This window comes from Eschscholzia californica, unplaced genomic scaffold (assembly GCF_041429995.1).
Source record: "Eschscholzia californica isolate CP2 unplaced genomic scaffold, dmEscCali1.0.p SCAF_3, whole genome shotgun sequence".
Taxonomy (NCBI): domain Eukaryota; kingdom Viridiplantae; phylum Streptophyta; class Magnoliopsida; order Ranunculales; family Papaveraceae; genus Eschscholzia; species Eschscholzia californica.
In genome coordinates, this window is record NW_028238420.1 from 12,809,113 (window position 1) to 12,881,201 (window position 72,089).

Sequence of the window (72,089 nt, forward strand, 5' to 3'; positions counted from 1 at the left end):
GATACACTGGCTTGATGATAGCGACGCGGTTTGGTCGTTAGAAGAATAATCGTTGACCATATGTGTATATTGAGACATAATCAGATCTTCTGAAATCAAGTTTCGTGTATTAAAAAATGATCTTCAGACATCTCTGCTTTGATTCTCCGTTAGACCAGGGATGAGGCGCAGAGTTGCTCTGACCGAGAAGCAAAGAATGGATGAATTGCTTATCACTTCACTTGCTTCTAGGCTAGTGCAGCCGGGGGATGGGCCAGGATTTTAACTTATGCGTGCCTAACCTTTAACTTCACAATAGCTTAAAATTTTAACGAAGAAACACTATATTTCTCTCTCCAATTCCTATTTTCTCTCCAATTTTTAACCAAGTCCTCTGTACTGTACATTTTTTTATTTACTAGACACTTTTGTACTGGAAATTATCTTGTGTACCGGAAATTGTTTTATGTACTAGCCATTTGGTTATGTACTAGACACTTGTGTTCTGGGGATTTTCTTGTGTACCGGGAATTGTTTTATATACCAGTCATTTGGTTATGTACTAGACAGTTTTCGTACTAGGAATTTTTGTGTACCGGGAATTGGTTTATGTACTGTCCATTTGGTTATGTACTAGACACTTTTTGGAAAGAAAGTATAGGAAAATTTGTTTCCAACTTTAAACCAAATTCTTTTGCCTATTTATTTTGTTTCTAAATCTTTCCGATTTTTTTATTTTTTATTTTTTTATTTTCTTTCCAACTTTGACCCAATTTCGAATTTTTCTCTCCAACTTCCCAGATTTATTTCTTTTTTTTATTTCAGATTTCTCTCTCCAATCTCAACAAATTTCCTTCAATTTAAAATTATTTTTCTGTTTTGGTAGATTTTTCAGAAGTTGATAATCTTTCAAAAAGATGGAGAGGGCAATAATATAATCGAATTTGGAAGATTTCTACCGAGTGAGGAAGAATAAATAACAACAGAAAACTTTTAGAGTGAGGAAGATCATAAGACTTTGATGTTTTAGAGATTGAAAGAGATGAAGAAGATAAAGTCTGAAACAAAATAAGAATGATGAAGAAGATTGTTTGGAAGATTTGTAGAGATTGAAAGAGATGAAGGAATTGAAACAAAATATAATGGGTGAGATCTCTAAATTTTTGCCAAAATTTGAAAGAAATCTGAATATTTTAGAGAGAGAGAAACAATAAAATGTACGGAAATTTAATGTTTTTCATGTCGTCGCGTCAGATTGTAAAAAAAGCTGGAAATGTCCCGTCCACGGGCAAGAGGGGTAGAAAGAAACCAGGAAAGTACAACATTTGGACATGTTTCTCATTTTTTGACAAGAAAAGATTGGGAACGAATTTGGGCCCATTTTTTGGACTATTGGCTCATGTTTTGTATTTAAAGGTAATTTATAGTGATCACAATACCTTCTTAACAATGCATCTCACCTTTATGTGAATTTTTTGACTAAAAAAAATTAAATAATTCACGAAAACTAACATAAAGTTATAACTGAAGAGCGAAAAACATAACGGAAAGTGGAGAAAGACGAACAAAAATAGAGAAAGATGAAGTCTAGAGAAGAGAGATGAAGCGCAAAGGAGATAAAAGAAAATAAAATGTATAAGAATAACTAAAAAAATTAATTCAAAAAATGGGGGCTAGAAGGAAGTCTAGACAAAATTGAGTGTCAAAACGTCAGTCATTACGAATTAAGAGTAAAATCAAGAATTCATTATAAGTTGGGGTCCAAACAAGAATCATCCATCATCAAAAGCAGAAAAAAATATCATATTCACTCATTTAAGTGAACTCAAACCTCTAACCTGATGAGTTTTAGGCTCAAGCTTCCACCAACCTGGCTGTATCTTTTAATATTTAGGTTCTTGGTGCGGAACTCCTGAGACCTAACCCATGTTATAGCCTGGGTTAGTCTTCACATGGTTCCTCCCATGAGCGCAGAGTTTAAAGTGCCTATGAGGCTCGTGCGGGTCGTACCAACTTCCCAATAACCTTTTTGGTTAGAGTTAGTCTCAGGTTAGTTTAAGAAAATTTGAAATATCTTTTAATATATGAATCATATCTACTTCTTTGAGTGAGAATATTTCTTTTAAGGACAAAATATGATGGGAAACAATTTTTCTAGACTTTCCACTTATTAAGATATAGATAAGTCATTAAGTATGCGTGAGTTTTACACATAAACATATTGTTTATGTCATAGTTTATAGGGTGCTTCTAAAGGAACTGGGCCAAAAGGCTGTTAGCATCCATCTCTGTTAGCACTAGACCAAACCGCTCCTTTCTCTATTAGCACCGTCCAACTATGTAGGCACCGGTCAAGTGGAGTTAACCATAACTCGTGGGAGGTACTCATCCCAACTGTACTGATACCCTCAATGAGCGGGTTAAGGATGGAAAGTACGCCGGTAAAGGTGATATCAGCCATCCTCACTCAGCTCCGCAAGTTCAAGAAATACAAACATGTCGTCCGGGTCTCTCTCTCTTTCTCTCTAGAATGAATCAATGCCTACTCATTGTAAAGTAGACGACTTAAAGTTTTATAAATTGGTCCCTTTGATTATAACTGTAGCTAAAATCAATTCTCATACTGATGAAACCATGCATGAGCCTTACTTCACATCTGTATAGAGTTTCAGCTATATACACATTCTAAGATCTACCAAATCTGCAGATTTTTTTCCTTTTAGATATTTTTAATCTGTTGGTGTTTGGCGTTAAGGTTCAAATGGTTGGGGAAGTCAATATAAATTTTGCTTGGGATTGTGGTTAATTAACGAGAAGTGGGTTTGGATTGGTTAAGTGGTAAAATTGAGAGTTCTGTGGACCTTTTTTTAATGGTGAGACAGTCTAATGTATAATTCAGTTTGAAGGGTATAATTAATTGGGATTCCTTTTGTTTTGGAAGAAGAAGATGGAAGAAGCAAACGAAGGTGAACGTCACCCACATTAAAAACCGGTGCTTATAGAGAACTCGGATCAATGACCTCTGACCCGAGTCAATAAAAATTTTGGATGCTAACAGCCTTTTGGCCCGGTGCCTTTGGAAGCACCCTAGTTTATATATGCTTTTAGTGTATCAATCTCAGATATAACAAGTAAACTTTGGCCTAATGTATGTACAAAATAAAAAAGATAACATAAGATAACCGAAGACAAAGGTGTGAGAAACTCATTTGAAATAAATTCTACGACAGAGTATGAAATTTCCCGTAACCATTAATTCAAATATGGAGTCGTACAGACCTTGTGTTAAGTGGTGCTAGTTTTTTAAGTCCCTAGCTTTGTACTTGGCCTTAAAGGCAAGGTTTAATGCAAATACATTTTCTGCCTATAATAAATCCCCTACAACTACCATAAGCAAAACCTTCGAATTGACAAACTTCTCTACAATTTCTTTGGTACAAGCACCATCCCTTGAATGTTTCACTTCTCGACTCACAATCTCTTTGCAGCTCTACCGCCATCACATCTGCATATAATTTAAAAAATTATAAGATAGTAAATAAACAGAGAAATGTCCATTAAAAAACGAAGAGTCTAACTCGGTAATGAATTAACTACTAAAAGTATTTAGCTAATTTAACAAAGACTTCAATTTAAGTAGACGACCATACCTGTGGTGGTAAAGAAAAGCAAGGCAAGGACCAAAACAAAAGTAACTTGAAATATACGATTCTTAAACTCCATTTAGGAAAACAATGTGTGAAAAGAGAAAACTAAGACAAATTTGATATTTCAAGGATAAGTAAAAAATGAAATGAACATGTACCTATATATAGATTATTCGAAGCTGAGACTATTGTGGAAGGATATAGTATCTAGGAAAATAAATTGAATTTGGCAACAAGATAAATATTTATTTTATCATAATAGAGATTTTTATTTCTAATTTTGAAATGCTACTAATTCATTATATTAACGATTAAACATATATTTGGATTATATCAATCATTTCATTCAATAAATTTTCCTAAGATGTTGTCATCTGTTAGTTTCTTTATTAAAATTTAATAAAATTACATTTGACTATAATCTTAAAAGTATTTATACATTTAAATAGAATAGATAAATATGTTAAACTCTCTCAACTGGAACAACCAATTTCTCTTTGATTGAACAAACAATCACAAAGATTAACTTTGATTTACACTAATAAATATCAACTTCCTTCAATGAGGATGTTTTAATGGTTGTAACAATAAAATAAATACTAATGATTGTAAATATATTAGATTATAAGGATAGGGATGAATCGAGATCCGAAGATATCAAAATCAATCGTCCAAGATATATGAAGATATTGGTTCTATTTATCACACCAAGTCACTCTATAAATAGAAGTGACCTCAACGTATTTATTCATTGAGTTGCATTGAGTTGTCCGGTCTGTAACCAATCATTTACACGATTGTGGAGATAATATAATGCAGCCATTCATGTCTTTCTCCGTGGATGTAGGTCGTGATCCTCCGACTGAACCACGTAAACTATTGTGCTTTATTTTATTTTCTATCTTCTATTCTACCAACTAACATGAACTTTCACATGGTATCAAGAGCAGGTTAATCAATCCTGATCAAACTTCCGTATGTTCTAGATTTTTTTTTATCGATTAAATTATCTGGAGAAGGTTCATCAATTCGGTTTTATCGAATCATTCATGCTTCCGCACTTTTCAGACGATTTTTTTTTCTAATCGTTGTGATTCCATTTTCATTCAACCACTCGGACATTTTTTTTCCATTCTTGTATTTTTCATTCATCTTCTTATGGATTTTCCAGAAGAAATTATGCTCAAGATGGAAGACAACACGTCACTAACATTGATTGTGGTCGGTAGGGTTGTTTTTTGAGACCTAATAATCCTTTATTTTCTCTCGGCACTTTGAAGTCAAACCCCTTATGACCATTCTTTTTCTAAAATCATCCTCTCCGTCGACAAACAAATCGGAAACATGGACGAACAAGATTTGCTTTCTCTACTTGTTTCATCGAGCTTCAGCCACCGACATTCATCTTGAATACCTTTCATCGTAGGATCAACTTTGCCTTTTCAATTATTCATCGTATTCCATCCCTCGCCTCCACTGTTGTTAGGTGTATTCCACGGTTATTATAAACCTTTTTGGAATATCATTGGAACTCAAATACACCTTAGATATAGTCATGATCGTCAAGCATGTTAATCCATCATGTTTTTTTAGCTTTTGATCTTTCCAATGAATTGTACCTAATCAAACTGAAGTCTTTTTTTATCTTTCTTTATATTTGTGAATGATTTTCGAATTTATTTTCTTCTTTCTCCACGGCGATCTGTATCATCAATTATAGTAAAGAAGAAGCAGTTAGAGATTAGCATTTCTCTTGTGTATTGATACCAATGAGGGTTACAAGTATTTATAAGCTAATGAAATATAATTAGGATAAATCTTGGTTAAAGATTACAAGTATTTGATGTTAATCTAAATACAACATGGAGTCTTCTGGAAGGTGGAAATGGTTCCTCTCTTGGCCGACCGGGTCAGTCGGTTCGGTATATGGATCGGATGGCCGACTGTGATTAGTGGCGTAGGTGAGGCGGTGGCCATCAAACCATTGAGGAAAGTTACCCTTTATTCGTATTTAGGGTTTCCCTTAGAGTCAATCTCGTATCTAAGCTTATAGAAAGTTCCTATAGTTAGGGATATTTCGTTGATATCCTGCCGAGGTGATAGACCTTTGGAGAGACACTTTCTCTTTGGAGACTCTTAGAATCCAAACCTGCTTAAACGATTAGGATCTGTAACCGGTTGAGATCTTTTAGGGAAATTCCAGGATTGAGTTGGTAAGCTGTTGGCACTTTCCTGCCTCCTAGTTTAGGGCGTGAGAGAGAGGCGTAGCTTACGTAGCCCCCCCTCATTTCTTTAGAGATTTCAGGGCTGACCTGTTCGTGTCGGGGGGAAACAGAGCTGATGCCGATTAGCTTATCCTGGCCGACCTCCCTGTTAGGGGTGTAGGTAGAAGAGCGTCGAGGGATGAGCTATTTTGTGGTTGACCCGTTAGACTTCAGGTCAATTCTTGACTTCCAGACGTCAGTCAACGTCTGGACAATGTATGCATCATTAGATAATAGTGTGTGGTTTGCATGTGATTGTTTGTATCTCTTGGTTTGTTTGTTATAAAAATCAAATTGTAAAAAGTTACAAATAAAATAAAAATAAAGGTGGAGGATGGAGGAAATAAAGTGTGAAAAATGTGTGTTGTGAAATAAAGAAGTAAGAAACAAAAATTTGAAGTACTCACCCTTTTCCCAAATGTATGAAGTTGTCAACCCTATTAGAAATTCCATACTTCCATGTCATCATTTGTATCCGTTAACACGTGAGAGACACTATTAGATGGTATATCAAGTGATATATAAGGGTGAGTGAGTTCCCCAATCCCAATTAGTTGTTATTTTTCTTGAAGAGATTGGTCATTCTAAATTTAATCTTTAAAATACTTTGGTTGTGTAAAGTTTAATATATATCAAAGCTTGTACTCACACATAAGAGCAAACCCACGTTTGAGTGACTTTATTTTAGAATCTATGACCGTAAGGTCGAAATCAAAGCGAAATGTATTAAGACCGGAAACAAGGTTGTGTTCCTCATACCGAAGAGGAATGTTCATTTTGATTGGTCACTCTCACTTTAGGATTAGATTACTAGTGAAGAAATCTTTTGCATTTCTAAAGTGTTGTTAAATTTGAGTTGTCTTTGCTAGCTTGCTTTATTCCTTTATTTAATAAATCTTCTCTATTCTCTGGTCTACCTTGTATGTTTGGGCCTTACTGTGTTTTCAAACCTTGAATTTTGCGAGTATATTTAATCAAACCGCCAAGACACGCCACTCGTCTACTAGGGTAACTATTGTGTCAACTACCTGAAAGACTGCTTAAATAGGACGTAAAACTCAGTGAGTTTGAATCAATTTTGTGCCAAGAGGAACCCTCAAAGGGCAAGCTCTTGCAGATTTTATCTCAGAATGTGCATTCAATATGCCAAACCTTGCCCAGAGGGTCTGGAAATTAAACATGAACGATGCTTCCAAGGTGAAAGGAGCAGGAGCCATGTTGATCTCCCAGAAAAAAATCATACATTTCATACTTTGTACTCTTAGCCATTCTTTCCAGTTATGATCATCTCATCACAAATAACAAAATCACAAGAATATATTCTATTGGAGGTCTTAAGAGAACACAAGGAGGCCTTAGGTTGAACGCTGACCTAAATGGAATCAACCCGACTGTTTGTACCCATAAAATTCATATTGAAGTTGATGCAAGACCTTCATGTAAGGATCACCCACTGCAGTAAGGGGTGCAGAAATTTGTTTTTTTTTTTAAATGCATAACTATTTCGTCGGCAAAATCTATAAAATTTACGCCACTCTTTATTACGACGGTACTTTAAAACAAGGAATAAAAAATCGAAATATTTCGGTCGAAAAATCTGAAATATTTCGTTTTTTGAGATTAGGTGCACGAAATGGAGCTTACAACTATTTCGTGCAAGATTTCGTCGAAATATTCGAAATTTCGACCGAGACTTTTAGAAATATCAAAACAGTTAAAGAGAAAGTGAAAGTTAAAAAAAACCTCTTTGATTTATCATATTCTTCTTGGTTTCTTCATCATGTCTTCTTAATTTCTTCTTATCTTATTGGTCTCTAGGGTTTCAGATTTAAGAGTTATTTTAGGGGAGAAGAAGAAGGGGTTAGGGTTTCTGGTTTCATAGGAAGAAGAAGAAGAAGACAAGTGCGGCTGAAGTGAAAACCAGAAAGAGATTAGGGTTTTAGATATTTTTTTAAGATTATAATTTTGAAAGCACCCCAAAAAAAGTTGATTGGCACCCCTTTCCTCAATAACCTAAAGTGTTGCGGGGTGCTAATAACACTTTCGAGGGGTGTTTTTAGTACCTGATTTTGTATATACCTTAGAAGTGATTTTTTACTTAACCCCTGAACAAGTTCTGAAGTGAAAATAGCCCCCTCAAACTGTTTTATTGCAGATTAACCCCTAATCTAACTGTTTTAGGATTATTTGAAGTGAATAATTCAATTTAGCTTGCTAACTTAATTTTTTATTGCATATTAGACCCCTAAGATACTAACCTTTCATACTAAACAAACGTTAATAAGGATACTAACATTTCAGTAAATTTGTAAAATTTCTACACAGACCGAAACGTTTCCACGAAACGTTTCCACTTTTGGACCGACCGAAACTTCCACCGAAACCGAAGTTTCATTCCTTGCTTTAAAATCTATTATCCTCGGCGACAGCCAAATAAGGAAAATTATTTGGCTATTGCCAACGGTGTAAGGGTTTGCAAAACACGTCGGCAATAGCTCTTCCAACGCTTTATTATCGTCAGGAACTTCGTCGCGAATAGTTTTTCATACGCCAATTTAGCCAACGTTTTTCTCACCGAGAGTTACCTTTGCCGACAGTTTTTTTAAACTACCAACGCTTTTTTGTTGTCAGCAATAACTTCAATTTTTGTAATGAGATCCCTCACATGAAGGAAGTTGTGAAGAAAAATATCCTCGACTTAGAAGGTCATCTATCCCATCTCTCCTAAAAGATGGGTAATTCCAACCCAAGACGTCCCCAAAAGGTCTGAAATTACTGTAGTCGAAAAAACAAGTCAATGAACTTATCCATACTAGAAAGGCCACGGGATGAGGGTGTGCATTAACTATCGAAAATTGAACTCGATGACGAGGAAGGACCATTGCCCCTTCCAGTTTATCAACCAAATTCTTGAGAGGTTTTCTGGCATTCATATTACTTCTTGCTGGATGGATATTCAGGTACAATCAAATCGAGATTGATGAGAGAGATAAAAACTTTTATTACATGTACTTTTGGAACATTCATATATCATCTATGCCATTTGGGTAATGGGATGGCCCTGCAACATTTCAAATTTAGACTTATGTTGAGTATATCTGCTGATATGGTGGGCCCATACCTAGAAGTACTTATGGATGATTTTTTTTTTTTTATCTTTTGTTATTCTTCCAAGTGTGCTTGTGTAATTTAAAATATGTGTTGAATTGTCACATCCAAAAGGTTCTTGTATTGAATAGGGATAAATGTCATTCCATTGTCTCAAAAGGAATTATGTTATTGCGGTTACTGAAGTGAAAAGCCCCTTCCTCTAACACGAAATGATGATGCCCCAAAGGGGTATTTCATGGATCCCTAGAAAATCGATCTTGTTTCCCTTCGCTGAATGTCCTTTCTCCCCGTAATGCTGATTTGAGATAAGGGTTGCCTTCAAAGGAACTCTAGTGCTCAAGTCAAACAAGTATTGCAAGTTAAAGAAGTACTTCTTTGAAAGAAAATAGTCGTCCAATGTAAGGCAGATCTGGTATGCTTATATAGGTGTGGTTTAGCAGTGGTGAAGCACCGACTGAGATGACGCTGTGTGGATACACTGGCTTGATGATAGCGACGCGGTTTGGTCGTTAGAAGAATAATTGTTGACCATATGTGTATATTGAGACATGATCAGATCTTCTGAAATCAAGGTTCGTGTATTAAAAAATGATCTTCAGACATCTCTGCTTTGATTCTCCGTTAGACCAGGGATGAGGCGCAGAGTTGCTCTGACCGAGAAGCAAACAATGGATGAATTGCTTATCAGTTCACTTGCTTCTAGGCTAGTGCAGCCGGGGGATGGGCCAGGATTTTAACTTATGCGGGCCTAACCTTTAACTTCACAATAGCTTAAAATTTTAACGAAGAATCACTATATTTCTCTCACCAATTCCTATTTTCTCTCCAATTTTTAACCAATTCCTCTGTACTGTACATTTTTTTATTTACTAGACACTTTTGTACTGGAAATTATCTTGTGTACCGGAAATTGTTTATGTACTAGCCATTTGGTTATGTACTAGACACTTGTGTTCTGGGGATTTTCTTGTGTACCGGGAATTGTTTTATGTACCAATCATTTGGTTATGTACTAGACAGTTTTCGTACTAGGAATTTTTGTGTACCGGGAATTGGTTTATGTACTGTCCATTTGGTTATGTACTAGACACTTTTGGAAAGAAAGATAAGAAAATTTGTTTCCAACTTTAAACCAAATTCTTTTACTTATTTATTTTGTTTCTAAATCTTTCCAGATTTATTTATTTTTACTTTTCTATTTTCTTTCCAACTTTGAACCAATTTTGAATTTTTCTCTCCAACTTCCCAGATTTATTTCTTTTTTTATTTTCAGATTTCTCTCTCCAATCTCAACAAATTTCCTTCAATTTAAAATTATTTTTCTGTTTTGGTAGATTTTTCAGAAGTTGATAATCTTTCAAAAAGATAGAGAGGGCAATAATATAATCGAATTTGGAAGATTTCTACCAAGTGAGGAAGAATAAATAACAACAAAAAACTTTTAGAGTGAGGAAGAACATAAGACTTTGATGTTTTAGAGATTGAAAGAGATGAAGAAGATAAAGTCTGAAACAAAATAAGAATGATGAAGAAGATTGTTTGGAAGATTTGTAGAGATTGAAAGAGGTGAAGGAATTGAAACAAAATATAATGGGTGAGATCTCTATATTTTTGCCAAAATTTCGGGAAAAATGGCGCCACTTATGAAAATTTGAAATAAATCTGAATATTTTAGAGAGAGGGAAACAATGAAATGTACGGAAATTTAATATTTTTCATGTCGTCGCGTCAGATTGTAAGAAAAGCTGGAAATGTCCCGTCCACGGGCAAGAGGGGTAGAAAGAAACCAGGAAAGTACAACATTTGGACATGTTTCTAATTTTTTGACAAGAAAAGATTGGGAACGAATTTGGGCCCATTTTTTGGACAATTGGCTCATGTTTTGTATTTAAAGGTAATTTATAGTGATCACAATGCATTCTTAACTATGCATCTCACCTTTATGTGAATTTTTTGACTAAAAAAAATTAAATAATTCACAAAAACTAACATAAAGTTATAACTCAAGAGTGAAAAACATAACGGAAAGTGGAGAAAGACGAACAAGAATAGAGAAAGATGAAGTGTAGAGAAGAGAGATGAAGCGCAAAAGAGATAAAAGAAAATAAAATGTATAAGAATAACAAAAAAAAATTAATTCAAAAAAGGGGGGGCTAGAAGGAAGTCTAGACAAAATTGAGTGTCAAAACGTCAGTCATTACGAATTAAGAGTAAAATCAAGAATTTATTATAAGTTGGGGGCCAAACAAGAATCATCCATTATCAAAAGCAGATAAAAATATCATAATCACTCATTTAAGTGAACTCAAACCTCTAACCTGATGAGTTTTAGGCTCAAGCTTCCACCAACCTGGCTGAATCCTTTAATTGTTAAGTTCTTGGTGCGGAACTCCTGAGACCTAACCCATGTTATAGCCTGGGTTAGTCTTCACATGGTTCCTCCCGTGGGCGCAGAGTTTAAAGTGCCTATGAGGCTCGTACGGGTCGTACCAACTTCCCAATAACCTTTTTGGTTAGAGTTAGTCTCAGGTTAGTTTAAGAAAATTTGAAATATCTTTTAATATATGAATCATATCTACATCTTTGAGTGAGAATATTTCTTTTAAGGACAAAATATGATGGGAAACAATTTTTCTAGACTCTCCACTTATTAAGATATAAAGAAGTCATTAAGTATGCGTGAGTTTTACACATAAACATATTGTTTATGTCATAGTTTATTGGGTGCTTCTAAAGGAACCGGGCCAAAAGGCTGTTAGCATCCATCTCTGTTAGCACCAGACCAAACCGCTCCTTTCTCTATTAGCACCGTCCAACTATGTAGGCACCGGTCAAGTGGAGTTAACCATAACTCGTGGGAGGTACTCATCCGAACTGTACTGATACCCTCAATGAGCGGGTTAAGGATGGAAAGTACGCCGGTAAAGGTGATATCAGCCATCCTCACTCAGCTCCGCAAGTTCAAGAAATACAAACATGTCGTCCGGGTCTCTCTCTCTTTTTCTCTCTCTCTCTCTCTCTAGAATGAATCAATGCCTACTCATTGTAAAGTAGACGACTTTAAGTTTCATAACTTGGTCCCTTTGATTATAACTGTAGCTAAAATCAATTCTCATACTGATGAAACCATGCATGAGCCTTACTTCACATCTTTACTGAGTTTCAGCTATATACACATTCTAAGATCTACCAAATCTGCATATTTTTTTCCTTTTAGATATTTTTAATCTGTTGGTGTTTGGCGTTAAGTTTCAAATGGTTGGGGAAGTCAATATAATATTTGCTTGGGATTGTGGTTAATTAACGAGAAGTGGGTTTGGATTGGTTAAGTGGTAAAATTGAGAGTTTTGTGTTGGAATAGACCTTTTTTTAATGGTGAGACTGTCTGATGTATAATTCAGTTTGAAGGGTAGAATTAATTGGGATTCCTTTTTTTTTGGAAGAAGAAGATGGAAGAAGCAAACGAAGGTGAACGTCACCCACATTAAAAACCGGTGCTTATGGAGAACTAGGATCAATGACCACTGACCCGGGTCAATAAAAATTTTGGATGCTAACAGCCTTTTGGCCCGGGGCCTTTAGAAGCACCCTAGTTTATATATGCTTTTAGTGTATCAATCTCAGATATAACAAGTAAACTTTGGCCTAATGTATGTACAAAATAAAAAAGATAACATAAGATAACCGAAGACAAAGGTGTGAGAAACTCATTTGAAATGTAATGAAAGTTAAATTCTACGACATAGTATGAAATTTTATGTAACCATTCATTCAAATATGGAGTCGTATAGACCTTGTGTTGCGTGGTGCTAGTTTTTTAAGTCTCTAGCTTTGTACTTGGCCTTAAAGGCAAGGTTTAATGCAAATACATTTTCTGCCTATAATAAATCCCCTACAACTACCATAAGCAAAACCTTCGAATTGACAAATTTCTCTACAATTTCTTTGGTACAAGCACCATCCCTTGAATGTTTCACTTCTCGACTCACAATCTCTTTGCAGCTCTACCGCCATCACATCTGCATATAATTTAAAAAATTATAAGATAGTAAATAAACAGAGAAATGTCCATTAAAAAACGAAGAGTCTAACTCAGTTATGAATTAACTGCTAAAAGTATTTAGCTAATTTAACAAAGACTTCAATTTAAGTAGACGACCATACCTGTGGTGGTAAAGAAAAGCAAGGCAAGGACCAAAACAAAAGTAACTTGAAATATACGATTCTTAAACTCCATTTAGGAAAACAATGTGTGAAAAGAGAGAAAAAACTAAGACAAATTTGATATTTCAAGGAATAAGTAAAAAATGAAATGAACATGTACCTATATATAGATTATTCAAAGCTAAGACTATTGTGGAAGGATATAGTATCTAGGAAAATAAATTGAATTTGGCAACAAGATAAATATTTATTTTATAATAATAGAGATTTTTATTTCTAATTTTGAAATGCTACTAATTCATTATATTAACGATTAAACATATATTTGGATTATATCAATCATTTCATTCAATAAATTTTCCTAAGATGTTGTCATCTATTAGTTTCTTTATTAAAATTTAATAAAATTACATTTGACTATAATCTTAAAAGTATTTATACATCTAAATAGAATAGATAAATATGTTAAACTCTCTCAACTGGAATAACCAATTTCTCTTTGATTGAACAAACAATCACAAAGATTAACTTTGATTTACACTAATAAATATCAACTTCCTTCAATGAGGATGTTTTAATGGTTGTAACAATAAAATAAATACTAATGATTGTAAATATATTAGATTATAAGGATAGGGATGAATCGAGATCCGAAGATATCAAAATCAATCGTCCAAGATATATGAAGATATTGGTTCTATTTATCACGCCAAGTCATTCTATAAATAGAAGTGACCTCAATGTATTTATTCATTGAGTTCCATTCTTGTGTTTTTCATTCATCTTCTTATGGATTTTGCAGAAGAAATTATACTCAAGATAGAAGACACCACGTCACTAACATTGATTGTGGTCGGTAGGGTTATTTTTTGAGACCTAATAATCCTTTATTTTCTCTCGGCACTTTGAAGTCAAACCCTTATAACCATTCTTTTTCTAAAATCATCCTCTCCGTCGACAAACAAATCTGAAACATGGACGAACAAGATTTGCTTTCTCTACTTGTTTCATCGAGCTTCAGCCACCGACATTCATCTTGAATACCTTTCATCGTATGATCAACTTTGCCTTTTCAATTATTCATTGTATTCCATCCCTCGCCTCCAGTGTTGTTAGGTGTATTCCACGGTTATGATAAACCTTTTTGGAATATCATTGGAACTCAAATACACCTTAGATATAGTCATGATCATCAAGCATGTTAATCCATAATGTTTTTTTAGCTTTTGATCTTTCCAATGAATTGTTCCTAATCAAACTGAAGTCTTTTTTTATCTTTCTTTATATTTGTGGATGATTTTCGAATTTATTTTCTTCTTTCACCACGGCGATCAGTATCATGGATCGATATTTCATTGTTCTTTCGATCAACTGTGAGAACTATCTCTTCGATAGTCCAAGTATTAGTCGAACGAGAGAAAGAGATATCAATTATAGTAAAGAAGAAGCAGTTAGAGATTAGCATTTCTCTTGTGTATTGATACCAATGAGGGTTACAAGTATTTATAAGCTAATGAAATATAATTAGGATAAATCTAGGATAAAGATTACAAGTATTTGATGTTACTCTAAATACAACATGGAGTCTTCTGGAAGGTGGAATCGGTTCCTCTCTTGGCCGATCGGGTCAGTCGGTTCGGTATATGGATCGGATGGCCGACTGTGATTAGTGGCGTAGGTGAGGCGGTGGCCGTCAAATAATTGAGGAAAGTTACCCTTTATTCGTATTTAGGGTTTCCCTTAGAGTCAATCTCGTATCTAAGCTAATAGAAAGTTACTATAGTTAAGGATACTTCGTTGATATCCTGCCGAGGTGATACACCTTTGGAGAGACACTTTCTCTTTGGAGACTCTTAGAATCCAAACTTGCTTAAACGATTAGGATCTGTAACCGGCTGAGATCTTTTAGGGAAATTCCGGGATTGAGTTGGTAAGCTGTTGGCACTTTCCTGCCTCCTAGTTTAGGGCGTGAGAGAGAGGCGTAGCTTACGTAGCCCCCCTCATTTCTTTAGAGATTTCAGCGCTGACCTGTTCGTGTCGGGGGGGAAACAGAGCTGATGCCGATTAGCTTATCCTGGCCGACCTCCCTGTTGGGGGTGTAGGTAGAAGAGCGTCGAGGGATGAGCTATTCTGTGGTTGACCCGTCAGACTTCAGGTCAGTTCTTGACTTCCAGACGTCTGTCAACGTCTGGACAATGTATGCATCATTAGATAATAGTGTGTGGTTTGCATGTGATTGTTTGTATCTCTTGGTTTGTTTGTTATAAAAATCAAATTGTATAAAGTTAAAAATAAAATAAAATAAAGGTGGAGGATGGAGGAAATAAAGTGTGAAAAATGTGTGTTGTGAAATAAAGAAGTAAGAAACAAAAATTTGAAGTACTCACCCTGTTCCCAAATGTATGAAGGTGTCAACCCTATTAGAAATTCCATACTTCCATGTCATCATTTGTATCCGTTAACACGTGAGAGACACTATTAGATGGTATATCAAGTGATATATAAGGGTGAGTGAGTTCCCCAATCCCAATTAGTGGTTAATTTTCTTGAAGAGATTGGTCGTTCTAAATTTAGTCTTTAAAATACTTTGCTTGTGTAAAGTTTAATATATATCAACGCTCGTACTCACACATAAGAGCAAACCCACGTTTGAGTGACTTTATTTTAGAATGTATGACCCAAAGGTCGAAATCAAAGCGAAATGTATTAAGACCGGAAACAAGGTAGTGTTCCTCATACCGAAGAGGAATGTTCATTTTGATTGGTCACTCTCACTTTAGGATTAGATTACTAGTGAAGAAATCTTTTGCATTTTTAAAGTGTTGTTAAATCTGAGTTGTCTTTGCTAGCTTGCTTTATTCCTTTATTTAATGAATCTTCTCTATTCTCTGGTCTACCTTGTATGTTTGGGCCTTACTGTGGTTTCAAACCTTGAATTTTGCGAGTATATTTAATCAAACTGTCAAGACACGCCACTCGCCTACTAGGGTAACTACTGTGTCAACTACCTGAAAGACTGCTTAAATAGGACGTAAAACTCAGTGAGTTTGAATCAATTTTGTGCCAAGAGGAACCCTCAAAGGGCAAGCTCTTGCAGATTTTATCTCAGAATGTGCATTCAATATGACAAACCTTGCCCAGAGGGTCTGGAAATTATACATGAACGATGCTTCCAAGGAAGGCTTGAAAGGAGCAGGAGCCATGTGGATCTCCCCAGAAAAAAAATCATACGTTTCATACTTTGTACTCTTAGCCATTCTTTCCAGATATGATCATCTCATCACAAATAACAAAATCACAAGAATATATTCTATAGGAGGTCTTAAGAGAACACAAGGAGGCCTTAGGTTGAACGCTGACCTAAATGGAATCAACCCGACTGTTTGTACCCATAAAATTCATATTGAAGTTGATGCAAGACCTTCATGTAAGGATCACCCACTGCAGTAAGGGGTGCAGAAATTTGTTTTTTTTTTTAAATGCATAACTATTTCGTCGGCAAAATCTATAAAATTTACGCCACTCTTTTTTACGACGGTACTTTAAAATCTATTATCCTCGGCGACAGCCAAATAAGGAAAATTATATGGCTATTACCAACGGTGTAAGGGTTTGCAAAACACGTCGGCAATAGCTCTTCCAACGCTTTATTATCATCAGGAACTTCGTCGCGAATAGTTTTTCATACGCCAATTTAGCCGACGTTTTTCTCACCGTCGAGAGTTACCTTTGCCAACGGTTTTTTTAAACTACCAACGCTTTTATGTTGTCAACAATAACTTCAATTTTTGTAGTGAGAACCCTCACATGAAGGAAGTTGTGAAGAGAAATATCCTCGACTTAGAAGGTCATCTATCCCATCTCTCCTAAAAGATGGGTAATTCCAACCCAAGATGTCCCCAAAAGGTCTGAAATTACTGTAGTCGAAAAAATAAGTCAATGAACTTATCCATACTAGAAAGGAAGGACCATTTCCCCTTCCAGTTTATCGACCAGATTCTTGAGAGGTTTTCTGGCATTCTTATTACTACTTACTGGATGGATATTCAGGTACAATCAAATCGAGATTGATGAGAGAGATAAAAACTATTATTACATGTACTTTTGGAACATTTATATATCATCTATGCCATTTGGGTAATGGGATGGCCCTGTAACATTTCAAATTTAGACTTATGTTGAGTATATCTGCTGATATGGTGGGCCCATACCTAGAAGTACTTATGGATGATTTTTTTTTTTTTATCTTTTGTTATTCTTCCAAGTGTGCTTGTGTAATTTAAAATATGTGTTGAATCGTCACATCCAAAAGGCTCTTATATTGAATAGGGATAAATGTCATTCCATTGTCTCAAAAGGAATTATGTTATTGGAGTTACTGAAGTGAAAAGCCCCTTCCTCTAACACGAAATGATGATGCCCCAAAGGGGTATTTCGTGGATCCCTAGAAAATCGATCTTGTTTCCCTTCGCTGAATGTCCTTTCTCCCCGTAACGCTGATTTGAGATAAGGGTTGCCTTCAAAGGAACTCTAGTGCTCAAGTCAAACAAGTATTGCAGGTTAAAGAAGTACTTCTTTGAAAGAATATAGTCGTCCAATGTAAGGCAGATCTGGTATGCTTATATAGGTGTGGTTTAGCAGTGGTGAAGCACCGACTGAAATGACGCTGTGTGGATACACTGGCTTGGTGATAGCGACGCGGTTTGGCCGTTAGAAGAATAATCGTTGACCATGTGTGTATATTGAGACATGATCAGATCTTCTGAAATCAAGGTACGTGTATTAAAAAATGATCTTCAGACATCTCTGCTTTGATTCTCCGTTAGACCAGGGATGAGGCGCACAGTTGCTCTGACCGAGAAGCAAAGAATGGATGAATTGCTCATCAGTTCACTTGCTTCTAGGCTAGTGCAGCCGGGGGATGGGCCAGGATTTTAACTTATGCGGGCCTAACCTTTAACTTCACAATAGCTTAAAATTTTAACGAAGAATCACTATATTTCTCTCTCCAATTCCTATTTTCTCTCCAATTTTTAACCAATTCCTCTGTACTGTACATTTTTTTTATTTACTAGACACTTTTGTACTGGAAATTATCTTGTGTACCGGAAATTGTTTTATGTACTAGCCATTTAGTTATGTATTGGACATGTTTCTCATTTTTTGACAAGAAAGATTGGGAACGAATTTGGGCCCATTTTTTGGACTATTGGCTCATGTTTTGTATTTAAAGGTAATTTATAGTGATCACAATACATTCTTAACTATGCATCTCACCTTTATGTGAATTTTTTGACTAAAAAAAATTAAATAATTCACAAAAACTAACATAAAGTTATAACTAAAGAGTGAAAAACATAAAGGAAGGTGGAGAAAGACGAACAAAAATAGAGAAAGATGAAGTGTAGAGAAGAGAGATGAAGCACAAAGGAGATAAAAGAAAATAAAATGTATAAGAATAACAAAAAAAATTAATTCAATAAATGGGGGGCTAGAAGGAAGTCTAGACAAAATTGAGTGTCAAAACATCAGTCATTACGAATTAAGAGTAAAATCAAGAATTCATTATAAGTTGGGGGCCAAACAAGAATCATCCATTATCAAAAGCAGATAAAAATATCATAATCACTCATTTAAGTGAACTCAAACCTCTAACCTGATGAGTTTTAGGCTCAAGCTTCCACCAACCTGGCTGAATCCTTTAATTGTTAGGTTCTTGGTGCGGAACTCCTGAGACCTAACCCATGTTATAGCCTGGGTTATTCTTCACACGGTTCCTCCCATGAGCGCAGAGTTTAAAGTGCCTATGAGGCTCGTACGGGTCGTACCAACTTCCCAATAACCTTTTTGGTTAGAGTTAGTCTCAGGTTAGTTTAAGAAAATTTGAAATATCTTTTAATATATGAATCATATCTACTTCTTTAAGTGAGAATATTTCTATTAAGGACAAAATATGATGGGAAACAATTTTTCTAGACTTTCCACTTATTAAGATATAGATAAGTCATTAAGTATGGGTGAGTTTTACACATAAACATATTGTTTATGTCATAGTTTATAGGGTGCTTCTAAAGGAACCGGGCCAAAAGACTGTTAGCATCCATCTCTGTTAGCACCAGACCAAACCGCTCCTTTCTCTATTAGCACCGTCCAACTACGTAGTCACCGGTCATGTGGAGTTAACCATAACTCGTGGGAGGTACTCACCCCAACTGTACTGATACCCTCAATGAACGGGTTAAGGATGGAAAGTACGCCGGTAAAGGTGATATCAGCCATCGTCACTGGGCTCCACAAGTTCAAGAAATACAAACATGTCGTTCGGGTCTCTCTCTCTTTCTCTCTCCCTCTCTCTCTCTAGAATGAATCAATGCCTACTCATTGTAAAGTAGACGACTTTAAGTTTCATAAATTGGTCCCTTTGATTATAACTGTAGCTAAAATCAACTCTCATACTGATGAAACCATGCATGAGCCTTACTTCACATCTTTACTGAGTTTCAGCTATATACACATTCTAAGATCTACCAAATCTGCAGATTTTTTTCCTTTTAGATATTTTTAATCTGTTGGTGTTTGGCGTTAAGGTTCAAATGGTTGGGAAAGTCAATATAAATTTTGCTTGGGATTGTGGTTAATTAACGAGAAGTGGGTTTGGATTGGTTAAGTGGTAAAATTGAGAGTTCTGTGTTGGAATAGACCTTTTTTTAATGGTGAGACTGTCTGATGTATAATTCAGTTTGAAGGGTATAATTAATTGGGATTCCTTTTGTTTTGGAAGAAGAAGATGGAAGAAGCAAACGAAGGTGAACGTCACCCACATTAAAAACCGGTGCTTATAGAGAACTCGGATCAATGACCTCTGACCCGAGTCAATAAAAATTTTGGATGCTAATAGCCTTTTGGCCCGGTGCCTTTAGAGGCACCCTAGTTTATATATGCTTTTAGTGTATCAATCTCAGATATAACAAGTAAACTTTGGCCTAATGTATGTACAAAATAAAAAAGATAACATAAGATAACCGAAGACAAAGGTGTGAGAAACTCATTTGAAATGTAATGAAAGTTAAATTATACGACATAGTATGAAATTTCCCGTAACCATTAAGTCAAATATGGAGTTGTATAGACCTTGTGTTGCGTGGTGCTACTTTTTTAAGTCTCTAGCTTTGTACTTGGCCTTAAAGGCAAGGTTTAATGCAAATACATTTTCTGCCTATAATAAATCCCCTACAACTACCATAAGCAAAACCTTCGAATTGACAAACTTCTCTACAATTTCTTTGGTACAAGCACCATCCCTTGAATGTTTCACTTCTCGACTCACAATCTCTTTGTAGCTCTACCGCCATCACATCTGCATATAATTTAAAAAATTATAAGATAGTAAATAAACAGAGAAATGTCCATTAAAAATCGAAGAGTCTAACTCGGTTATGAATTAACTGCTAAAAGTATTTAGCTAATTTAACAAAGACTTCATTTTAAGTAGACGACCATACCTGTGGTGGTAAAGAAAAGCAAGGCAAGGACCAAAACAAAAGTAACTTGAAATATACGATTCTTAAACTCCATTTAAGAAAACAATGTGTGAAAAGAGAAAACTAAGACAAATTTGATATTTCAAGGAATAAGTAAAAAATGAAATGAACATGTACCTATATATAGATTATTCAAAGCTAAGACTATTGTGGTAGGATATAGTATCTAGGAAAATAAATTGAATTTGGCAACAAGATAAATATTTATTTTATAATAATAGAGATTTTTATTTCTAATTTTGAAATGCTACTAATTCATTATATTAACGATTTAACATATATTTTTGGATTATATCAATCATTTCATTCAATAAATTTTCCTAAGATGTTGTCATCTATTAGTTTCTTTATTAAAATTTAATAAAATTACATTTGACTATAATCTTAAAAGTATTTATACATGTAAATAGCAGAGGTAAATATGTTAAACTCTCTCAACTGGAATAACCAATTTCTCTTGGGTGCTTCTAAAGGCACCATGCTAAAAGGCTGTTAGCATCCGGAAATTTTATTGACTTGGGTCAATGGCCATTGACCCAAGTTCTCTATAAGCACCTGGTTTTAATGTGGGTGACGTTCACCTTCATTTGTTTCTTCTGTCTCTCTTTCTCTCTCTAGTTTCTGCCTTTTGGTAATTTGAAGATTTCATAAATTAGGGTTTTTAGGTTCAAATAACTGAATTCAACGGAAAACTCGAAAAGAAGTTCATATCATCTTATTTGATCTCTAGGGTAAAAAAAAATCAGCTTCCTCACGTCGCATAGCATCAGGTCATATAAGACTAGTTGTTCATGTACACTATTTTTTTTTTTGTTGAAGGGAGTTGTTCATCTATACTAGCTGCTGAATGTGAAATGGCCCCTATTTTTGTATTTTCCTGTAAAAAGATCCCAACTACCTTTGAATCCCACTCTCTCTCTCTCTCTCTTCCTCTATCTCTTTTTCTCTCCCTCTTTCTATATCACAAGACACCCACCACCACCACCTTCTTTCTCTCTCTAGAACGTTGTTAAATGCTCCAACATTTCTGAGAAAATCGATTAGTAGCAGTGATTAAAAACAAACACAGATTTGGCTTGATTATTCTGATTCATAGTTCATGTCATCTTATTTGATCTTTCATCATGTCTTTCTTGTTCACCTTCATCGTCTGGACTACATAGTTCTGGCAACATTGAGTTGTTCTAAAGAAGGTAATGGATATGGTTAGGGTTAACATATAAATGATTGGTGCCTACATAGTTTGTTGGTGGTAAAAGAGAAAAGAGTGGTTGGGCCTGGTGCTAACAGAGATGGATGCTAACAGCCTTTTGGCCTGGTGCCTTTAGAAGCAACCATTTCTCTTTGATTGAACAAACAATCACAAAGATTAACTTTGGTTTACACTAATAAATATCAACTTCCTTCAATGAGGATGTTTTAATGGTTGTAACAATAAAATAAATACTAATGATTGTAAATATATTAGAGTATAAGGATAGGGATGAATCGAGATCCGAAGATATCAAAATCAATCGTCCAAGATATTTGAAGATATTGGTTCTATTTATCACACCAAGTCACTCTATAAATAGAATTGACCTCAATGTATTTATTCATTGAGTTGCATTGAGTCTTCTAGGCTGTAACCAATCAATTCCACGATTGTGGAGATAATATAATGCAGCCATTAATGGCTTTCTTCGTGGATGTAGGTCGTGATCCTCCGACTGAACCACGTAAACTATTGTGCTTTATTTTATTTTCTATCTTCTATTCAACCAACTAACATGAACTTTCACATGGTATCAAGAGCAGGTTAATCAATCCTGATCAAACTTCCGTATATTCTAGATTTTCTTTTATCGATCAAATTATCTGGAGAAGGTTCATCAATTCGTTGTGATTCCATTTTCATTCAACCACTCGGACATTTTTTTTCCATTCTTGTGTTTTTTATTCATCTTCTGATGGATTTTCCAGAAGAAATTATACTCAAAGATGGAAGACAACACTTCACTAACATTCATTGTGGTCGGTAGGGTTGTTTTTTGAGACCTAATAATCCTTTATTTTCTCTCGGCACTTTGAAGTCAAACCCCTTATAACCATTCTTTTTCCAAAATCATCCTCTCCGTCGACAAACAAATCGGAAACATGGACGAACAAAATTTGCTTTCTCTACTTGTTTCATCAAGCTTCAGCCACCGACATTCATCTTGAATACCTTTCATCGTAGGATCAACTTTGCCTTTTCAATTATTCATCGTATTCCATCCCTCGCCTCCAGTGTTGTTAGGTGTATTCCATGGTTATGATAAACCTTTTTGGAATATCATTGGAACTCAAATACACCTTAGATATAGTCATGATCGTCAAGCATGTTAATCCATCATGTTTTTTTAGCTTTTGATCTTTCCAATGAATTGTTCCTAACCAAACTGAAGTCTTTTTTATCTTTCTTTATATTTGTGGATGATTTTCGAATATATTTTCTTCTTTCTCCACGGCGATCAGTATCATGGATCCATATTTCATTGTTCTTTCGATCAACTGTGAGAACTATCTCTTCGATAGTCCAAGTATTAGTCGAACGAGAGAAAGAGATATCAATTATAGTAAAGAAGAAGCAGTTATAGATTAGCATTTCTCTTGTGTATTGATACCAATGAGGGTTACAAGTATTTATAAGCTAATGAAATATAATTAGGTTAAATCTAGGATAAAGATTCCAAGTATTTGATGTTACTCTAAATACAAGATGGAGTCTTCTGGAAGGTGGAACCGGTTCCTCTCTTGGCCGACCGGGTCAGTCGGTTCGGTATATGGATCGGATGGCCAACTGTGATTAGTGGCGTAGGTGAGGCGATGGCCGTCAAACCATTGAGGAAAGTTACCCTTTATTCGTATTTAGGGTTTCCCTTAGAGTCAATCTCGTATCTAAGCTAATAGAAAGTTACTATAGTTAAGGATACTTCGTTGATATCCTGCCGAGGTGATAGACCTTTGGAGAGACACTTTCTCTTTGGAGACTCTTAGAATCAAAACTTGCTTAAACGATTAAGATCTGTAACCGGCTGAGATCTTTTAGGGAAATTCCGGGATTGAGTTGGTAAGCTGTTGGCACTTTCCTGCTTCCTGGTTTAGGGCGTGAGAGAGAGGCGTAGCTTACGTAGCCTCCCCTCATTTCTTTAGAGATTTCAGGGCTGACCTGTTCGTGTCGGGGGCGAACCAGAGCTGATGCCGATTAGCTTATCCTGGCCGACCTCCCTGTTAGGGGTGTAAGTAGAAGAGCGTCGAGGGATGAGCTATTCTGTGGTTGACCCGTTAGACTTCAGGTTAGTTCTTGACTTCTAGACGTTAGTCACCGTCTGGACAATGTATGCATCATTAGATAATAGTGTGTGGTTTGCATGTGATAGTTTGTATCTCTTGGTTTGTTTGTTATAAAAATCAAATTGTAAAAAGTTAAAGATAAAATAAAAATAAAGGTGGAGGATGGAGGAAATAAAGTGTGAAAAATGTGTATTGTGAAATAAAGAAGTAAGAAACAAAAATTTGAAGTACTCACCCTGTTCCCAAATGTATGAAGGTGTCAACCCTATTAGAAATTCCATACTTCCATGTCATCATTTGTATCCGTTAACACGTGAGAGACACTATTAGATGGTATATCAAGTGATATATAAGGGTGAGTGAGTTCCCCAATCCCAATTAGTGGTTATTTTTCTTGAAGAGATTGGTCGTTCTAAATTTAGTCTTTAAAATACTTTGCTTGTGTAAAGTTTAATATATATCAACGCCTGTACTCACACATAAGACCGAACCCACGTTTGAGTGACTTTACTTTAGAACGTATGACCCTAAGGTCGAAATCAAAGCGAAATGTATTAAGACCGGAAACAAGGTTGTGTTCCTCATAACGAAGAGGAATGTTCATTTTGATTGGTCACTCTCACTTTAGGATTAGATTACTAGTGAAGAAATCTTTTGCATTTTTAAAGTGTTGTTAAATTTGAGTTGTCTTTGCTAGCTTGCTTTATTCCTTTATTTAATGAATCTTCTCTATTCTCTGGTCTGCCTTGTATGTTTGGGCCTTACTGTGTTTTCAAACCTTGAATTTTGCGAGTATATTTAATCAAACCGTCAAGACACGCCACTCGTCTACTAGGGTAACTACTATGTCAACTACCTGAAAGACTGCTTAAATAGGACGTAAAACTCAGTGAGTTTGAATCAATTTTGTGCCAAGAGGAACCCTCAAAGGGCAAGCTCTTGCAGATTTTATCTCAGAATGTGCATTCAATATGACAAACCTTGCCCAGAGGGTCTAGAATTATACATGAACGATGCTTCCAAGGAAGGCTTGAAAGGAGCAGGAGCCATGTTGATCTCCCCAGAAAAAAAAATCATACGTTTCATACTTTGTACTCTTAGCCATTCTTTCCAGTTATGATCATCTCATCACAAATAACAAAATCACATGAATATATTCTATTGGAGGTCTTAAGAGAACACAAAGAGGCCTTAGGTTGAACGCTGACCTAAATGGAATCAACCCGACTGTTTGTACCCACAAAATTCATATTGAAGTTGATGCAAAACCTTCATGTAAGGATCACCCATTGCAGTAAGAAGTGCAGAAATTTGTTTTTTTTTTTAAATGCATAACTATTTCGTCGGCAAAATCTATAAAATTTACGCCACTCTTTATTAAGATGGTACTTTAAAATCTATTATCCTCGGCGACAGCCAAATAAGGAAAATTATTTGGCTATTGCCAACGGTGTAAGGATTCCAAAACACGTCGGCAATAGCTCTTCCAACGCTTTATTATCATCAGGACCTTCGTCGCGAATAGTTTTTCATACGCCAATTTAGCCGACGTTTTTCTCCCCGTCGAGAGTTACCTTTGCCGACGGTTTTTTAAACTATCAACGCTTTTATGTTGTCACCAATAACTTCAATTTTTGTAGTGAGAACCCTCACATGAAGTACTTATGGATGAGCTATTTTGTTTCCTTAAGCCGGGTTGACCCATAAGACTTCACGTCAGTTCTTGACTTCCAGATGTCAGTCAACGTCTGGACAATTTATCCATCGTTAGATAATAGTGTGTGGTTTGCATGTGATTGTTTGTATCTCTTGGTTTGTTTGTTATAAAAATCAAATTGTAAAAAGTTACAAATAAAATAAAAATAAATGTGGAGGATGGAGGAAATAAAGTGTGAAAAATGTGTGTTGTTAAATAAAGAAGTAAGAAACAAAAATTTGAAGTGCCCACCCTTTTCCCAAATGTATGAAGGTGTCAACCCTATTAGAAATTCCATACTTCCATGTCATCATTTGTATCCGTTAACACTTGGGAGACAATATTACATGGTATATCAAGTGATATATAAGGGTGAGTGAGTTCCCCAATCCCAATTAGTGGTTAGTTTTCTTGAATAGATTGGTCGTTCTAAATTTAGTCTTTAAAATACTTTGCTTGTGTAAAGTTTAATATATATCATAGCTCGTACTCACACATAAGAGCAAACCCACATTTGAGTGACTTTATTTTGGAATGTATGACCCTAAGGTCGAAATCAAAGCGAAATGTATTAAGACCGAAGACAAGGTTGTGTTCCTCATAACGAAGAGGGGTGTTCATTTTGATTGGTCACTCTCACTTTAGAATTAGATTCCTAGTGAAGAAATATTTAGCATTTGTAAAGTGTTGTTAAATTTGAGTTGTCTTTGCTAGCTTGCTTTATTCCTTTATTTGATGAATCTTCTCTATTCTCTGATCTACCTTGTATGTTTGGGCCTTACTGTGTTTTAAAACCTTGAAGTTTGCGAGTATATTTAATCAAACCGTCAAGACACACCACTCGTCTACTAGGGTAACTACTGTGTCAACTACCTGAAAGACTGCTCAAATAGGCAATAAAACTCAGTGAGTTTGAATCAATTTTGTTCCAAGAGGAACCTTCAAAAGGCAAGCTCTTGTAGATTTTATCTCAGAATGTGTATTCAATATGACAAACCTTGCCTAGACGGTCTGGAAATTATACATGAACGATGCTTCTAAGGAAGGCTTGAAAGGAGCAGGAGCCATGTTGATCTCCCCAGAAAAAAGTCATACGTATCATACTTTGTCCTCTTAGCCATCCTTTCCAATTATGATCATCTCATCACAAATAACAAAATCACAAGAATGTATTCTATTGGAGGTCTTAAGAGAACACCAAGAGGCCTTAGGTTGGACGCTGACCTAAATGGAATCAACCCGACTATTTGTACCCATAAAATTCATATTGAAGTTGATGCAAGTCCTTCATGTAAGGATCACCCACTGCAGTAAGGGGTGCAGAAATTTGATTTTTTTTAATGCATAACTGTTTCGTCGGAAAAATCTGTAGAATTTACGCCACTCTTTATTACGACGGGACTTTAAAATCTATTATCCTCGGCGACAGCCAAATAAGGAAAATTATTTGGCTATTGCCAACGGTATAAGGGTTTCCAAATAACGTCGGCAATAACTCTTCTAACGCTTTATTATCGTCGCGAACTTCGTTGCGAACTTCGTCGCGAACTTCGTCGCAAATAGCTTTTCATACGCCAATTTAGCCAACGTTTTTCTCACCGTCGAGAGTTACCTTTGCCGACGAATTTTTTTAACTACCAACGCTTTTATGTTGTCAGTAATAACTTCAAAGATGGGTAATTCCAACCCAAGAAGTCCCCCAAAGGTTTGAAATTACTATAGTCAAAAAAACAAGTCAATGAACTTATCCATACTAGAAAGGTCACGGGATGAGGGTGTGCATTAACTATCGAAAGTTGAACTCGATGACGAGGAAGGACCATTTCCCCTTCCAGTTTCTCGACCAGATTCTTGAGAGGTTTTTTGGCATTCTTATTACTGCTTACTGGATGGTGATTCAGGTACAAGCAAATCGACATTGATGAGAGAGATAAAAACTATTATTACATGTACTTTTGGAACATTTATATATCATCTATGCCATTTGGGTAATGGGATGGCCCAGCAACATTTCAAATTTAGACTTATGTTGAGTATATCTGCTGATATGGTGGGCCCCTACCTAGAAGTACTTATGGATGATTTTTTTTATATTTTGTTATTCTTCCAAGTGTGCTTGTGTAATTTAAAAGGGGGATTGGGCTGGACGTCCAAAACGAGGCCCAAAATGGGTTGGACGTCCACGGTTGCCCATAAATAAACGAGAGGTCCAATGTGTCAGGCAGGGACTTAAAGTGACGGAAACAGCCTCCGAGTTCATCGAATTTACGACCCGTGCCATTGAAAATGAACCGGGATTTTGCGTGATTTCTGACGGATGGAGGGACGGAAGTGACTGTTTGCAGGAAACGTCACTTCCACATTAACTTCTTCCCACGCCGAGTCCATCCCACGCCTATTCCCAGGTCATTTTGCTAGTTCTCAAGAAATTCCAACCTCCAAAATTCTTCATCCTTCATCTTCCTTCTGCATCTTCCTCCTTCAATTTTTACTTCTGAAGAACAGTTCTGAAGAAAAAGCCAAAATCCTTCAACTTTTACTTAAGAACAACTATTGCTATTAAGTTGAAGAAGGGATTCAAGTTTTTTTTTTAAGAAAAAATCTACAAGATTTGAAGAAGGGATTCAAGTTTGTTTGAAGAAAAAATCTACAAGTTTATGAAGGGATTCAAGTAGGTTTTACTTCTATCTCATCCCCCTAAACTTGTTTGATAAAAGTTTGTTTGATAAAAGTTTTTTGAAACCCTAAAATTTGTGAAAACCTAAAATTTCTGACGCAGATATGGTGATTGATCTTTCATTTTTGACGCAAGTTTTTAGAAAACCTAAAAGTTTATAGAATTAATCTCTTATTGTTTGTTTGATAGAAGTTTTTAGAAACCCTAAAATTTGTGAATGATCTTTCATTTTTTGACGCAGATGTGGTGAAAAGTAACAATACAACGAAGAAATCAAAGGGTGTGACTATCAAAGAACCAACTTCCACCAGAGCTATATCAGAAAAGGAAAGACCTATAGTAGAAATTTTGGCTAGAAGAACTAGTCCAAGAAAGAAGAAGGTATGTAACTGAAAAAAAAATAATTTGTTTTGTTCCTGGTAAATAAATAAATTTCTGATAAATATTTTTATTCTTGAAAATATTTTGTTTTACTGTGATTTGGATTTGTCTACTGTTAATGGGAATAATATTTTGCACAGTAAATTGTTTTATTCCTGGTAAATAATTTTGTTTACTGTAAAATGTTTTGTTCCTTAAAAATATTTTATTGTACTGAAATTATTTTGTTCCAAGTGATAGGGATTTGTCTAGTAGTAATGGGAAATAATGTTGTGTACAGTAAATTGTTTTGTTCCTGGTAAATAATTTTGTATACTGTCAAATGTTTTTTTCATGGTAAATATAAATTTTTCCTGAATTTTTTTGTTCCTGGTAAAGATGACCATGCATTTGAAGTATTTGTTGTAATGTGTGACACAACTAAATTCCTGGTTGGTAAATTTTTTACAGGTCGAAACTACTTAGACCATTGAAGTAAAAGACAATGCAAAAGGCAAGAGAAAAGCTGCACCAGAAAGAGAATAAAGCAGCAAAAAAAAGAAAGGAAAGAAATCAAAAACTGAAGTTGGAAGCTCAACAGTTGAAAGGAAAAATAGACCACCCAACCTTGCAGCACTGTTGCTGAAGTCTTACAAGTATGCCCTTCGAAATACATGGAGACAATTGAAGACCACTTATCCAAAGATGTCGACTAGACAGAAAGAGTTGTTAGCCGCTACTCCATTCAAAAATTTGGTGATGGCTTTTGTTGAAGACAAAATAGATTGGGATAACATAAACAAACCCAACAAGGCTATCTTTGAAATTCTCTGCCTTTATTCTAGTTCGACAGAAAGGTTTACATTGGCGGGGAAAAAAATGCAAGTGAAACCTGAAGATGTGGCCCTAATTCTAGGTATGCGATTGTCAAGAGAGGTGAGAGAAATCTTCCCTAAAAATAGATCACTAAAGCAGCCAGAAATAGATTTCTGTATGAAGTACTTCGGTGAGATCCCTGGATCGGTATCATGCATACAAATATCCAATGCCCTGAGAATTGTTGCTGTCAACGGAGAGGTAGATGACATGGATGTGATCAGGGCATCAGGCTGATCATCATGTCTATTTCTGCAAATGTTTCATTAGCTCCGCTATTAGGTTACGCGGTTCCAGTTCGTATTCTATTCAACTTGCAATCAATGGAATCAATTCAAACATTGTGTTGGCCAACAGCAGTGCACTCATACCTAATCGATCGAATCAATAAGTACCCCAACGACCCACTGAAAGCTTCAGGGTGCCTTGTATTACTTCCTGTGAGTATGTTTTTTATCATTTAAATTCAAACTTAACTTCATGTGTCTCATACTCTATGTTTTTTATAGCTGTGGTTTTGCGAGCATACTCTATGTTTTGATCGAGAAGAGAGGTTTAGGAATGAGGTGCCTAGGATCGTGAGGTGGTCTTTGACGAATATAGATGATACATTTGACCAGAAGCTTGCAAATCTTACTTCATAACAGGTATACATTTGATCAATGTTAATGGGAAATTGTTTTGTTCTGGTAAATAAAAAATGAACCTTTAAATTGTTTTGTTCTTGGTAAATACAAATATTTCCTAGTAAATGTTTAGTTCCTGGTAAATAAATTCGTTTATTGTACATTAAATCAGGTTAGTGAATCATTTGTGTACCCACCAAATGATCAAGAAACAGAGTTGCTGTCAGCCCCAAAGAACACAGAAGTGGTAGATGAATTGCTTCTCAAGATTGAACAGCTACAAAAAGAAAATGCTGAACTTAAAGAAAAACTGTTGGAAGCGTGCGAGGATAGGGATGATTCTTACAAAGCATATTCAACACTCCTTCAAAGCTTTTTAGTTCCTGTGGAAGAACAGGTTAGAGGAAAAGATGGCATGATCAAGGTTGCGGATAATATGGAGGAGCTACACGCACAGAGTCGTAAGGGAAAGAGTAAGATGGAAGATCCAAAAGATGGGGAGAAAGAGAAAGAAGAGAAACAGAAGAAAGAGGAGAAAGGGAAGACAGAGGAGAAAGAGAAAGACGAAAAAGATGAGGGGGAAAAGGGTGTAGAAAAAGATGATGATAAGGGAGAAGAAGATGATGAAGGAGAAGAAAGTGAGGATGAGGGTAGAGAAAAAGATGATGAGGAAGATGATGAGAAAGATGATGATGAGGAACAAGATGATGACAGTGACGAAGATGAAAAGGAGAAAGATGGAAGCGAGGATGGAAGTGGCAAAGAGGAGAAGGATGAAAGGGAGGAAAAGAAAAATGATCATAGTAATAAGTATCAACTTAAAGACAGTGACGAAGATGATAGCGATGGCAATGAAGATGGTAATGAAATAGTTTCTATTTCATTTTATATTCTCAGGAAATATTATTCTTTTTCAGTTTTATTTTTTATTCTGAGAAAGTATAATAAGTATGCTAAATGATGAAGGCGATGAGGGAGAGGAAGAAAAGAAAGGCAAGCTGAATGATGAAGGCGATGCTGAGATGGATGATGAGGATGAGGTTCGAATCAAATTGTCAAGTGAGGAGCCAGGGTGGGTGGATGATACTATTGAAAAAGAGATGCCTTACAAGAGAGGTAATGTTGGCAAATTATGTGGTGAAATAATTAAAGATTCCGAGTTTGTTAAAACATTATTTTTCTGAATATACATTATTTGACAGAGAGTATGAAGGATGATACCTATGATTTCCCAAGTTTTGATCTTAACTTTGGGACGCAAATTATTGTATGGACTCCACCACCACAACCGGACATGGAGAAGAAGGGAGATGAGGTTTGTAAAACAGCTGAAGAGAATTTCTCCGATATTGCAGAAATGGGGAGAGCATCGGTGGAACAAGTATCCAAAAACTTGGATCATATAGGAACAAGTAGAAAAATTAAATCACCGCACGTCAGCCCCCCAAAACGAGTAATTTCGAAGACACAGAAAGGGTCAATGACTAAACCAACATCTCTTATCAAAAGGGTAAAGGATAATCCCAGAACACGAAAATAAACATCCAAAGCAGCAGCTGCCATTAAATTCCCTGTGATTGATATAGAGTCGATAACAATGAAGAAACAAGTGAAAGAACCAATAAGTAACTGGAAAAAGGGAGGGTTATGGCCCTACGTCCAAGAGAAAGAAAAATCACTACTGCTAGAATTCATGACATACGGGTGGACAAGGTAAATAGCTCAGTAACTGGTAAATAATTAAAAGTCTGGTAAACAAAAAAATGTATGGTAAACAATTTGTGTAGTAAATGTATATCTTTCTGGAAAATAATTGTGTGGCTGGATTGAATTCTATGTACAGCCTCGAAGTGTGGAACAAGGACAAAGAACATTGCCTGAAAGCGAAAGATTTGGATGAACTTATGATGAATCGGGGATGTGACTCGCAAATCATAGACTGGTTTGAGGACCACCTGGCACAGGACGCCAGAGACGTGAACAAAGAAGTTATTTTCCTATCTTCATTGCTTTTTGTAAGTTTCCTTGTCAAACATATAATAAATTTTTAAATGGTGTTGAGTATATAGTAGTCTAAAATATATAACGATTTGCAGACCTTGATCAAACAAGAGCGAAGTCAGGCAAGTATTGAGGCCAATTTAAATCAGCGGCTGGAAGCACAATACATCAAAGATCATACTACAACGTTGTGTGCGCCACTGAATACTCCGTACACAGATGACTCATTCGAGGGTCATCACTGAACTCTGCTTGTCTATGAATTCGAAGAGAATGAATGGAAGCACTACAACTCTTTGCAGCGTGACACTAACCTGGCTAACCAATGCAACAATAATGCAAAGAAATTTGCAACGCAGCTGGCAGAAACATTGATAAAGATGAAGTGCACACGCAAACGAAGTGGGCCTTACGCTAAAGAAAGGATGACGAAAAAGATATCCTATGTAAAGGAGGTTGATTGCCCTCAGCAAGGGGATAGGTGAGTCTAATTTTCCATAAAAGATATCCTTACTTTAGTAGTTATTAAGTTTCTTTAAACTCACTTTTTATTTTTGAATCAAACAGTCCAGACTGTAGCCTCTTCGTAATGCTCCAGTTGGAGGATATCTTCAACTTAAGCAACCAGTCCAATTTGCCGGGGTGCTGCTCGTAGCTGGAAACTTATGCAGACAAAGCAAGAAGAAAGAGGGTAGAAGTAACATTCAAAATTTTGGATGAATCAAAGGAGGTATGGAGAAAGATGATAAATGAAGGGTCATAAATATTTGTTATTGTGAAACTTATGGTTGTGTTTTTTAACTTTTACTAAGTACTGGAAAAACTTGGAAATTTTTGTTATTGTCAAATTTTTTAAGTTTTAGTAAGTACTTGGAAAAACTTATGGTTGTGTTTATGTGAAACTTTTGTTAGTCAAAAATATGTTTGCACTAGAAAAAACTTGTTAATTTTCCATAAAAATACCGGGAAAACAAATAATTTCCGGTAAATAAAAATATGTACTGGACTAGGGCTGGGAAAACGGTCCGGAAACCCGCGATCCGGCCCGTTCGGCCCGAACCGTGAGAGACCGATGACCGAAGCAGCCCCGAGCCGGGCTAGCCCGGCCCGATATAACGGGCTAATAGGGCCGGGCTCGGACAGGTTCTCAATTCCGAGTCCCGGCCCGTTAAGCCCGTCCGAGTCCCGGCCCGATAGTGTCAGCCCGCTACCCGAGCCCGAGAAAGAGCCCGATTAAAAAATAAACCCGGCAACCCTACGTCCCTACTCACAATCCGCGTGAATTGTTTAGATCCAACGGTTGAGAGACCTCAGCCGTTGGATCTAAACGCCCTATGAATCATATAAATAGGGTTTTGTGAACCCTAACTCTCTCTACGCCTCTCTTTCTCTGCCTCTCTCTCTCCGCCTCTCTCTCCTTCATGAGGCTTCAAGAACTCCTCTTCTCCATAGTCTTCTCCATAGTCCAGAAATGATTTTTCTAAGTTATAAATTAATGGAGGATCCTTTAAACTTCAAAGTCAAATGATTCCATTACTAATTTATAAAATGTGAAAGATGATGTTGAGACTTGGGTATACGCAGATGATCTAACGATCAAATGACGCGGTTAAACCATTCAGCTCATCTCAGAAATTAGTTGAAAGTATCTATATTATGTAGTTAGTTTGTTTCTTTTTTTTATTTTTAAGGTTTTATAATGGATCCAGGATTTACAATAATTGTATAATTTTGTTTTTTTTTCTTTATGTGTTCTTGTTTGATTTGAGATGGTTTTGTTTATCTTTCTCTTACTTTCTCCTAAAAAAGCCTAGATTTGTTGAAACCCTAATTTTTATGTGACTGTTGATTTGGTTTCTTCTCAATACATTCTTCATTTTTATTAACTTAGTCTGATTATGGTTTGTTTTTCATGATACAGGAAGATCCAGCAAAAAAGGGTTGTGTTCAAAATACCAGTTGATCAAGGAGGACTCACTTCAAATAAGTGGGATTGGAGAAAATACCAGCAAAAACCAGTCAAGGGTTCACCATATCCAAGGTGCAACACACTACTATTTACCTCTTAATCAAAACCCTAACTTTGATTTATTTTTTGTATTCTTATTGTGTGATTTTGAAACTATTTTCTATATTTGGGTGGAGAATTTTATAGATTTGAATAACAATATAATGTTCTTCCTCAATGAGGTTGTAATAGCACTGATCTTTTCTTTGTTCTATTTCTGAAAATTGGTCATTTTACAGATTCTAGGGCGTACCCAAAGAGCCGTTTAAGGAGCCGTGTAGCTATTCAAATGTGGGTTGAATAGTTGGAGAAAACCATAAACATAGAAATGTTATGAAATTATAGACTTCCACTCATTAAAGAAGATAAACATTTCAAATAAGTATATGGATTAGAAGTAGAAATGCAAAATATCAATTGAATTTTGATTGAAAACCCATTGATATGAATGTAAAACAGTAAAAGGGAGTTGAGATTAATATGGTTATGTCCCATGAAATCAGCACAGTTCTTGCCATTACTAAAGAAGATAAACATTTCAAATAAGTATATGGATTAGAAGTAGAAATGCTTGGAAAATCTATGCCATTATGAGGGAAATCTGCCTTAACAAGAGGGTAATATGCCTTGACAATAAAATAACATTTTTTTTTATTAAACAAATGTTTTTATATTTTTTAATTCTCAAAAACCCGAGCCCGTCCGGCCCGAGCCCGTTGGAATCCGCTCGGGCAGTCGGGCTCGGACGGGCTACGGGCACTTAGATTGCGTGTTTCGTCCGGCCCGATCCGCCCGACTCCCTACCTTGGGCTCGACTTATCCGAGCCCGATCCGCCCGAGCCCGACTGTTTATAGCCCGAGCCCGTCCGCGCCCGCCCGATTCCCACCCCTATACTGGACATAACTTAGGAAAAAATATTCTAAAATCGGGGAAAAATTAAACTTTCCGGTAAATAAAAATATGTACTGAACAAAACTTAGAAATTTTTCTCAAAAAATCCCGGGAAAAAAAAACAATTCCCGATAAATAAAAAAATGTACCAGACAAAACTTAGAAAAAATCCCGGGAAAAAAAAAATATTTGGTACATAAAATAATTTACTGGACAAAACTTGGAAAAAAGTATTCCAAAATCCGGGAAAACTTAAACTATCCGGTAAATAATAATATGTACTCGACATAACTTAGAAAAAATATATTCTAAACCATGGGAAAACTTAAAATTTCCGGTAAATAAAAATATTTACTGGACAAAACTTAGAAATAAAGATCATATATTCAGGAAAACTTAAATTTTCTGGTAAATAAAATAATGTACTGGACAAAACTAAAAGTTTCATGTAATGCATTATGTTCAGGCACAATACACATTAACAAAATATAATATAATACATTAACTTCAAACACAAACACATTAAGTTCGACAAAAGATACAAAAAAATCAAAGCAGCACAAGGCTAAAATATGATTCTCTTCAAAAATTTGAAAAGCTCCAACACTGTAAATGCTTTTAAAAGTTGTAGAGTGCCCCTAGTTTTTGCTGCTGATATGAAAACGATTTCAATCACTAAATCGCTTCGTTACACGAAGCACGGTTGTGATAAGAGAGCTTTTTACACCTACCGCATATTCGCTGTCTCTTTTTAAAGTTTCCAGAACTTTCAATTCTTACAGAACGAGGTCTGCCCGGACGTTTCTTGGTTAAAGGAGGAAGTATCTTGCTGGCTTCCTCAAACGTTTTTGGTTGATCGAAAGATGGGACAGGGTTTATGGAATGACTATAAGTCTTACAGTATGCATCCGTTGTAACAGCGGGATCAAAAAAGGATGATGAATCACTTCCATGCACTTTAATACACAATATGGCATGTTCACAAGGGATACCTTGGACTTGCCACTTACGACATGTGCATGTAAGAGCCCCAAGGTCCACAGAGTGACTCGGCATGGACATTACTTCATATACAAATTTACCTGATTGTATGCACTTCCAGCTACAGGCAACGTTGAATCTAGACTGCATTTTTTCGTTGACCTTAGGGCACAAGAAAGAGTCCCAAGTTGCCGACTCAGTTCTTCTTGCATTCATCAGGTTCATAATTTTAATCCTCAACTTATCTAGCATTACGGTTATTGGAAGAACTCTCTCATCCCTTATCCACGAATTGAAGGATTCCGAGAGCGAAGAACATATTAAACCGTACCTTTTTCCTGGAAAGAAAACATCAGCCCAATGTTCCGAATTAACAGAGTGAAGAAATGCATCCACGACATTGCCACCCATGACTACGAGTTCAGAAGTGTACTTCTGAAAATCCGATATAGTAAGGGCTCTAGCCGCCTTAACACATGAGGGATTGGAAATAGTCCGACTTCTTCGCACCATTCTTTACACGTACATTCAAATTGTTTCGTAGATGCCAAACGCAGAATGAATGGTGCGCGGTTGGGAAAATGTTCGAAACTGCATTTATAATACCATTGTGCCTGTCCGACATAAAAGTCAAAGACTCACTAATATCAACCATTTTCGCCAAATTACAAAAAGAACCACGTCCAGTTTTGATCATTTTCTACATCAACAGCAGCATAGGCGAGAACAAAAAAACCTGCACAGTACATATTATTCGAATTAGTTTGCAGTAGGAAGAACAGGAAATTAATTCATATTTCAGCCAAAATATTTAGGTTAAGAAACAACAACAAAGCCAGTAAATAAAAATATGTACCGGAGAGAAAATATTGGTAAAATACTTACCATCATTGCCATTCTTCGCTACAGCTGCAAGAATGCATCCATTGTATTTCGTTTTCGCAAAAGTACCATCAACAAACATCAATGGGCGGCAGTGCTTGAAACCTTGGATGCATGCTCCAAGAGCAACAAATATTCGAACAAAACGGTGGGAATCTTTATCAACTTGAAGATCAATTACACTATTAGGGTTAGAACGTGATAGGGCATCAACATACCAGTTGAGTTTCGCATAAGAATCAGCTTCCTCCCCATAGGCCAAAGAAATACTCCTGTTTCGAGCCTTATATGAATAGTAGTAGCTGAGTTTAATTCCATAGTCTTTCTTGAAAGATGTGACAATGTCTTTAGTACTTTTGGTCGGATTCTCCCTAATGTCATCGACTATTAATAAGCTAACAGTTTCAGTTGATAATCTTGGCTTATTCTCTGACATTATAAAGTCTTGACAAGTGTGCACAGGGTTGTAAGATTTTAGAACAAACATTGACCTTGACTTCAGAGGAGCCACAGCGTGAATGGTCCAAGAACATTTTGGAGATTTGCATACGCAAGTAATACGATCAAGATCATTCTTCAAATAATTAAAATTGTACCCGTGCTTTATGGAATATCGTCCAAGTGCATTTCGAAAGGCGTTGGCGCCTCCAAGGGAATTCCTGCCCCAAATGTGTAAACACCTCAGGCCAGCTAGCATACCTTAGAGGTTCAGCCCTGACAATTGCAGTAGATGCATCCTCAACCGTGAGAGAGGAATTTCTTGAAAAATTTTGTGGGACACTGCACAAAACAAAACTATTTACTCACCATATTTTTGTTTTCGGATAAATCAAAACAATAAACTAAATATCAATACAAGAAAAACATATCATTAGCAGGAGAAAATTTAATTTAGGTAAGGAAACAATTTTGTTTTCGGTAAACAAAAATATTTACTCACCATATTTTTTTTCACGGTAAACAGAAATATGTACTCATCAAAATTTTAAGTATTCATGTATACTGAACTAGTAAATTTTTTTATTTACCGTAAAATATTGGATGGTTATCAATACACAACAAACAACAATATGTAATGAATTCCACACATACTTATTAGACATTTGTTACTGGTTCATATCAATGGCACGGGTAAATTATTTTTAGGTAAGGAAACAGTTTTGTTCTTGGTAAAAAAAAAGTACTCACCAGAGTTTGGATTCCGGTAAATAAAAATGTGTAGTCACCAAATTATAACTTAAGTAAAACAATACTGAAACAGTAAAGTTCAAATTAGTTCCAAACTTACTTATTAGATATTTGACTGTGGTTCATCATTTCAGATGAGGTTGCAGCAGAAGTAGATGAAGTATAGCCGAAAAAAGCACGCTCCAACCTGGATAGAGAGAGAAAATAAAGAAGGTATGAAACGATAGTGTACAAAAAAGAAAAAAAACTTTCAATATCCATTGTATACTATTACAACTAAGTTGAAGTTTGTTTCACCAGAGAGGACGTCGTGCAACAATGTCCCCAGAAAGCATTCCTTCAATATCCATTGTATACTGTAGGGAAAAGAAAAATAAAGAAGGTATGAAACGATAATGTACAGAAAAGAAAAAAAAAATCCTTCCACTTTGTCTGTCATTTTAGAATGTCCAAGCTTCAACATAGATTTAGATGAGTAGTTGTTCATTTACAAATGGCATTATCATCTTCCTTAAAAGAACAAATGGAATATTCAGCTTCCTTAAATTCTATCTTTGAAGACAAATGGGATTTGCTCATTTAAGAGGCATTACCTGAAAAAGTTGGAAGATATGACCAGATTCTGGTTGGAAGATATTAAGACAGTCGGTCGTATAAATAGGTTGGAAGATGAAATTTCAAAATTTTTGAAAGATTTTAAAAGTGAATACAGAAAAAGCGGGATCCCAAAAATTTCGCCAAAATTTTTGGCAAAATGGGCGGAAAACTCAGGAAAAATGGAGGAGAATTTAGAGAGAGAAAGAAAAGGAAAGAAGGAAGAAGAAGGTTGGCGCGAAATGGGAGGGAATGATGTGATTGGCTGCAACAGAATGGACGAGTATTTAATGATCCCTCAAAAATCGTGGGAGAGAGAAGGAGTTGGGTTAAGTCGAGGGGCAAGAAAGGAAGAAAATAAAAAAAAAGGAAAAAAAATATTTCCCCTGACATTAGGACCTGCACCGAATTTTTTGGCAAGTTAGGATTTTTTTTCGTTTTACCCCCCAGTTTTTGGACCCTTAGCTCAAAAATCCAATTTAAAATATGTGTTGAATCGTCCCATCCAAAAGGCTCTTGTATTGAATAGGGATAAATGTCATTCCATTGTCTCAAAGGGAATTGTGTTATTGGGGTTACCGATGTGAAAAGCCCTTTCCTCTAACACTAAATGATGATGTCCCAAAGTGGTATTTCATGGATCCCTAGAAAATAGATCTTGTTTCCCTTCGCTGAATGTCCTTTCTCCCCGTAACGTAGATTTGAGATAGGGGTTGCCTTCAAAGGAACTCTAGTGCTCAAGTCAAACAAGTATTGCAGGTTAAGGAAGTACTTCTTTGAAAGAAAATAGTCGTCCCATGTAAGGCAGATCTGGTATGCTTATATAGGTGTTGTTTAGCGTTGGTGAAGCACCGACTGAGATGACATTGTGTGGATACACTGGCTTGATGATAGCGACGCGGTTTGGTCGTTAGAAGAATAATCGTTGACCATGTGTGTATTTTGAGACATGATCAGATCTTCTGAAATAAAGGTTCATGTATTAAAAAATGATCTTCAGACATCTCTACTTTGATTCTCCGTTAGTCCAGGGATAAGGAGCAGAGTTGCTCTGACCGAGATGCAAAGAAGGGATGAATTGCTTATCACTTCACTCGCTTCTAGGCTAGTGCAGCCGGGGGATGGGCCAGGATTTTAACTTATGCGGGGCTAACCTTTAATTACACAATAGCTTACAATTTTAACGAAGAATCACTATTTTTCTCTCTCCAATTCCTATTTTCTCTCCAATTTTTAACCAACTCTTCTGTACTGTGCATTTTTTTATTTACTGGACACTTTTGTACTTGAAATTATCTTGTGTACCGGGAATTACTTTATTTACTAGCCATTTGGTTATGTACTAGACACTTTTGTACTGGGAATTTTCTTATGTACTTGGAATTGTTTTATGTACTGGCCATTTGGTTATGTAGTAGAGACTTTGTACTGGGATTTTCTCGTGTATCGTGAATTGTTCTATGTACTAGCCATTTTGTTATATACGAGACACTTTTGTTCTGAGGATTTTCTTGTGTATCGGGTATTGTTTTATGTACCAGTCATTTAGTTATGTACTAGACACTTTTAGTACAGGGAATTTTACCGGAAATTGGTTTATGTACTGGCTATTTGGTTATGTACTAGACACTTTTTGAAAAGAAAAAGTAGGAAAAATTTGTTTTTAACTTTAAACCAAATTCTTTTATTTATTTATTTTGTTTCTAAATCTTTCCAGATTTATGTATTTTTTCTTTTTCTATTTTCTTTCCAACTTTGAACCAATTTCGAATTTTTCTCTCCAACTTTCCAGATTTATTTCTTTTTCTATTTTCAGATTTCTCTCTCTAATCTCAACAAATTTCTTCCTCTTTAAAATTATTTTTCTGTTTTGGTAGATTTTTCAGAAGTTGATAATCTTTCAAAAAGATAGAGAGTGCAATAATATAATCGAATTTGGAAGATTTGTACAGAGTGAGGAAGAATAAATAAGAACATAAAACTTTTAGAGTGAGGAAGAACATAAGACTTTGATGTTTTAGAGATTGAAAGAGATGAAGAAGATAAAGTCTGAAACAAAATAAGAATGATGAAGAAGATTGTTTGGAAGATTTGTAGAGATTGAAAGAGATGAAGGAATTGAAACAAAATATAATGGGTGAGATCTCAAAGTTTTGGCCAAAATTTCGGGAAAGATGGCGCCACTTGTGAAAATTTGAAAGAAATCTGAATGTTTTAGAGAGAGAAACAATATAATGTACGGGAATTTAATGTTTTTCATGTCGTCGCGTCGGATTGTCAGAAAAGCTGGAAATGTCCCGTCCACGGGCAAGAGGGGTAGAAAGAAACCAGGAAAATTTGTACTTTCCTGACATTTGGACATGTTTCTCATTTTTTTACAAGAAAAGATTGGGAACGAATTTTGGCCCATTTTTTGGACTATTGACTCATGTTTTGTATTTTAAGTTAATTTATAGTGATCACAATACATTCTTAACTATGCATCTCACCTTTATGTGAATTTTTTGACTAAAAAAAAATTAAAAAATTCACAAAAACTAACATAAAGTTATAACTGAAGAGTGAAAAACATAACGGAAAATGGAGAAAGACAAACAAAAATAGAGAAAGATGAAGGGTAGAGAAGAGAGATGAAGCGCAAAGGAGATAAAAGAAAATAAAAAGGATAAGAATAACAAAAAAAAATTAATTCAAAAAATGGGGGGCTAGAAGGAAGTCTAGACAAAATTGAGTGTCAAAACATCAGTCATTACGAATTAAGAGTAAAATCAAGAATTCATTATAAATTGGGGGCCAAACAAGAATCATCCATTATCAAAAGCAGATAAAAAAATAGGGTTAATTCCGTTTTGACCCCCGATTTGTGACCAACTGGCCGTTTTGGCCCCCAATTGTGTCCGGCAGTTCGTTTTGGCCCCAAAAAATTCCTAAATGGCCCCAAATTTTTTCAACCTCCCAATTCTACCCCCATGGCATTTCTGTAATTATTTTTTTTTTCCTTTTCTTTGTCCACCTCATCTAACAATTGACACATCACTCTGTCCACCTCACCCTTCTTCTCCGGCGAAAGGTTGCCGGCCGGAATAAAAAATTCCGGCCGGCCACCTTTACCAAAATAACTTTTTTTTTTTTTTTTATTTCTCTCTCTTCTTCATCTCCTTCTTTCTCTCTCTTCTTCATCTCTTTCTTTCTCTCTTCTTCTTTCTTTACCTCTCTCTCTCTCTAACCCCTCTCTTTCTCTTTCTCTAACCCCTCTCTTTCTCTTTCTCTAACCCCTCTCTCTCTCTATCTTTAAAACTCCGGCGAAGGGGCGGAGCCCCTTCGCCGGAGAACCAGACCTTGAAGGTCTGGTTGGAAACCAGACCTTCAAGGTCTGGTGCGAAACCAGATCCGGTCTGGTTTCAAACCAGACCGAGATCTGGTTTCTATAACCAGATCCCGGTCTGGTTTGAAACCAGATCGGAATCTGGTTTCAACTAACCAGATTTCGTTCTGGTTAGTTGAAACCAGATTCCGATCTGGTTTCAAACCAGACCGGGATCTGGTTGTAGAAACCAGATCTCGGTCTGGTTTGAAACCAGACCGAATCTGGTTTCTCACCAGACCTTGAAGGTCTGGTTTCCAACCAGACCTTCAAGGTCTGGTTCTCCGGCGAAGGGGCTCCGCCCCTTCGCCGGAGTTTTAAAGATAGAGAGAGAGAGGGGTTGGAGAAAGAGAAAGAGAGGGGTTAGAGAGAGAGGTAAAGAAAGAAGAAGAGAGAAAGAAAGAGATGAAGAAGAGAGAGAAAGAAGGAGATGAAGAAGAGAGAGAAAGAAGAGAGAGAAAGAAGAGAGAGAAATAAAAAAAAAAAAAAATTATTTTGGTAAAGGTGGCCGGCCGGAATTTTTTATTCCGGCCGGCAACCTTTCGCCGGAGAAGAAGGGTGAGGTGGACAGAGTGATGTGTCAATTGTTAGATGAGGTGGACAAAGAAAAGGAAAAAAAAAATAATTACAGAAATGCCATGGGGGTAGAATTGGGAGGTTGAAAAAATTTGGGGCCATTTAGGAATTTTTTGGGGCCAAAACGAACTGCCGGACACAATTGGGGGCCAAAACGGCCAGTTGGTCACAAATTGGGGGCCAAAACGAAATTAACCCAAAAAAATATCATAATCACTCATTTAAGTGAACTCAAACCTCTAACCTAATGGGTTTTAGGCTCAAGCTTCCACCAACCTGGCTGAATCCTTTAATTGTTAGGTTCTTGGTGCGGAATTCCTGAGACCTAACCCATGTTATAGCCTGGGTTAGTCATCACATTGTTCCTCCCATGAGCGTAGAGTTTAAAGTGCCTATGAGGCTCGTACGGTTCGTACCAACTTCCCAATAACCTTTTTCGTTCGAGTTAGTCTCACGTGAGTTTAAGAAAATTTGAAATATCTTTTAATATATGAATCATATCTACTTTTTTGAGTGAGAATATTTCTTTTAAGGACAAAATATGATGGGAAACAATTTTTCCAGACTTTCCACTTATTAACATGTAGATAAGTCATTAAGTATGCGTGAGTTTTACACATAAACATATTGTTTATGTCATAGTTTATAGGGTGCTTCTGAAGGCACCGGGCCAAAAGGCTGTTAGCATCCATCTTTGTTAACACCAGACCCAACCGCTCCTTTTTCTATTAGCACCGTCCAACTATGTAGGCATCGGTCAAGTGGAGTTAACCACAACCCGTGGGAGGTACTCATCCCAACGTTACTGATACCCTCAATAAACGGGTTAAGGATGAAAAGTCCACCGGTAAAGGTGATATCAGCCATCGTCACTCAGCTCCACAAGTTCAAGAAATACAAACATGTCGTCCGGGTCTCTCTCTCTCTCCCTCTCTCTCTCTCTAGAATGAATCAATGCCTACTCATTGTAAAGTACACGACTTTAAGTTTCATAAATTGGTCCCTATAATTATAACTATAGCTAAAATCAATTCCCATACTGATGAAACCATGCATGAGCCTTAATTCACATCTTTACTGAGTTTCAGCTATATACACATTCTAAGATCTACCCAAATCTGCAGATTTTGTTCCTTTTAGATATTTTTAATCTGTTGGTGTTTGGCGTTAAGGTTCAAATGGTTGGGGAAGTCAATATAAATTTTGCTTTAAATTGTGGTTAATTAACGAGAAGTGGGTCTGGATTGGTTAAGTGGTAAAATTGAGAGTTCTGTGTTGGAATAGACCTTTTTTTAATGGTTAGATTGTATGATGTATAAATCACTTTGAAGGGTAAAATTAATTGGGATTCCTTTTGTTTTGGAAGAAGAAGATGGAAGAAGCAAACGAAGGTGAACGTCACCCACATTAAAAACCGGGGCTTATAGAGAACTCTGATCAATGACCATTGACCCGAGTCAATAAAAATTTTGGATGCTAACAGCCTTTTGGAAGCAAAATTTTGGAAGCACACTAGTTTATATATGCTTTTAGTCTATCAATCTCAGATATAACAAGTAAACTTTGGCCTAATGTATGTACAAAATAAAAAGATAACATTAGATAACTGAAGACAAAGGTGTGAGAAACTCATTTGAAATGTAATGGAAGTTAAATTCTACGACATAGTAGGAAATTCCCCGTAACCATTAATTCAAATATGGAGTCGTATAGACCTTGTGTTGCGTGGTGCTAGTTTTTTATGTCTCTAGCTTTGTACTTGGCCTTAAAGGCAAGGTTTATGCAAATACAATTTCTTTGCATTGACAAACTTCTCTACAACCACCATAAGCAAAACCTTCGAATTGACAAACTTCTCTACAATTTCTTTGGTACAAGCACCATCCCTTGAATGTTTCACTTCTCGACTCACAATCTCTTTCCAGCTCGACCGCCATCACATCTGCATATAATTTACAAAATTATAAGATAGTAAATAAACAGAGAAATGTCCATTACAAAAGGAAGAGTCTAACTCGGTTATGAATTAACTGCTAAAAGTATTTAGCTAATTTAACAAAGACTTCAATTTAAGTACACGACCATACCTGTGGTGGTAAAGAAAAGCAAGGCAAGGACCAAAACAATAGTAACTTGAAATATACGATTCTTAAACTTTATTTAGGAAAACAATGTGTGAAAAGAGAAAACTAAGACAAATTTGATATTTCAAGGAATAAGTAAAAAATGAAATGAACATGTACCTATATATAGATTATTCAAAGCTAAGACTATTGTGGAAGGATATAGTATCTAGGAAAATAAATTGAATTTGGCAACAAGATAAATATTTATTTTATAATAATAGAGATTTTTATTTCTAATTTCGAAATGCTACTAATTCATTATATTAACTATAAAACATATATTTGTATTATATCAATCATTTCATTCAATAAATTTTCCCAAGATATTGTCATTTATTAGTTTCTTTATTAAAATTTAATAAAAATACATTTGACTATAATCTTAAAAGTATTTATACATTTAAATAGAATAGATAAATATGTTAAATTCTCTCAATTGGAATAACCAATATCTCTTTGATTGAACAAACAATCACAAAGATTAACTTTGATTTGCACTAATAAATATCAACTTCCTTCAATGAGGATGTTTTATTGGTTGTAACAACAAAATAAATTTTAATGGTTGTAAATATATTTGAGTATAAGGATCGGGATGAATCGAGATCCGAAGATATCAAAATCAATCGTCCAAGATATATAAAGACATTGGTTCTATTTATCCTAGACAGAGTCCTAGAAACTAAGACACCAAGTCACTCTATAAATAGAAGTGACCTCAATGTATTTAATCATTGAGTTGCATTGAGTCTTCGAGTCTGTAACCAATCAATTCCACGATTGTGGAGATAATATAATGCAGCCATTAATGGCTTTCTCCGTGGATGTAGGTCGTGATCCTCCGACGTAACCACGTAAACTATTGTGTTCTTTATTTTAGTTTCTATCTTCTATTCTACCAACTAACATGAACTTTCACATGGTATCAAGAGCAGGTTAATCAATCCTGATCAAACTTCCGTATATTCTAGATTTTTTTTAACCGATTAAATTTTCCGGAGCAGGATGGAAGACAACACGTCACTAACATTGATTGTGGTCGGTAGGGTTGTTTTTTGAGACCTAAGAATCCTTTACCTTCTCTCGGCACTTTGAAGTCAAAACCCTTATAATCATTCTTTTCCTAAAATCATCCTCTCCGTCGACAAACAAATCTGAATCAGGGAACAAGATTTGCTTTCCCAACTTGTTTCATCGAGCTTCAGCCACCGGCATTCATCTTGAATACCTTTCACCGTAGGATCAACTTTGCCTTTTCAATTATTCATCGTATTCCATCCCTCGCCTCCAGTGTTGGTAGGTGTATTCCACGGTTATGATCAACCTTTTTGGAATATCACTGGAACTCAAATACACCTTAGATATAGTCATGATCATCAAGCATGTTAATTCATCATGTTTTTTTTAGCTTCTGATCTTTCCAATGAATTGTTCCTAATCAAATTGAAGTATTTTTTTATCTTTCTTTATATTTGTGGATGATTTTCGAATTTATTTTCTTCTTTCTCCACGGTGATCAGTATCATGGATCCATATTTCATTGTTCTTTCCATCAACTGTGAGAACTATTGATGCACCCGAAAAGGTTGCACACCCAAGCGGAGGTATCAAGTAGTAATCCGGAAAAGCCGGGATCAATCCAAGGATAGGAAGGTAGTTTGGATATCGAAGGGTCTTATCCCTCGGTCTAGATATTAAAAGCTAACTTAGACTAAAAAGAAGAGAAACATGGATAAATGGGGGGGGGGGGGTTTGGATTGAAAGAGTAACAAAACAAGAAAACAAATGAAACTAGACTAAACAATAAAAGTAAACGGGCGAGAGAGATTCGAGAGAAGTGTCGGAGGAAACAAGAATCGCGGAACAAGAGTCGGGAGACAAATAAGTGAGAGAGGTGTCGAAGTCCGGCAATCTATAATGACAAATCTACGACTATGTGTAGTGCGATCTAATGTTTCAAAGTATAATCGATGTTCGACTCCTAAAGTAGATGTCTCTAAGTACTACGTATATCCGGAGATCATACTTAGTCAAACAAACGCCTAAATCGGTTAATCCCGAGTCATCGAAACTGTCGTCTAGTCGCCTAACTATGTGAAGTGCATGACAAGACACATGAAATTATGACTTAGACTACGATCGATATCGAATACTTCGTTTCGTCTATTAATTATGTGAAGTGCTTGACAAGACACATGAAAATACGATCAAAACGATAATCGAAATAAATGAACATCAATTTATAATCAAAACATCAAATCACATTAAACATAATCACGAATTCATCACATTTCATCTCATATAATCGACTCACTAAAGTTAGCTAAACATGGTGATTAAATAAAAAATGAAAAGAAGATGATGAGAGAATCCCCCTTTTTCGATGTGGTTCGAGGCTAAGATCGTCGGAAAATATGAGTCTTTAAAGTGCAGCCGATCTCCCCTTAGCAAATTTTGGGCTCCCCATAGCGACCACCATCATCTTCTCCATTTAGAACACAACCTCCATTAAAGCTAACCCTAGCTTTCTCTCTCTAGAAATTTGTAGTCCAAAATCAAATCAAATCACATGGGTAGCTAGATCAAGACATGGGGAGTAAAAGCCATAAGGTTTCCGGCCAAGAAAGTGGCCGGAAACCCTAGAAAACTCCGGCCAAAGAAGGTGACTAAATCCCGCCAAAACCCTAGATCCGGCCAAATGAAGATGCACCCGAGCTTTAGCAGCCGCGTCCCGTGCATGCGTCTTTCACTACCGTTCCGAGCATCCCATGAAGGTCCGAGCTGGACAAGCTGATATGATGATGAAGGATATATCCGTTCGGTCCGAAGGAGATGTCCTTCCGAAGAGTGTCCTTCGACCAAGGTGGCAATGCGATCAATTTGTCAGTTAGGATAATGATGACCACACGTGAAGATCATCCAGTCCGGTCTAATTAGGGGTCGTAATGCTTTGCTAGAAGCCAACTACGATCGTCGGATCAAGGAGTTGATTCGCGGCTAACATAGACTGGATCCTACAACGGGTTACACATAAGAGTGGTAGCTTGATCGGAGAGACTTGACTAGACGGGAACAGGCTAAAGATGGATGGGATCCAACTAGAAAGGCCGAAAGGGTTCGAATGGAGATTCTGATCAAGATAGAAAGAACCGGGCCTTAAAAGGGGTGCCCCGGGGAAGGTTCATAAGGCCGGCCATGTGATGGCCGACCAGAGTAAGTGGGCCGGCCATAGAAAGCCTATGGTGGGCTGTTCTGGCCGGCCACACTAAAGGGACTTGTCAAAATACCCCAAAAGGGTATTTTGGTAATTATCTTTTCTGTGACCCGAAAATAGAAAGACCTAATCTGAATAGGATTTTAATTAGGGTTTGTCTATATATTGGGTCAGTTGAGAACAGAAAAGGTGTGGATTTTTCTCTAAGGAAAAATATACAGCTCTCTCTCTCTCTCTCTCTGAATATACAGCTATTGGAGAGAGAGGAATATAGAGAAAAAGCTCCCGTTCTATCAATCTAGTCAAGAAGAAGAGTTCTTCTCAACCTTCTAGTAAGTCCTAGCAGTCTGAAAGGAAGGGAGATCAAGTTTATTCACTCGGTGTCTCAAGTAGAGGAGCTACACTTGGAGCTCTCGATCTTTACATGCGATTGGAATGGTTCGAGGGAAAAACGCGTTAAGGTATTTATCTCTCTTCTAGTTCATTGATTAGTTTATGCATATGATCCTGGGAAATCTAGTGTTAACATATGATGTTTGAGATTCCGCTTAGAACACTAGATAGTGTATAGGATACACAAAACCCTACAGATGACGAAGGCTCTGCCGAAGGGGAAGCTGGAGATCTGTCAAGGGATAGCCGGGCTGGTTGTTTAGGAAGAAAAACCAGGACTGGCTGATTACAGGATTGTCAAGGATAGCAAGGCTGGATGTTTCCAAGGTTGTCAAGAAGAAGCAGGGCTAGTTGTTCAGGGTTGTCGAGGAAAAGCGGAGCTGGCTGTTTCCACGGTTGTCAAGGGGACAACATGGCTAGCTGTTTCTCCCACCTAGTCGGAGGGGGAGTTTGTTGGGTTTTCCTCCTAGTGGGGAAACCTAGTTGGTTTTGGATTAGGAAACCAAACCCGGGCCCGAGTCGAGTTTCTTTGGGTCGGTTACTTATGACGGTGGAATTAGGGTTAAGGGTAAGTCTATAAAATCCTTCCTTAATCTTAATTAGAAGTATGCAACACCATTAGAAACGCACAAGAAAAGAAGGGAGAGAAGGAGGTTGCCGAGAAGAGCGGGACAGAACTTTTTCAGCACGCGCAATCTTCGTTGTTCGTAAAATCCGACGGTGAGTTCTTCTCCGATTAAGCTGAAATTTGGCAGAACTGTTCTTGACATTTTCATCTAGTATTTGTACGGAGGGATCGTTGATTGGTCGCTAGAATCCTAGTGAATTTAGGGTCATTTAGGACTGCAGATTTCTGGGATGTTTTGTTCTTTCTTGTGAGGGTTTCTCTGTGTTTCTTCGTGTTTGAGATTTATTCTTTTGGAAAGGGTCTGAGTCTCGGGTGGACGTAGTCTGTAACTACTTTGCTTATTATAGTTGATTTGGTTGGACTATGAGTCCCGTGGTTTTTACTTCTCACGTTGAGGAGGTTTTCCACGTTAAAAATCGTTGTCTTATTTACTTTCAGTTCTTTGTTTATTGGTCCCACATATTCTTCTGTATTATCCTCGTAACTAACACAAATGGAAAAACTCTTGTTTCCGCTGCGCCTAAGTGTCTGTTTTTCCCAACATAGTGTGACTTATGATGTTATATATCAAGGTTTACATTAGTATCTAATTTCATTCTGCGTATTGAATGTTGCATTTCCAACCACTGCCACTTGAACGTAGTTGTTGGTAAAAGTAGTAAGAATATGAGGTAATGCTTAAAAAAATGAATGGTCACTGAGGTCAAATTTTGTATCAAGAATGGAAAGCGGTTCTCAAGGATCAATAATGGAGTTTGGTGCAAGGGAGGGCATCATAAATCAGTAGTGGTTTGAGTTCGGTTTGCGCTGGCCCGCGAGGTACACCAACCCGCAGTGGCGAAGCCAGGAATTTTTCGATGTGGGGGCACATTTAAGTCAAAAGAAATAACAATTTCATATGTTATAAGAAAATGACTTTTATTGATTCATAATATTTTACCTATTTACGTATTTATAGTTGTCCTCGATGAGTTTTCATCTTCTGAAATCGTTGCATAATAACTTCATTACGAATAGTATCAAATACATCATTTTCAATGTACGCAAGTAAGTTATCATTCATCCATTCGTCTCCCATTCGATTTCGTAATCTGTTTTTCACAATACTCATACCAGAGAACACTCTTTCTACTGTAGCAGTTGCAATTGGAAGTGTTAATGCCAACGTCAATAGTAAGCAAACAAGCGGGTACACCTTATCTTTTATAAGTAACAGATATGTAAAACATAATTAGTTTAGGGACTTTAATAAACTTATTGAATATAAAAAGTTTAATTTAAATCATATAAGAATAGAAAAGAAAAATCGTATACATGTCTTCTTTTGATGTCACGACAAAAAAAAAGATGAGAATACGGTTTTGTAAGAGAACCCGAGTACCGAAATTTATAACTTCTATATTTTTGTTTGTTTCTAATTTGATTGAAATTAGTATACAATAGAAAGAAATTAGGCCTAAGAAAAATAATATTTAATGGTTACGGAAATAAGTGCGGTTATTGTAAGTACACCAGTACATGGTCGGATTCAGTAGGGTTGCGGGGGCATTTAAATTTTGACGTGACAGGTTGGAAAGTGTGATCTTTTTAAAAGAAGTAAATGTTGGTGGTGGGCCATTGACTTTTTTATTAAAAAAAAAATATAGTAACTAATAAAGTTGGGCCGGTCTTTTGCATGAGTTACTACTTATTTGGTTGTAAATTAATAGGCACCCCCTTGTCAAATTACTACTACAAGAGGGACTCACATTTGGGCCGTGGGGGTTGCGCCCCCACAGGCCCCTACGTGGGCCCGCCCCTGCCAACACAGCCTGAAATTTGACCTACCGGAACTACACTAAAAATGTCTGGCGTGCCAGCTCCGTTGGCATGTCAACTTCTTTGATATGGAGGGATTTGGCGCGCCATGACCACAAAGTTGGGACAATGCAACCAAGTGGGTTGCCAAAGGTAGTATTTTCCTACCAAACACAACAAGATTCCCACCCTTAGGAATCACGTTTTGAAGGAGGATTCATTTCTTCTCAATAGAGAAGGTGGCAATACATGGACAACCATTTTTCTTATATGGACAACTACTTTATGTGGATAGTTAGAAAATATAGAAATTTTACAGGGACAGCCGTTTTTAAGGGGACATCATTTCATGATTTTTCTTTTATGTCCTCTATAGAAGTTTTATTTTAAGTCCTCCATTTTTTCTTCCATAAACCCTTAAAGTTTATTCTACTTCTTCTTCTTTATCACACACAAATTTGTAGAGAGAGAAAGTGCGGAGGACATTGTTGATCATGGCACCAAGAATATCCATAGAAATTGTTGCAGAAGCTTCTTGTTGAAATAGGATTCAAATTCAACTTGACTCCTCGTCGAAATATGTCGAACTCTGAAGGCTAGAAAAACAAAAAATCGAAAAACAGAAGTCACAAGAGTATTTGGCACGAAATCTGGCAGTCGAGGCCAAATTACTAGATTATGTGGCAAGTCTTCTTCGGACTTGCCTAGTTTACGTGGGTTTTCAACGAAAATTGGGCAACTTAGAAAAGGAGTTGCCACGAAACCTTACATTTTGGCCTCGACTGCCAGATTTCGTAGAAAAGTACAAGAAAACATCCATAATTTTCGTGGTAAAATTCCAGAAAAAGTATAAAATTTTCGTGGGGTTTTCACGAAATCCTGGCAGTTGTCTCTTTCACCTCGAATTTTTCTCATGAAATCATTTTCGATTCTTCCAAACTAACCAAACGAAAATACAAAATAAAATAGTAAAAATTATGATTTTATCTCATCAATATCATTAATTCCTACTATCGAAATGCCTGAAAAAATGTATTTGGGTTGAGATTGAGGGGATTTATCTTCCTCATCCATCTAGGGTTTGATAAATAAGATAATGAAGTTATAGAAATTGTTATGAAGAAGAAGAAGAAGAAGGTGGTGGTGGTGGTGGTGGTGGTGGTGAATGTTTGTTAGGTTTTCTATTTTTAGCTATTATATTTGTTAACGGTCCATAGATTAATCAGTGTTGATGTTCAAGTCCTTATAGAGTTGTCCCCTTATTAAATCAAAGTCATCTGAGTCAAAAATATTTTACTCGCATTGGACCCAAAAATAGTTGTCCATGTAAGAAAATTGGTTGTCCACGTATTGGTCACCATAGAGAATCTCTAACATAAAGGTGGGCAAGTTTGCCATCTTCTTTCCCTTACAATGAAAATTGTCAATTAAATAATATGTACAAATATTTAATGTCGACAAATTTTATTTTGACCTAACCAAACAATACCATTACGTAATTCTATTACCTCAAGTAATCACATTCTTTTATCACATGTAAAACATGGCCGCTATTCGTAGTGCAATTACCAAAAATTATATTATAGTCTTTGTTATCAAGCTTTCATGACAGTGAATGAGATTATTGTAAGGTGCATGTATTTGGGGAAACAAAAGAAATCTCTTGGGTGAGAAATCTATTTTTTTCCAATCCCTCAGAACCACTTCTTTTACTTATGGCGGCAAGGGTCGTCCACGATCATTCTGTAAAAGAAATTCAGACCAGCACCACCACCTCCGACACCACCACCATTTCTCTCATCTCGATTTTCTTTTCTTTCTTTATCTCTATGTCAGTCTTTATTTTTCTTTTTTTTCTCAATCTCATTTTCTCCAAAACTTTCATTGTATCTCTATCCTGACCCACCTGACGAAGGAAGTGTTCCATTTGGTGGTGGTGGGGTGGTCTAGCGAAATCATCCTAGAGCGTTTCAGACCTTCAATTAAGGATTTTGGAACTCTACGTTGAGGGTCTTGCATCCGTTTGTCCACGAAATAACTCTTGGTTCACTGACCAAGAGATGTTTCGTACCCAGCCGACTATAATAGATCTCGTGGTTGGTCAACAACGAGACATTTCGTGGTCGGCCAACCGCACAAGATCACGGGGTCGTACGCGATAACACTCAACAAAAAAATTATTTCTTATTCTTCTCAATGCACCACCGCAAGGGACCATAGTACATAGTTGTACCCTCTGGACTGAGACGTAACTCTGTAAGTTCTTCTCGTAGCATCACGGCGAGGGATCAAAGCCAATAGTTATACCCCCCTAACTGAGATGTAAGAAGTTATTTCCCTTCGAAGTGTTCATCAAGCTTTAAAGCTCGAGAGATTATCCCCCATGTCTAGTTTTTGTCGACATAGTGATGAGATGAGTGTTTGAAAATCTTCTAACACTGGAGCAAACTCTACCAGGACTTCCTGTACGACGAACATCTCAATGACAAGTTTCGTCACTAGCTTCACATAGCATATAACTCTTCAAAATTCCTCAATGAATCGTCCAACAATGGTTCTGAGAGCTCTCCACATAAATTATTAGATCTTCGATGCTAGTTTAGAATTTTTCAAAAATAAGACCAATTTAATGGTTGAGGGTGGTAAACTGCCATTCTGCGATCACACTCTCCTTTATAAAATGATATGGCCGAGAATTTTCCCGTCTGATTCGTTTATATCCAGATGATTATATCCTTAACCGGATGTTTTGGCAGTCGAATATTCTAGATAGCTTCAACTGTGTCCTTGTCTAAATTTGTTATAGTAATGGTTCGTTCAATCGATGGTTATCCCCGAAGGATCAAGTCGCTCACCCAAAAAATGATGCCCCACATCAGGTTTATATGAACCGTCTAAACTAGGGCATGCTCGGAATCCATGGGTCACACATTATCTTGATATCACTTCCATCTTCGACGACCCAATAATAGTACTCCACCACTTTCCTTCACTATTTGGAAACTTGCCCATATGGTTGATGCATTTGACTTTGGTCCTTCAGCCAGAAAGTTGTCTTACTCAAAAGTATTTTGCCCTCTGCAATTTAAGCCAAATAGCCTTAAAGATTCGTTGGAAATCTATATACATGTTTCGCCACTATGGAGAAATTTACAATACTTAATGACCTCAGACCTGATCCTCCTTCCTCTAATGGTTTACACACCTTCAACCACCTGCCAGTTTATCAGATGAAGTTTGTGATCGATTTCCTCGTGACCCCACCAAAAACACTGCTCTGTTGTAAAGCAATCCCACATTGGTGGTGAGACGGAGTGTGGTGTTCCTCTTAAGAGGTTAAGCACCCTTCCCTAGTGAGTAGTGAGGCCTTTTAAAACCATGAGGCCCAGGTGTGCCAAAGCGGACAGTAACACTAGCAGCCCGGAAGGCTGGTCCACACCATCTTATAACACGTTATCAACACGACAGTCTCTAGCCGTGTTATAGAGGAGATCTCATCCAACTTAAGGAGATTATCAAAATTTACAAGTACTTCAAAAATTTTCAAGTTTAATATGTCGAATTTAACAAGTGTTGATTTTACAGCCCTTGACTTACCGAGGAAGAATTATATCACATGGAAGCTTGAAATCAAAGCCCATCTAGAAGCCAAATAACTTGATAAAACAATTTGCGAGGAAAATAATGGACCTCCTTGCAAAAGATCAACGGCTCTGATTGTAATCCGACATCACTTATGTGAAGAAGTTAAATCGGAGTGCTGAAGTCAAAAAGACCCACTTGTACTATGAAAATATTTAGAGAACCGATACGTTCATATAAAAAAAAATTATTTTATCGAAGGCCCAAAATAACTGGATAAACCTGCGGCTGTAGGATTTCAAAACAGTTTCTGAATATAATTCTGTCTTAGTTATAATAACTACAAAATTGAGTCACTGTGGTTATCCAGATTCTGAAGAAAATATGCTATAAAAAACGTTTTCCACTTTTCATATATCTAACATGAATCTGCAAGAACAACATAGAAACATGAATTTTAAATGTGATTCGGAGTTAATTTCATGTCTTTTTGTAGCAGAACGAAATAGGGATGTAATTATGAAAAATCAAGAAACCCATCCAACAGGATATACTAACTTTCTGAAACCTATTCCACATCTGTCTCTACTAAAAGACGGGAACAGAACCATAAGGGTCGTAGTCGTGACAAATACCACAATAAAAATCTAGAGGAACATGGTTGTGGTGACAGTCAAAACAAAGATACTAGAAGTGGTGGTTACCGTTCTAGGGGCGCGGTCGTGGCAACGGCCGAGGCTGATGGGCAAATAACTCGGGTGATATATTCAAGCCGTATAATCGGCAAAATAAAGTAAAGAAGATGGTAAATGAACCTTCTGAAATGAAGAATCAACCATGTTTTAAATGTGGTATGACAGGGCATTGGCAAAGAACATGTAGAACTGCTAAACATTTAGTAGATCTTTATCAAGCATCCTTGAAGAAACGTACTGGTAATGTAGAAATAAATCATATGAAAATCAATGATTCTTCGTGTAACACAAGATTTTATGTATCTGACTATTTAACTGACGATGTAGTAATACATCTTACTGAAGTCAAGACCGAGTAAAAAATAATAGATTATGACATTAATCTGAATAGAGTCGCATCAGTGATGCAGTACCCCATCGAAGAAAATGATATCTATGGTAGCAAATATGAAAATCTTATTTGTAATGAGTTCAATCAATTACTCCATGATGAGTTTGACGAAATGATTGATCGAATTCATAACCCTCCTCAGTAGTGTTTTTATAATATTTTTAGTTGTTGTAAAATTTGTTTTATATTAATATTTTACTTTTGACTATTGTATAGAAATGTTTTCTAATATATAAAATTTACATGTGTTTTCAATATCTTGTGTTTATTTTTATGTCTGCTAAGGTATAAATTCTAGAAGTACATTTTGAGAGATGATGAAGATATTTGTCTGGCAGACAGTGGAACCATGAATTCCATCTTTCGAAGTAAAATGTACTTCTTGACTCTGAAATTATTTAAGGCTAATGTAATTACTATCGCTGGTCATCTAGTCTCATTGACGGCTCTAGCAGAGCAACTATAACATTACCAAGTGGTACGAGGTTAAAGACATAAATCGAAATGGTTATCACCTTAGAGATGAAAATAATGAAGAATACTTGTATATTACTTCAACTGCTTCAAGCCAGAAGCATGATCTCGAGAGATTGGCGACTATCTCCTCAGGATTGTATATTATAAGGATAAAAACGGTCGAATCTTATGTCGTGATAAACCAGAAGTTTTATGATCCAAGTGTGACGACACTTTAACATGATCGTTTAGGACACCCAAGATCTACCATGATGAGTAGAATAATTCAAAATTCTCAGGGACACCCACTACATAATCAAAAGATTCTAATAAGCAAGGATTTTGCATGTACACCTTGCTCATTTGGGAAATTAATTGTAAGTCCGTCTCATGCAAAAGTTCATATCGAATCTCCTAAATTTTTAGAAAGGATCCAAGGAGATCTATGTGATCCTATTCACCAACCATATGGACCATTTCGATATTTTATGATATTGATAGATGCATCTGCGAGATGGTCTCATGTTAATCTTCTGTATACTCGTAATAATGCATTTGCAAGACTTCTTGCCCAAATTACTAGATTACGAGCTCATTTTCTCGATTTTCCGATTAAGTCCATATGCCTTGATGGAGCAGGCGGATTTACATCAAAGACTTTTGATGCGTACTGTATATAAGTTGGTATTGATGTTGAACATCCTGTAGCTTATGCTCATATAAAGAATGGTGTAGCAGAATCATTCATAAAACATACAACAGATTGCACGACTAATGTTGATGAAAACCAAGTTGTCTGTTTTTGCATATGGATCAGCAGTATTACATGCTGCTGCTTTGATCCGCCTACGACCTACTACGAATGGTCAACATTCTCCTTTGCATCTTGTTTTGGGTCATCAAGCAAATATAGCGCATTTGCAGATTTTTGGATGTGTAATGCAAGTGCCAATTACACCTCCTAACAGGACAAAATTTGGACCTCAGTGGCGTCTGGGAATATAAATGTTGGTTTTGATTTACCATCGATTATCAAGTATCTAGAACCTACAACAGGTGATACTTTTACTGAAAGATTTGCAGATTGTCATTTTAATGAAACAACTTTCCCTCCATTAGAGGGGTAGAATTCGAATAACGAACAAATTGAATTGTGTTGGAGTACACAAAGCTTATCTCATCTTGATCCTTATACAAATCAATCTGAGCTAGAAGTAGAAAGAATAATACATTTGTAATGCATTACAAATCAATTACTAGATGCATTTAATGATGCAGCAAGAGTAACTGATTCATATATACCTGCTGCAAATGCTCGTGCACGAATTGATATTCATAAAGGAACAAACGAAAATGTTATAGCAAATGAATCTGCTAAGACACGTCTGAAGCGTGAACGACCAATTGGCTCCAAAGATATTGGTCCTAGGAAAAGGAAGAATAAATTACAGAATAATAATACTCTGGAAGAAAATATTAATGAAAATCTATATGCACTGAACCTATACCCGCTAAAGATGATGAAGTTCTTGACAAGGGTGAAGCACTTGAAGAAGTTACAGAACAGAGAAATGAGGAAATCTCTATAAATTATGAATGTTCGAAAGAAGGGTGGGATAGAAATGAAACAATTGTTGATGAGGTGTTGTCTTTTGCGGTGGCAACCTCAATTCTGAAACAAAATGATAATTATGAACCACGCTCTATTGAGGAATGTCGACAAAGACCTAATTGGTCAAAATGGAAAGATGCAATTCAGGCAGAACTTGATTCACTCAATAAGCGTAGTGTTTTTGGACCAGTAGTCCCCACACCTAAGGATGTAAACCCAGTTGGGGTCAAATGGGTTTTTGTAAGAAAACGCAATAAAAATAATGTTCGCTATAAAGCACGATTTGTGGCACAAGATTTTCTACAAAAACCTGGGATAGATTATGAAGAAACATATACTACTATTATGGATGCAATTACATTTAGATATTTAATCAGTCTAACAACTCAGGAAGAACTTCATATACATATTAGATGTCGTTACTGCGTATCAATATGGCAATCTAGACACTGATATTTATATGAAAGCTCCTAAAGGATTCAAATTACCTGAGGGAATGTATTCACTTAAACTCAATAGAGCTTTATATGGCTTAAAGCAATCTGGGCGAATGTGGTACAATCGCCTCAGTGAATACTTAACTAAGGAAAGATATGTAATTGATCTTATTTGTCCATGTGTTTTCATTAAGAAATCATATACGGGATTTTCTATCATTGCAATATAGGTTGATGATATAAATCTAATTGAGACAGTTGAATATGTAGCAAAAGCTGCAAAATATTTGAAAAAAGAATTTGAGATAAAAGATCTTGGAAAAACAAAATTTTGCATTGGCTTACATATTGAGAGAAGTACAAATGGAATTTTTGTCCAACAAAAATCTAAATACCGAAAAAGTTTTCAAGAGATTTCGCATGGATACTGCATACCCTCTTAGTACTCCAATGGTCGTCAGATCTTTAGATATCGTAAAAGATCGGTATCGTCCTAAAGAAGATAATGAAGCACTATTTGGTCTTGAAGTGCCATATTTAAGTGCAATTGGTGTTTTATTATATTTGGCTCAATGTACTAGGCCTGACATTGCTTTTGCAGTAAACCTATTAGCTATATTCAGCTCTGCGCCAACAAAAAGTAATTGGATGGGTGTGAAACAAGTTCTTCGATATCTTCGAGGAACAACTGATATGGGATTGTTTTATTCAAAAAATTTATCTAATGATTCACAAATAATAGGATACACTGATGCATGATATCTCTCTGGTCCACATAAAGAAGTTTCACAAACAGGTTATATTTTTACTAGTGGTGGTACAACTTTCTCTTGGCGATCAAGTAAGCAAAGTATGTCCGCTACATCTTCTAACCACTCAGAAATTATTGCTCTTCATGAAGCTACCAGAGAATGTGTATGGCGCAGGTCTATTATCAGTCATATTAGAATTGCATGTGATCTTCTTGGAATTACAAAATCACCTACCACTATTTATGAAGACAATGCGGCTTGCATTGCTCAAATCAGGGAAGGCAATATTAAAGGTTACAAAACGAAACACATTTCGCATAAGTTATTTTTCTCGCACCATCTACAAAAGAATGAGAAACTTGCTATTAAGACGATACAATCATGTGAGAATTATGCCGACTTGTTTACCAAGTCTTTGTCTACTACAACATTTAGAAAATTAGTACAAGACATCGGAATGAGAAGTTTGAATAATCTAATGATGTAAAACTACATCGGTCCATGATATGATATTTATCATGGGATAATATTATCATGTGAAGATTTTCGCATCGCGAATGCTGGATATCTACGCTCTGTACTTCTTTTCCTTCGTTTGATTTTTATCCTAATGGGTTTTTCTGGCAAGGTTTTAATGAGGCTGCTAAAGCGTATTACGATCATCTCATAATTTCCAGCATTGTGCTATTTTCTTTTATTAGATTTGTGTCTCACTGGGTTATACTAGCACAATTTTAATAAAGATATTATTATAGAGACAGGGATAGTCATCCAAGGGGGAGTGTTGTGGGGCATTAAGTGAATGCCCATATGAAAGCATATGTTATGGGGCATTTGGTGTTAGACCATAACATATCTTATCTCTAATTAGGTGTCAGTAATATGGAAGATGAAGATCCACCTTTCTCATGCAAGTATGAGATGCCAAGCATAAGGTGCCTATAGGCATCCCATTGTTCCTTACGCGTGTGATATTGGCAATGATGGGAAGGCCTATAAATACCCCTCCACCTCTCATTTATGTAAGTAGAAAATTAGAGAAGAGAAAATTGAATTACCTTGTATAAGTTGATCAATAGAAAATATACTTGAATACCTTTGGTACTAAAATTTTATTTCATCAATCATACAAAAATTACATACGTTATCAGCACGATTCGCTCTACTATGATGTCGTCTTGGGAAGGTGTGTTGTAAAGCAATCCTTCCCTGGTGAGGTCTTTTAAAACTGTGAGACCCAGGTGTGCCAAAGCGGACAGTATCACTAGCAGCCCAGAAGGCTGGTCCATACCATCCTATAACAACTATCATTTATTATACCGAAATGAGAAAAGTACCGCCCACACCTACCGTCTAGGTGACCGTGTCAAAAAAGACAAGTGGCAAAATGGTGTGAAATTACCATTTTGCCCCTTGTCTTTTCTTGTGACCCAGACGGTAGGTGTGGGCGGTAACCCTATTTACTTTGTTTATGATAATCATTTTTCATGTTTGAGTAATAAATTGACTTTTTAATCCTGATAATCGTACTTGAAATTTCTCTATCAAGAATTCAAAAGACCTGGTTCGAGTTCGAGGTAGCAGCATTAAAGAATCCAAATATTTCTTCGAAATAAGTCATAATTGATGCCACGAGCATCGTCGATATATGCAGCTGACGATTTAAACTAACCTTAGGGGGGAGGGCATTCAAATCCAGACATTTGAGAATCCTGAAATGTCTGTGGCATTCAAATCCAGACATTTGAGAATCCTGAAATGTTTGAGCCATTCAAATCCAGACATTTTCAAACCCTAAAATGTCTGAGGCATTCAAATCTAGACATTTACAAACCCCGAATGTCTGTGGTATTTAATTATAGACAAAATGTCTGCGACCCTTAGTAGACTTCATAGTTTGATGGACTTTGTGAAGGATGCGGGACAAATTTGGAGTCCAAAATGTCTTTAAAAAAAACAAGAGACATTTGGAGTCCATCATGTGATTAAACAACAATAATAATATTAGGTGGGGTAGTCGATTGGGACTTTCACAGACTTTCATAGACAAAATGTCCCCTACACATTTCAGATGACTTATTATAGACAACATGTCTTCATAGACATTTTCAAGACATTGAGTTTGTACACAAAATGTCTTTATAGACATTTCAAGACATTTGATCCATAGACAAAATGTCCTGGGAACATTTCAAGATCTTGAGTCCATTGATAAAATGTGTAATATATATTATATTTGTACTAATCAAAAATAAAATTTTCGACTTTCATAGACATCTGTGAATATTTGTGGACATTGGTGGACATTTGTAGACATTTATTATTTTAATATTATTATTATTGTTTAATCACATGAAATAATATATTTATAGTAACATTTCAAAAATATTTTTTTCGACTTTCGTAGACATCCGTGAATATTTGTGGACATTTGGTAGACATTTATTATTTTATTATTATTATTATTGTCTAATCACATTAAATAATATATTTATACTAACATTTCAAAAATATATTTTTCGACTTTCGTAGACATCTGTGAATATTTGTGGACATTGATGGACATTTGGTGGACATTTATTATTTTAATATTACTTTTATTGTTTAATGACATGAAATAATATATTAATACTAACATTTCAAAAATATATTTTTCGACTTTCGTACACATCTGTGAATATTTGTGGACATTGATGGACATTTGGTGGTCATTTATTATTTTAATATTATTATTGTTGTTTAATCACATGATGGACTTCAAATGTTTCTTGTTTTTTTAAAGACATTTTGGGCTCAAAATTTGTCCCAAATCCTTCACAAAATCCATCAAACTATGAAGTCTACCAAAGTCTAGGACATTTTGTCTATACTCGAATGCCTCAGACTTTCATAGACACTCAAATGTCGGGATTTGAATGCCTCAGACTTTCGAGGACTTTCAAATGTCTGGATTTGAATGCCTCGGACTTTCGTAGACTCTTAAATGTCCGGATTTGAATGCCTCGGACTTTCGCGGACACTCAAATGTCCGCGAAAGTCCCAATCCACTACGCCCCCCCCCCCCCCCCCCCCCCCTTTAAACAATAAATTACCACCAAATTTCCATCAATGTCCACTAAAATTTACAAATGTTTACGAAAGTCGAAAATATATTTTTGAAATGTTCATAAAAATATATTATTTCATGTGATTAAACAATAATAACAATATTAAAATAATAAATGTCTATCAAATGTCCATCAATGTCCACAAATGTCTACAAAAGTAGAAAAATATATTTTTGAAATGTTCATACAAATATATTATTTCATGTGATTAAACAATAATAATAATATTAAAATAATAAATGTCTATCAAATGTCCATCAATGTCTACAAATATTCACAGATGTCGATGAAAGTTGAAAAATATATTTTTGAAATGTTCATACAAATATATTATTTCATGTTATTAAACAACAATAATAATACTAAAATAATAAATGTCTACCAAATGTCCATCAATGTCCACAAATATTCACAGATGTCGACGAAAGTCGAAAAATATATTTCTGAAATGTTAGTATAAATGTATTATTTAATGTGATTAAACAATAATAATAATATTACTCCCTCCGTCCCATATTGAATGACCTAATTTCTATTTTGGATTGTCCCATTTTAGTGTCCTGTTTCTAAAAATAAAGAAAAGAACTTTTCGCTCTTTCCAACAATACCCATTACTATAAATTTAATGACAACTTTATTTAAAAGTAAATTCAACTTTTTCATTGTAAATTACAAAAGTTAATGAGGTTACAATTGGAAAAACCATGTTATTTTTTAAAGTCAAACTCCAATGAATGATGTTCCCTTAAAAAGTTGTGTTTTCAAAATAGGTCATTCTTTTTGGGACTGAGGGAGTAAAATAATAACTGTTAATCAAATGCCCATCAATGTCCACAAATATCCACAGGTGTCTACAAAAGTCGAAAAATATATTTTTGAAATGTGAGTACAAATATATTATTTCATGTGATTAAACAACATGAATAATATTAAAATAATAAATATCCACCAAATGTCCATCAATGTCTGCAGATATTCACAGATGTCTACGAAAGTAGAAAAATATATTTTTGATTAGTACAAACATAATATGCATTACACATTTTGTCAATGTATTCAAGATCTTGAAATGGCCCCAGGACACAGGGACGGACCCACGTTGGGGCCTATGGAGACACGTGCCCCCACAGACCAGACTCAACAGTATTAGTAGGTCTGAGTTTTCCACTGTTTACTACTGTTCAAAGGAAAAGTAATTGGAACAAAATAACACCAACTGAACTTAGCCTGAAGGAAAGTGGGTTAGTAGTATGTGCAGCAGGTCGCACCTTGGAATCCCATGGGCATCATGTTTTAATATTTGTTTTTCTTTTCGCTAATTTGTTTTTGCCCCTATTTTTTTGTAGCCATCTTTTTTACCCCTCAAAATTTCTTATTAACTCCTATATTTCTATTTTGATTTTTCTTTGCTCCTATTTGTTTAGAATTCGAGTTTATCCCTTCCTTCTTCTAGAATTCGTCCAACTCCGGTAAAATTATTTATGCTCCCACATTACTCCTATGCCTTCTTCATCCTTTATTTCTAAGTATATTTTTTACGACGTTCTTTCTTAAATCACTGTTATCTGATCTCTTTCTTTGACTTCTATACAAAACAACTCACGACCGTCGTACCTTAGTTAGCTGAGAGCCTTGCTATAACATGGAAATATCATTGGTTTGATTGACACATGACTTATTTCTATTGTTCACTTATAACACAATACTTTTTACTAATTTCAGTACATGTTTGTATGACACTCGACAATTTGTCATTGGTGATTGTATTCACTTTTTACTATTTCAGATAATCAAATGTGCCCCTACAAACAAAAATTTCTGGGTCCGCCACTACCAGGACATTTTGTCTATGGATCAAATGTCTTGAAATGTCTATAAAGACATTTTGTCTACAAACTCAATGTCTTGAAAATGTCTATGAAGACATTTTGTCTACAATAAATCACCTGAAATGTCTTGAAATGTCTACGAGACATTTTGTCTATAAATGTCTGCGAAAGTTCCAATCCACTACCCCCCCCCCCCCCCCCCCCTAGTAATAAATGGAAACGACATTTTGAGAATTTACCGTATGACCAGAAAAGCTCTTGTGTAACTCTAAATAATCTCCTTTAAAGCATTACGCTATCATCACTTAGTTTTACCAAAAATCAAAATATCATCTACGAAAAGAAGATGAGACATAATCTGGGAAAAACGATTAACCGGGTAGCAACTGAGCAGATTTATTAATTCATAATTCTTTATAAAAATAGATAAGACCTAAGAAGATAATATAAGGGTGCGTCTATATGCACAACCAAAAAATACTTTTCGCGCCTAGGTCTGTAGGCGATCCGTACGGTTCCAAGAGGCGCCTCCCTCGCACTCTCCTGATTGTTCCTCTTTTCTTCTTTGTTTCATCTGCGTTGTCTCTCTACTTTCTCTCTCTTCAAAAATTAACAGCTTCTGGTTTTGTTCTTTAATACCAGTTTTCTCTTCAAAGATCTTGCAAGAAAAACTCTTTGCTTAAATTGATGTTTGTTTACTCCCATGAGAAATATCAAAATTTCTCATCAAACAAACCCTACATTCAACGTTCCACAAAATATACCTAACTAAATCGTAAAAGCACACAATGTATCTACAGGTAGAGGTATGAAGTACCAATAATTGTGGAAGAAGCGAGGAGATGATCAAAGGGACCTTTTGAAACCCTAATTGTAACAGAAAATTAATCAGACGAAAACAAACCAAACATTGTTGAGATTGTTTTCTTCATGGAATCTTTAGCAATGGATTTAGAAACGCCTTTGAAAATAAAAGATGTATCCAAGGGTTTGATTTGTTTGAGCATGTTACAAATTACACCAAACTAGGTTGAAGGGTCTCGGACAGGTCAATTCGAGACTATATTTAAAGTCTCGGACTGGACAGTCTGACTCCTTACGGACTTGGCCAGTCTGAGGCAATGATTTTGGTCTCAGACTGGTCAGTCCTAAAGGAGGCGCCTACAATTGTCGCGTTTGACCACGATCAAACCCTCTTGGGAGAGATGCATTCATGGAAGAGAACACCTCTTGAGCCATATTACAAATTAAGTGAGATTGGCACATAATCCTTAGCTTCGTTGGGTTCACCTTTTTTGGAATCTAAACCACGTAAGTCCGATTTAAACATTTTAAAATTTTGCTTGCCTGAAAGCTTCCCTAAACTGCAAAATCACCTCCTTACCTATTATGTCCAAACACTTACAATAGAAGATTTTAGGGGAAATTTAAAGACCAAGGCTCTTCAGACTACCCATCTTCCTAACCACATCCTTTACCTCTTCTAAACTAGGAAGCCTCGATGAATGACTCAACAAGTCAGTCAAAATCTGAGTAAAGCTAGCAAGTACTTCGGCGGGTTTTTTTAACATGCTCTGTCGAGAATATCTTCTCAAATATTGAACTAGGTGATCCCCAATCTTCTTTGCTTCCGCCAAGTGAAGGATATATCCTTTCGGTCTGAAAGAGATTTGATTTTCAAGGAGTGTCCTTTGGCCAAGATGACAATGCGCTCAATTTTTTTAATATGATTATGATGACTTTATTCAGAAGATCATCTAGTCCGGTCAAATTAGGGATCGTAATGCTTAGCTAGAAACCAACTACGATCGTTGGATCACCTCCGTGATTCGCGACTAATATCGATTGGATCCTATAACGGGTTACACCAAAGAGTGTTGTCTTGATCAAATCGAGTTGACTAGAGGGAACAAGGCAAAAGAATGGATTAGATCCAATTTGATAAGCCCAAAAGTTCGGATTGGATCCAGACGAAGATAGGAAGAACTGAGACCGAAATGAGGCCCGGATCAAAAGAGATGGGTCGGCCATGTTATGGTCGGCCCAGCCAATTAATGGGGTTGCCTTGACCAACCACATATAAGAGGAGCCTCAGATGGGACAGAAACCCCATTTGAGGATCTCACTCGGAATAGGATTTTGAGTCTTATCTTTTCTGGAGTTCTTAATGAATCCTAATTGAAATGATTCTAACTTTAGGGTTCTCTATACAAGGACCATTATACAACAGAAAATGTGTGAAATTTTCTCTAGAGAAAATCAATCTCTACAACATCAAGTGGAGAGAGAGATTTTGGAGAAAAGGCTCCCAACCTATCTATCTAGTCAAAGAAGAAGATTTCTTCATCTCAACCTCCTAATAAGGTCCTAGCTGACTCTAGTGGTGGGAGATCAAGTCAACTTGCCCGGGTGTCTCAAGTGGAGGAGTTGCAATTTGGAGCTCCCGTCTTCGGGATAAAGGCATCGGATTTAGTTTGAGGGAAAGCGATTCAGGTGATCATTTATCCAATTCTAGTTCATCTTTAGTTCTTACATGTGATCCTGAAAATTAGTGTTAGACGTCTGAGATTCCGCTTAGAACATTAGGTGACACCAAAACCTAACAGCAAGTAGTTTCCATCTTCCATTCGCAAGTGGTGTATAGTATTTGCTTTCCGTTTATTCGATATTGATAAGTGGAAGCACTTCAGAGTTTTGGTCCCTGTTGTGTGTCCATGATTGTTTTGCTCTCTAATCTATATAATCTCTATTCCATCTTACACCAAAGTGTTTTTTTTACAAAATTTGTCCCATTGCGAGTACAATTTCAGAAGGTCTAAGAGATTAGGTTGTTGTCAAATGTTTTCTCAAACGATCGAGATTCCTCTGAATGACACCAAACTTTTCCTTACTCTATGTCAAAAGAGACGACCTTGTCGATGATTGTTTCTTATGAAGGCCCTTCTACTCCCATCGATTATCCCTGAACAAATGATTTGAGCTCAATGTTTTCAACCAGAAGGACTCGAAACGGAAGCACAACTCAGTTTTGGCCATTTCAGATGACGTCTTGAGAAGGGGTTTTCTATCATTTTTGTATAACCTTTTTTTTTTTATCATTTTGTATAACCTTGGCCCTTTCAACTGTTTTTTCTTTTGCCACTTAGATTGGATACCAAGCTAATAAAACATTAGCTCTTTTAACTGTTTTTTGATATTTAAAAATATGATAATCAAAGGCTTCACAATGTCAACAAGTAATCTAGCATCTTTCCTTGTGTTTTATTTTATTTTTTGGACAAAATGATGAAAAAACTTTCATCTCCACTTTGTGTGGTGGTTCTCTGAACTCACCCCCTCCCCCCTTCTTTAAATACAACAACTGCACAGTTGGTGGGAATGATATAGAAACAAGATCTATCTCTATTTCTCTCTAAAAAGGAGACATCAACCACTGTATTGTGTTTGAAAGAGATAGAGAGAGAGAGAAACAAGTGGGTTGTCTTGTTTGGTACAAACAGAGCATATCAACTGAAAATCAAAGATTTCAATACCCCCCTCTCTCTCTAGACTATACTGCAGTAGAGGTTCTTTTTAGAGTGTGGGGGCTCACATTGATGCTTTTTCTATGTGACAGCTTCTATCTTTTTGAGCAATTAATTCTCTCACTTTATCTATCTCTCTCTCATAAACTTGCACAAAGTTTCTCTTTCTCTTTCTCACAGATTTCTTACAACAATATCCCATCAGATTGCAAGTACTGTTTTTTGGATTTGGCTTTCATTTATTCCAAGTTCTTACCACCCTTTCCTTTACTTTTATACTCTTTCTCTCTCTTCTCTATCTCTCTATCTTTATTTTCTTGTTTTCTTATCTTCAATCTTCTTCTTCTTCAAAAAGTGCCAAACTTGTTAAACACCAAAAAACCCATCTTCCTTTCTTCATTCTCTTCCTCTCTCTCTCTAAATACAATCACAGAATGGGGTTTGCTCTGTTCTGCACTAGAATCAATTTTCTTCTTTTTCTTCTAGCACTTTCATCTCCATGTAAGTTCATTCAAAGTCCAATGGATTTTGGACCATTGAAACTAAGCCAAACAACAAATTCATCATCCCTAGATTTTGGGAGGATGTATTTCAACAATCCATTTGCAGTACTAAGACCCCAATCTCCTAAAGATATCTCTCTTCTCTTAAGTTTTCTCACTTCTTCTTCTTTTAGTAAAATCACTGTTGCAGCTAAAGGAGCTGGTCACTCCATTAATGGTCAAGCTCAAGCTCTTAATGGTATTGTTATTGAGATGGATTCTCTCCCTTCCTCCATTATAATACACAAAACACAACTTGGAGAAAAGGGTGGTGGTAGTTTTTCTTATGTTGATGTTAGTGGAGGTACTCTTTGGATTGAACTTCTTGAGAAGACATTAAAAGAAGGTCTTGCTCCAAGATCATGGACTGATTATTTGTATCTTAGCATTGGTGGGACTCTCTCTAATGCTGGAATTAGTGGACAAACTTTCAAATATGGCCCTCAAATCAACAATGTCCTTCAACTTGATGTTGTCACAGGTCTCTCTCTCTCTCTCTCTCTCTCTCTCTCTCTAACATTAGATCCTTGGGTTAGTTAGCATTAATGGGAAGTCATTAGTTCATAAAGTCTCCCACACACACACTCTCTTTCTCTCTAGAATTGATTCTTGGGGAAGCATTAATTGAGAATTTAATGAGGATCTTGACTTGATATCTTTGTTTTGTTTTTTTTGCAGGGAAAGGGGAGCTTGTGACCTGTTCACCAACAAAAAGTTCTGAACTTTTTTATGCAGCTTTAGGTGGATTAGGTCAGTTTGGTATTATAACAAGTGCAAGGATCTTACTTCAAGATTCCCCTAAAAGAGTAAAGATCATATCTTTTTCCTTTTTCTTGATCCCCATTATTATTTTTTCCATCAAATCTTGTTTCCATTTTTAACAATTTTATGGTTGTTTTTTTATTCATGTATATATAGGTGAAATGGGTGAGGATATTCTATAATGATTTTGATCAATTCAACAAGGACCAAGAAATGTTGGTTGTTTCAATGTCTCATATGGTGGATTATGTTGAAGGTTTTATTGTACTAAATCAACAATCTCTTCAAAATTCCTTCATTTCCTTCCCTGCAGAAATTGGACCTATTATTTCTCAACTCTTTCCACCAAGAACTTCTAAAATCTATTACTGCATTGAATTTGCAGTCTATGACCAATCTCATAAGGGCATTAATTTGGATCATGTAAGTTTGAATGAATTTAATAAAAGTTATTATAATTTTTTTCATTAATTGTTATGATTGGTTGATTAATTAATTTATAAATTTTGGCTTTTTTGGATTTGTTTAGGTGGTGGAAAAGATATCAAGGAAAATGAGATATATGAAATCACAATTGTACAATGTGGAGGTGTCCTACTTTGACTTTTTGAATAGAGTTATGAGGGAAGAGATGAGTTTAAGGAGGATTGGACTATGGGATGTTTCTCATCCATGGCTTAATATGTTTGTGCCTCACACACAAATTTCTCACTTCAAAGACTTGATATTGGAAACCATCTCATCAACTCCATTTGAGGGCCCTATTCTCATTTACCCCATCTTAAGAGACAAGTAAGAGCACACCCTACTTTCTTTCTCTCATAATATATATTTGCTTTAATCCTTCATTAATTAACAATTCAGATGGTAAACTAGTGATTATTAGTGATTCTATACATCTTATTATTAGGTCACTCAATGGATAACCTAATATATGTATCTTTTCCACATTTGTATAATGAAATTTTCAAATATTGGATTGGTATGTGAAATATTGGGGCATCGGATATATATATATATATATATCAAATATTCAAATATCTAAAACATATTTAATATTTATCGTATATCTTTTGGATCTTGAATATGCATATTAATATATTAGTATCGGCTCAAGAAGAATAAGGGTATAAAACCCAACAAGGGATTGTTCCTTGAAACCCTATATCGAAAATTTAGCCTCTTATATAAAGTGGAGATAAACCATTGCTTTTCCATAAGAAGAATTTCAAATTTTTATACATTTACATGTTATGCTAGGTTGTTTTTTGGGAAAATAGAAATTTCATATCAAGTATTTGAGATTAGATTAAATTCCGATAATTGGAAATTGTCATACACATATACCAAATGTAACTATAGATTTAAGATACTACGTTATTTGTTCCATTTACATCTCTCGTCACCCCTACTCTTAATAGATGAAATACTAGTCCTAGTACATATTTTTGTGTGGCAAGTAGCATGCACTATTGACTATCTAGATACTATGTTACAAGTATCACCTACTTTGTAACTTCGCTTCTTTCTTGCCTTCTTTTTTTAATTGTCCATGCACGAGTTAAAGGCATTTTAAAATGTTCCGATTTAGCCTTAGGTCAGTTGTAAGCATTATCTTCAATAGACCTCTATTAGTGGCAATGCATTTTTTTCTCCCACCTTCTTTGTGATAGTCTCCTCTATCGTCATTTTTTTTGCCTTTCTCTTATTCTCTTTCACGATCTCAATTGAAGATGGTCCTTATCAGAAGAACGAAGGTAAAAGAAGAGGACACCAAGTACGAAGGCCATAGAAAAAATTAAGAATTTTATAAATGAATGTCGAGGCAACAACACAATATTGGTTTAAATTTGTACAAGGATGCCAAACGACCTAAAAAATTATGCAAGCACATGTTTTCACTTGAGGGCTGTAGTCCGGCCCATTTTTTGGAACACCTTAGCAATCTCCTAATAAATGAGCTAGAGTCATAACCGTTGACTCTATCCATAGGATGTAGCTAAAGATTTGACAGTAAAAAATACCCTTTGACTTTTTAACCCATGACCTCCGCCGGTCATTTTGACCTAGGGAAGCTCACCACCTCTATTGTCATGTTTGACCGAGTCAGAACCGATTTGAAACTGATTAAAGACTGATCGGCTTGTTTGACAGATGGAACTCGAACTTTTCAGTAGTATTGCCGGAATCTGACGACGTCGGACGAAAGGATAATAACGTGATTTACGTAGTCGGAATGCTGAGGTCAGCAAATCCAAACAGCTGTACACAGCAATGTCTGGATGGATATCTCCGGCAGAACAGTCAGATAGCGGCGACGGCGACGAAAGAATTCGGAGGGAAACAGTACCTGCCACACTACACAGATCAGCTAGATTGGAAGAAACATTTTGGCGGGAAATGGGAAAGATTTATGGCGCGAAAATCGGAATTTGACCCCCTAAATTTACTGGCACCTGGTCAGTCTATATTTAAGAGGAGATCCAACAGTGTTGCCAGTTCTTCTGATTCTATCAAACACGTATCTCGATAATGGAATGGAAGAAGTTGAAAAATATTTCAAAGTTATTAATGGGTGAAAGTGGAAAGGGGGGATTGATAGTTGGTTGAGAATTCATATTTTTATGAGTTTGTGGGTTGGGTGGTTTCCTTTTGGGGGGAATACCTATCTATCTTGGGAATTTGAAATGGGAATTTTGGATTGAGATGAAACAGAGATGGGAGGGGATAACCATGTGAAAGAAACCTTATTTTTGATCATCTACTTGAGAAAAAAATTTGTTAGTTTTGATGTCTAAGTTTTTTTAGGATAAGTATATTTAGAGAGAAATGGTTAAAATAGTTCAGAAAAAAACTATACTTTAATAGATGGTGTTGATGCCATTGTGTTGAACTCACTATAAGACACATAAAATAACTCGAGGCCTTGATAGTTTGGGCCAACAAATTCGTCCACCCACATGAATGATCTTGATGATCCAAAAAATGATTATCAGCTGATTACGGTCAATAAGTCAAGAAAGACCGAAAGTCTTATGTTAACCTGCATCAAATCAACATGGATGTTGAATACGAAAAAGATCTGCTACTCAAACCCAGAAATCGAAACTCGGTACGATTGTCTTAGACACCTAAACCTTGCCCCTGTCATGGGATTTAAGAGAAGGGAGTCCGCATAAGTGGGACATATACTTTAATCTCGAAACACCCTCAAACTGATGGAGTACTACCTAAGTGGCTGAGTTAGGTGATATCCCGGTCCAAGAAAAGTATTTTAGCTACAACTCATAAAGTGAAGATGACTGTGACAATCAAAGACAGTGAAATAATGGGCCATATCCAGATGTAGATCCAAATCAACCACCACCTCGGGAATTTAATGACATTGTACACTTATCAAACAATCTTTATAGTAATGAAGAATCTTTGGAGCATCATGGCTGAGTTTCCAAAGGATGTGATTGATGAAGGTTTTTTGTGCTCAAAAGATTTGAGTTCAT

General features: G+C 36.1%; 4 protein-coding genes and 2 long non-coding RNA genes across 6 annotated transcripts; 4 read left to right on the plus strand and 2 right to left on the minus strand.

The window, feature by feature from the left end:
- Positions 1–31,793: 31,793 nt before the first annotated feature.
- LOC147548496 (uncharacterized) lies at positions 31,794–32,733 on the plus strand. Its single transcript, XR_015238399.1, has 3 exons — positions 31,794–31,969; positions 32,100–32,271; positions 32,353–32,733. It is a non-coding gene; the product is annotated as an uncharacterized LOC147548496 (long non-coding RNA).
- Positions 32,734–33,632: 899 nt separating this feature from the next.
- LOC147548497 (uncharacterized) lies at positions 33,633–34,808 on the plus strand. Its single transcript, XR_015238038.1, has 2 exons — positions 33,633–34,298; positions 34,505–34,808. It is a non-coding gene; the product is annotated as an uncharacterized LOC147548497 (long non-coding RNA).
- Positions 34,809–35,832: 1,024 nt separating this feature from the next.
- LOC147548498 (uncharacterized) lies at positions 35,833–36,651 on the minus strand. Its single transcript, XM_086668063.1, has one exon. It carries the CDS (start codon positions 36,649–36,651, stop codon positions 35,833–35,835), a length of 819 nt encoding a protein of 272 aa, XP_086524189.1.
- A 152-nt stretch (positions 36,652–36,803) lies between these two features.
- On the minus strand, positions 36,804–38,558 carry LOC147548499 (uncharacterized). The gene is made up of 5 exons (XM_086668064.1): positions 38,506–38,558; positions 38,309–38,395; positions 37,701–37,800; positions 37,024–37,594; positions 36,804–36,874 (listed from the first exon to the last, which is right to left on the minus strand). Exons 1-5 carry the CDS (start codon positions 38,556–38,558, stop codon positions 36,804–36,806), a joined length of 882 nt encoding a protein of 293 aa, XP_086524190.1.
- Positions 38,559–58,436: 19,878 nt separating this feature from the next.
- LOC147548500 (secreted RxLR effector protein 161-like) lies at positions 58,437–58,832 on the plus strand. The gene has a single exon (XM_086668065.1). It carries the CDS (start codon positions 58,437–58,439, stop codon positions 58,830–58,832), a length of 396 nt encoding a protein of 131 aa, XP_086524191.1.
- Positions 58,833–66,989: 8,157 nt separating this feature from the next.
- LOC147548501 (cytokinin dehydrogenase 3-like) lies at positions 66,990–71,373 on the plus strand. The gene is made up of 5 exons (XM_086667873.1): positions 66,990–68,308; positions 68,506–68,633; positions 68,746–69,012; positions 69,119–69,381; positions 70,744–71,373. Exons 1-5 carry the CDS (start codon positions 67,720–67,722, stop codon positions 71,120–71,122), a joined length of 1,626 nt encoding a protein of 541 aa, XP_086523999.1. The 5' UTR covers positions 66,990–67,719; the 3' UTR covers positions 71,123–71,373.
- Positions 71,374–72,089: the final 716 nt, after the last annotated feature.

What these genes read in the sequence shown, in the direction of transcription:
- LOC147548500 (XM_086668065.1), top strand. Translation starts at nt 58,437, where the DNA reads ATGGAATTTTTGTCCAACAAAAATCTAAATACCGAAAAAGTTTTCAAG.
- LOC147548498 (XM_086668063.1), bottom strand. Translation starts at nt 36,651, where the DNA reads ATGGTGCGAAGAAGTCGGACTATTTCCAATCCCTCATGTGTTAAGGCG.
- LOC147548501 (XM_086667873.1), top strand. Translation starts at nt 67,720, where the DNA reads ATGGGGTTTGCTCTGTTCTGCACTAGAATCAATTTTCTTCTTTTTCTT. An exon ending in TTCAAGATTCCCCTAAAAGA is followed by an intron (nt 68,634 to 68,745) that starts GTAAAGATCATA and finishes ATGTATATATAG; the next exon opens with GTGAAATGGGTGAGGATATT. An exon ending in TACCCCATCTTAAGAGACAA is followed by an intron (nt 69,382 to 70,743) that starts GTAAGAGCACAC and finishes CTTGTTTGACAG; the next exon opens with ATGGAACTCGAACTTTTCAG.
- LOC147548499 (XM_086668064.1), bottom strand. Translation starts at nt 38,558, where the DNA reads ATGGATATTGAAGGAATGCTTTCTGGGGACATTGTTGCACGACGTCCT. An exon ending in GTTGCACGACGTCCTCTCTG is followed by an intron (nt 38,396 to 38,505) that starts GTGAAACAAACT and finishes CTCTCTATCCAG; the next exon opens with GTTGGAGCGTGCTTTTTTCG. An exon ending in GGTATGCTAGCTGGCCTGAG is followed by an intron (nt 37,595 to 37,700) that starts GTGTTTACACAT and finishes AATTATTTGAAG; the next exon opens with AATGATCTTGATCGTATTAC.